We start from the raw sequence: 65,378 nt of genomic DNA on the forward strand, positions 1-65,378 counted from the left end.
TCTCCTGGGTAATCCTGGGGCAGCTGTGACGGTCACAATCAGAGCTGCTCTCCAGATGTTTTGCAAAGTCAATGTATTTGTCTTGTTCCACCTGCTCACTTCTTTAGTAACAATGGGATTTTACAAATTCTGTAACAGCTATATACATTGAATGGTTTTTAGGACCAGATTTTCAAAGGCATTTAGGCATATAACTCATTTACTACAACTGAAGTCAGACAACTACTCTCTGCAGCTCTAGGCCTTAATTCTGTGCAGACTATCATCTCCCAGCTCCAGTTAGAGTTAATCTGATTATTTGGCACAAGCAACTCATTTGTGTCACTTTCTCCAGTTAGTTCATTTGCTTCCTTTCCCTGGCTCTCTTGGTATGTACTGGCTTCTTCTTTCCTTCATGTTAGATTACATAGTTCAAATTGATCCCTACTTAAAACTTACAGCTGGGACTCCACTTGCTATCTCATTTCACATTTAATTTATTTTTAAAGTAGATGCTATAAAACCAAGGCGGACAATTGGGATCTAATTTAGGTAATCAAACTATGCTGATACTGCCATCAGCTGACCACTTACTTACAGAGATCATGAGAAACTCTTCCAGTTCATAAACTGTCCAAGTTTAGGGAAAACAATTTTTGCTGTACCAGGCAAGTCCACCACATCCCTCCCTCTCATGTCTCTCTGGAAAAATACTTCAACCACATAGGAGGAAAGTATCCTCCATAAAGTTGTTTAGGACTGGTTAAGCAAAGCTCCTCAGTTCCTCCTGCAGAGAGAAAGGGTCAGGTATTACTTGGGGCTGGCATGTCTGGGGCTGCATTTTCAGTGATGGATGCTGTTCTTAACCACAAAACCATTCATAGTAAATCACTGTCAAGTCAGTCATACAACCGAGTAGTCCCTCAGTTCCCTTATACTGATCAATTGAGTAGCCAAAACGTAAATGGAAAAATCAACAATTTTTTTGCCCTTCCTGACAGTTGTGTCTTCTATGTCAGAGAATCTCTCTCAAATTCTTTCATACAAACTGTTTCCCAGATCTGCAGAGTTGGAAACTTGACTGCAAAAAGGAAAGATGTGGGAGGCAAAAGGCACAGATGTTTTTCCTAAAGAAGCTTAATTAATTGTTTTTATAACACATTAATGATATTAAAATTCTTTGAAAGACCCAAGTTTTTTTCTCATTTACTACCACAAACAGTCATGGAGAACAAGAAATAGCATGACCACCACACTTGGTGATTGATTTTATGTTATGGCTTAAGTGTTCTGTAGCTTTTTCTTTCAACAGATAATCACAGACCACATAATACTATAGTAGAAAGCTCTTCTAGTGCAAAGAAGGGATATGTGGGGGCCTAAGAAAAAAAAAGTTCAATTTCTGCCCCCTCTAATATGTTTCTGTGGTATTGGAACCTCAACCCACCTTTTAGCTATTCATGTCCGTGCTGGTTTTATTCTGTTCTGAAAATATCTTTGTTCCATAAGAAGGCACTGCTCCCAGGTGAAATAGATAAATACAAAGGATGAGTTGGCAATTAAACGTTGCTTTTCTTCCTCCATCTACACAGGGTTTGTCCTTACTAGCAGCCCCAGCTAGAGGACTACAGTGCCATCTCTCTCTCTGAGCAGTGTTTGCAACATCGCTTAACCTGCTTTGGCCATGGGACAAAGTTGTCAGGATGAATTGCGTTGATGTATGCTAAGCAGGCAATCATTGCTGCTTTTGTGCTTCCCACCATCTCTTTTATATAGCTGCAAACAGTTGCCCCACAACCATTTTGCTGTGGCCATCCAGTTTCAGTAACACCTTAGTGAAATCCCATTAGTAAACATCCTCTGTGCTATGCAATTGAAGAAGTGCAGTTATGTAGCATGCCAGAACAACTGATTACTGCAGAAACAATGGAGCTGGATTACAGTGGAATACAGGTGAGACAAACAGGCTTAGCTGGCATAGCTCATGAGCAGCCTTTGCCGATGAGAACTTTAGGCAGGCTGGTAATGCATTACTGTGTTCTGGAAACAAGCACACACAGCTGCAGCCAGCACTTGTGACTACCACCACTTACCAGCCTGAGCAGAGGCAAAAGTTCAGTGTCTTACACAGCAGAGAAGAGATTTCTTCAAGCAAGCTGGGAGCTTTCCTGGGAATATTGCATATCTGGCTTGGGAAGCTCAGTTTTAAAGATGGTGAGGTTAAATGAGTTGAAAACTGTGCGACCACAGAACTGCAGAAACAGTCTTGATGTGTTAGGTCTGTCCTCTGAGAAAGTAATTGATTTTTGTTCATATAAGCAGTTACACATTAAGACAATATGATTTAGAAAGTGTCTTTGTCAGCATTAGGTTGCAAGTCATATGAGGTAGCGATCTGCCTAACAGAATGTGTTAGGAAAATTATGTTAGGAAAACATAGGATGAAGATTGTAATTCCAGCTAGTCCTGTGAATTAAAATTCAATAAACCTGTACAGATGCTAGTGAGCAGTGCATGACATCATGCAAACAGGGTTTAAAACACAAACCCAGTACATCCTTTCCCTTTGTCTCTCAAAAGATATTTTCCCATACAGTAGGAAATTGATTGTGCTTCAGTGACTTAAGAAGGTTCAAAACTACTAAAGCAGCAGCTCAGCTCAAGTGAGCCAGTACTTACAAAGAACACATGGTACCAGTTGCACACTTGGAGACTAATTCACAGTGGTGCTGAGGGCTCACAATGCCAGCTGCAGCCAAGTGGAATGGGAGGAGGTCAGCACATCAGAAGATCAGGCTCTTTAAATCAAAGAGGCACAGAAAGCCTACCCGTGGGATAAAAGTATGGAAGACAATGATTGTCAGTAAGAGTCAAACATTTTGGGAAAACAAGTTGAAGCCAACAAAAAATATTATCTGATCTGTGTCCCACTCCTCAGAAAGGCATAAAACTCAGCACTCCAAGAATGTGGGGGTAAGACATATATGTGAAGAGGAAAAAAGTGGTAAGTGTTGCAATAGCTGGGGTTATGAGGTGACTGCTGGACAGATGCTTGATGGGTATATCTAAAGGAAGGCTATTATGTTCTCCAGCTGGTAGAACCCATCTCTGAAAATGGTTGGTGAACGACTTCTTGTATTCCTGCAGAAGATAGAGCACAAGCAGATATCCACATACACAACCATGTGACTTGTCTGCCCATCTGTTCAGCAGTTTCCAAATCTGCATACATATAATAAATCATATTTTACTATAAAATATATTCTCTCTAGTACCCATAAATATGGCAGTTTAATGCAGAATCTTCATTCAAGGGTATTTCTATGCCCTCATTTAGTAATTGCCTCACCTGCTGACAGCTACAGCTCTATCAAGATGGTCCTACTGTTATTCATTATATATTTAAATACTAAAACTATGTCACACTACCCTTTCCCCTTTCCAGCCAAAACTGAAACGTGACTAAAGCTTTGTGGTTTTGGTAAGCACAGAGGAGGATTTGAGTATGCGTGTATTAAACACCAGCAACATGTTACAAGGGCTTTGAGTTTGTAAATTAGCCCATTCCCACTTGTGTCAAACTGCAGGCTCTGGACTGGATCAATGATGTCCTCAAATGTGAAAATGAAGCAAAGTATTTCAGACTGTTTCGTCAGGCTGGAAAGATTCAATGCTGACTTTCTTTTAACTTTACCTTTCCTCATCCTCAAGACTATGTAACAGTAGATAATGCCTTCACCTATGTCCTGCTGCTGTTTCTCAAATGTGATCCATTTTTTCTGCCTCTGGAAATGCAGAGAGAGCCTGAGTAAACTGGACCACACCAGTATGTAGCAGTAAAAATAAATAAATAAATAAGCCTCATTCTGTTGGGTGTAAAACATAAAACTGGGAGAGAGAGCTACTTTGTAGTTCATCCAATATTTTTAAGATGAAAGTGTTTCCACCTGTCCTACTACTTAATAACAGAAGTTGAAATATACACATCTGGAAAGTAGGATGCTCCCATAACATGTGAGAATCAATGGACATCCACATGAAGCTTTTCTCTTCTGTTTCTTTTTTTTTTCCTTTTCTTTCAATGTGATCCACATCATAAATCTTTCAAGCAGTAAACTCCCAAAGCCACTCTGATTGCCTGCATTCAGAAGGCAACTGCAATGTACTGCAGCGGGAGAAACAGCACAAGTTAATACAGCCTCAAACAACTTTAGATAAGTAGAGGCTTTCATCTAGCTAGAGAATTAGATGGAGGCAACGTATTTAACATGGGAGAACAACTCCAAGATAAACTTCCTCTTGGAAACTGGACCCAGAGAAAAACAAGGTGATTCCAAAAGGCAAATAGGATATTCAGAAGAGGCTTAGAGGACAGCAAGTGGAAAGGAGGTGTCATTTGCTAGTTCTTCAGGAAAGATAATCTTTCACGGCTCCCTAGTCACTGAATGCCAAATATTGTGATAAGTACATTGCTAATATGCTAAAACCCCAATTAAGTAGTTTATCTCGTCACACCAATGTCAAGTCTCACACATTGCAGTTACACATTTTGAAAGAACAACATTTATGGCTCTTTGTAGAGAGGAGATAGATATAAATGTATATAAATTCTTTGCTCTGCTATGCATTAATGCCTGTTATCAGTTGTTACCAGAGCCGAGCAATTTGTGAACATGTTATTTTAAGCCACCCCTGCTGCAGCCTATAGATGCCTTGAGTTTTGCCTATATTTGTGCAATTAAGCAGCATTTAAGTTTCCACTGCCAGGGGTGATTTCTGTGGTAATGTGTTGTGAGCTTCTCTCCAGGACAGGCTTTCAATAATACAGATCCAACTAAAGCTTTAGTGTAAACACACTGTTGAACGTTGAGGATGAAATGGACAAGATTTGAGCACTGAAAATAAAGGTAGGTTGGAAATCTGTCTTCTTGTTTTTTCTTGGCTGGCTGAGAAATCTTTGCTGAACAGGAAATGATCTTGCTATGAATTTAATCAGTACTTCATTTAGTGTGCCCTAAGTTTCATATCTTTCCATATTTTCTCTCACTATAACTGTTTTCCAACAGCTGTTAGTGAAAACTGCAAGAAAAAAAACTATATTCTGATAGTCTCTTAAATATATATATGCAAACCTATATGTAGCTTATCACAGTGACACAAATCTGGATAAAATGAACTATAGGTTCCTTGTAAGAAATTGAAGGAAGAGGAATAATTAGAAAATAAATATAAGTAAAGAGACTTAGAATGAACAGGTTTCTTTAGGATAAAGTAGAACATAACAGTGCCATTAAAGTCTGCATGTGGTTTGTGTTTACAGTGGATCATAAAGCGGTGTGCAAACCCTTGTGCAAAGCTGCCATTGAAGCCTACAGGGGATGTTTAATGTCATTTAGTCATAACAGTCACACTTGGCAGAGGACCTAATCAGCAAATTGATAAAGTACACTGAGACTACACTTGCTTAGTTTGAACTATCCAAAGTAAAAGCCTAAATACTGGTCATGTCTGACCAGAATTAAGATAACAGTTCACTATGTGCATTCAGGCTCCCAGCTGCACTCCCTATAAGCCTGATCCAGTAACTCAGACTGCAGCTGAAACTGAAGAGCAGCCAAACTCAAGAAGATGTATGTCTTTCTAAACACCAGTCACAGTAAGCAACTTAAGGAAAGGGTTTTAACCGATGCACTTGAAAAAGAAACGAGAGAAATGTACGCTTTTCCTCAGCTGGTGTACAGAAAAAACACCAGATAAGATGGATCAGGTAAAAAGTTCCACCAATTGCAGTTAAAAAGAAACTGGACACAACGTATTTGCAGAATGTTTTGGTTTAAGGTGCAGTAATTAGACCTGTTGTAGCCATGTCACTGTGTATGTGTTTTGAGGATGTTGTACTCTCATCTTGCAGGGAAGAATATCAGGGCTTGCAAAAGAAAAAAATCAACAAGGAGTCTACCCCTCATCCCTGAACAAGTACAGTTGCTTTCTGAGTGACTTAGATTGGCATATTTGTAGAAGGGTAGTCCTTCATTCTTTGAATAACCAGATTATAAAAGAGTAGGCATTGCTAAGGGCAAGAAATCAAACTCAATGTTCTGATGGAATATGGCAATTCCTAGAGCACTACCAGTGGTTCATTTCCATACAAAGTCCTCCAAACAGCCAGATAAGAATTTTACCCTCCCTCAGATATCTCTGTCAATAGAATTTGCATTGCATGCAATATTTATTACATCCTTCAGGCATTCCACAACTTGTCTCACACTGACATCTGCACATATCCATTGTGCACTGTCACATTCCCTAACAGGTTGTGGAGGAATCCCTTGGCACAAGAACTCCAAGAGGCAGTCATGGGACCAAGTATCAAAATGTTTAGTTGGGATTATACCGAGACTGTAAGATATTATGAATTAGCTCTGTGAAAATACCTGTTCAAGGCAAAAAAATAAGACAGAGCAGGCATTCCACATTAAGAAACAGTTTGGCACACCAATAGCTAATTGATTGATATCCTTTAATATATTTGGAGAATGAAGCATAAGGAAACAATTAAGCCTGCATACTGCTTATAAACTGTAAAGTGATTTTTTAAAAATCTTGTTAGATAGAAAATAAGAGCAGCTTCCAGCCTGCTGAGTAGGCAGTGCAGTTTTCTTCTGTTGTTATATCACTTACTTAGCATTTAAAATCAGAATGTACTCTCTTCTCCTGCTTTATTGTCAATTATCTTCTCCTTAATGAAACTGCATATTTTAGAGGCTGAAAACAATCCCACCACACTTCTAAAAAAGCGAACTGAACAGCAGCTGTTTGTTTTGGAGTGTTTATTTACATCAGACCAACTTCACTTCCCTTCCAACAAAGGGCTGGGTTTTAGTCTATTTCCTGAGCAGCACTTTCTATTCAAATACATGTTAGGTATCATTTTCCCCCTCAGTTATGGAAAGTATGCAAAACATACTAGAAAAAAATGTAGCTTTCATTTCACTATAGAAAACATACATGTTTAGGGGTTCAGCACAAGTAAATTCTCTTTGAAATAAGGAACACCCAGCCAAACTCTAGATGAAGGGGGGAAAAATGGAGATATATATATAAAGCAGTTTTCTCCCCTGTCAGCAGGTTAAGCAGAGAATTCACCTGTGATTTCTAGAAAATATTTTCAATGAGAGCAAGATGAGGTCTTTATGAACTGAGAGGTAAAGACAAAATATGATTCACTAACTGAGCTCTGGAAATAAAACATCTTCCCTTTTTGGTAGCTTTTACAGAGGATTTTCTGTCTTTTTCCACTTGTTTGAGATGAAATCTATTCGTACATAACCAGCCTGTGGACATACCATCATCCCATGTATTCTATATATTTACATGTAGCACATATTTTTTTGTCACCGCTAAAATGCCCTAGAAATGCCTTCTCCACCCACTCCCCCTCTTCAAGGAGTCCATCATAACAAAACATACTTCATGCAAGTAAAAAAAGATATACTGCAACAGGCTGCCAGGTTTTCCTGTGTTCCTAAAACCTGTCTACATGTGCAGTGTATGCGCCCCTAGCCCCAACTTCTTTCCAGAATACTTTACCCTCTCCTCATTGGACTGGGATGCATCTGACAAGGGCTGTAGTCATTTTTCTGCCCCCAGCACCAAGTTCACCATAATGCTTGCTAAGCTTGATATCCCACTCCCAGTGCCCTGCTGCAGGAGCTGTTAGATCTTGGTACAGTGCTGAATATGGTTTATTTGGGGGGGGTTGGGCTTCTTCTGTTTGGTTGGGTTCCTTTTATTTTTTTTTCAAGAACATCTCATTAAATCCATAGCAAAGATTGTTAAGGGGCACATACCTTTCTCATATTAGTGTCCTGATCCCAAAATTGAGCACTGTAAGATGATCCATACCTCAAAGTTATTGAATTAATATTACACTTTCGCCTTTTTGCCTGAAGTTTCTGAGGTATTATATTTTATGGAGCCCTTGACACTTTCAGGACAAGTGTCAAAAATTGATTATAATCTCTTTTGACAATATTTCTGTTAAAATATATAGGGCATCACAAACAATATTTTTGACCTTGTACTTTGAGATCCAAAAGAACACAAGACTTCACAGCAATCTGTCAAAAATATTACTGTCCCTTGAATGTGAACTTCAAATTATTTCCACAGAGCCATTTTTATCCTTTATTTTTAAAACAAAAGGAAGACATGCAGTGTTTGTCCCAAAGTTTAACTGACAGCACTAATTATATCTAATGAAGACAAAGGGGACAACAGTTTATGAATGTTTGTCATTTTGACCTGACTGAATCATCTGATGTGTTCCACTTTCAGTGGGGAGTGTATGTTAAAATAGCCATAGCTTGCTACCATCACAAGTAAAAGGGCTAAAGTTATTGCAAGGTCTCTCTCATCTGGAGAGGAAGCAGGTAAAACCCAAACAATTTCAAAGCTTCCTTCTTTATTATTAAATTAGATCTGGTAACATCCCTCTGGATTTATGCATTAGCATTCTGGCAATTAATTACTAGCTCATTGCTCAAGATTTAAGATCTATTTTTAAAATTTACTATGTATTTCCAAGTGTCAGTTGAAAGCAGCTGGTGTTATTATGGTCAAATATTTTATTACAAGGTGTCCTACTAATCCAACACAAAGGAAGGTAACGAAGGTGGATTTTTTTAATTGAACAACTTAAAAACAGGCTGGTCACTGCATACTCTCTTCCCAGATAAATCACAACCTTTAAAAGTTGTTTTTTAATCCAAGTTATTCTCATTCATGCACATCAACGTTTTTCATACTTGATTTGTTACATTCAGTAAGTTTGTCCAGTCTTCACTTAGAAATATTAAAAGATACGTGATGTTTTGGTTTTTGTGAGTTATTAGCTACTAGAATAATCTTAAGAAATTTTACTTATGTTTTTAATTTAATGGCTAGCATTGTCTTCCAATATGTTGTACCCTCTCTAACCTGATATTTGATTAGAGGGAATCACAGATCTTTCAATAAACAAAACAGAACCCAAAGTCTGAAGTCCTGGACCAACTCCTAAGTTCCAACTGAAAGTCTATGCAAATGCCCCTGTAACTCTCATGGTGTTTATAGTAATTTGGAAAAACAAAATGTGTGTCCTATAGAAAACTGATAGCCAGTGTCTTAAGAAGCAGTAGATGGAAGGTGTGGTTGCTATACACATTCACCTACCTGTTGGAAAAAACATATATTTTGAGAAATAAGGGGGGGGGGAACCCTATGAAGTCTGTATAATTAAAAAAAAAAAAAACCTCAAGTAAATATCTTACGTTTCTGTCAGAGGCGTCTTTATAGTAGCTCTCATGGCAGAAATATTGTAATAAACAATTTAGTAAAAGCATGTTACCTCAGAACCCAGTTGCCCACATGGTACCAGTTAGGAAGCTGTTGGTGCCTACTCAGTTGCCACCCCAGGAAGGCTCTCATACATTCTTTATCAACACCATAAAAAATTTAAAAGAAAAAAAAAAAAAAACAGACAGCGTAGTATTCAATAATTATAAGTGAAAAACTACTCTTAGACTTATTATCAACTTATTTTGCCTCTATAACCATATTTCATAAATTATATACTAGTCAGTAGCTCAGCTAAAATATTCCATACAACATCTTACAATTTTTCATAGAAACAAGCATAAAATAGTCATATAGAAAACAGCAAAAATAGAAATTGTACACATCTAAATGCAGTCTCTAGCAATTCAGGTCTTTTCTCATGTTAGTAATAGAACTGCTTAGATTTAACAGCAGAAGACAATTACATGTCACGGAGTGGCCTAATATAAAATGAGAAACTTGTAATATCAACAAGAAAAATGGCATTATTAGCATTCATAGCACAACCAATAATGTAGTGTATGTCCATTACTTAAGAGTAGCATTTTTTTTTTTATCCATTCAGAGCAGTTCTGGATATGCAGGTCTAATTCCTGGTCACCATCTTATTACAGCATCCAAAATCTACAGGAATATTGCTGCCTTTGCTGTGCTCACAGGACTTGTGGCCACAGACTGTGAGGACACATTCATGTTTAATTATAATGAAAATGTCACGTAAAGAACAAGAAGGATGTTAAATCACCATGCAAAGATTTAAACTGGAAGCTGGTAAGGTTCTAATAACACTCAGTTTGTGAATTATGCTTCCAATAACACATAAATATATTATGGAACTTTAGCTGGTGTAAAGCAGTTTCTTATGGTTTAATGTATATGAAATGAGAAGGGCTGTACTTCGTGGTAACAGAAATACCAATTATGAATCAAACTCTTAGTTTAATTCACTTAACGATAGCTGCAGTTAAGGCAGATGTTTAAATGCTTAACTGCTTTCCCTTCAGCCCGTGAAGAGACAATATTCCTTCCTTCCCTATATTTATGGGAGTACAGTCATGGAAGCCTTTTTCAGAGGGATGGGACTCAGCCATCACATCGCTGCACAGCCTCATGGAGTGAGGTCCTGGCACCTGGGCCAGCTCCTGCCTGTCCCTGTCCCCTCAGCAGAGCGCCGGCAGCCTTTGCTCGAGCCCCAGGACATCCAGCAGCCTTTCCCCGGCGCCCCGGCCGGGCTGCAGCAGGCGGGGCAGCGCGTCCCTGCCCGGGTCCCGGTGCTCCCGTGCTCCGGCTGTCCGAGCCCAGGTGCTGCCGGGGGTCTCTGCGAGACCTGGCCAGCTCCAGGCTGAGGGGGAACAGCGAGGCGTGGGGAAATGGTGGGAGAAAGGAGCGCTGGGAGCGCCCCGGGCAGGGGGAGGAGATGCTCGCGGTCCCTCCGCTGCCCCCGGAGACACCGAGGCCGAGAGGACTCGTCCGTGAAGGAGCAGAGCCTGTGCTGAGCATCCTCGCACGACAGGGCACAAGCACAAGGTCTCGGCTGCGCAAGCTGGGGATGGCACCGGTGCTTGTTCTGTCCTGAGCTACGGGAATCGTCTCCGCAAAACCCAGCCTGTAGTAATTACATCGAGACGGATTGGACTGACACCACCCTCAGTCCGTTATTAAAAACTTTACATGCCTTCTTTCAGGAAACCCTGACTCCTTTTCTTACAGGCTGCTCCCTACAGCACTGACTCCTTCCCTCCTCCTTTCTGCAAGTTTCCTTCTTCTCCTGCATGACTGGCTAACCCCAACCTGTCCCTTACCTGGCTGCCCAACCCTGTCTGTCCCTCACACAGCATCTTCTTACCTTGTCTGTCCCTTGCACGACCACACGTCCCTTCCTCCTCACAGCACAGCCAGCAGACCCCAGCCCAAACTGCAGCACGCTCTAGTTCTCAAGCTCCAGCTGCAAGTTACTCTTGACCAGCTAACCCACTCTTTTATAACACCCATCCTCATTGGACAAGCAAGGCTGTTTCCACTCCTCAGCAATCAGTACAGCTGTAATTCATTGAGGAAAACTGCCTTCTGCACTATCCTTACAAACTATCTTCCCATACCAGCCTGATGAGCCTGCCTGGTCTCGCTTCTGAGAGCAAGGGCAGCACCACACATCCTGAGGCTGGCCTGGGGCACCTTCCTGCAAAAAGCTGCTCCATCTTCAGATTCTTCATTTGACTGACTAGTGATGAGAGGAAAAGCAGCTCTGTTTTTCCAGTACAATCACCACATGGTGATGTATTATTGAGTTACAGCTTTAGATAGTACCTCTGTAAGAAAAATTAACATGTTATGGAGAATATGGAGAAAGGATATTTATTGTATTACAAGATCTTTTAGCTTGTGTACAGGGAAGCATTATTCCATTTTAAAAAGGCTTCAATTATAATCCTGACCATAGGAGAGCCATGACAGAGACTGACAGCTCAGAGTTGTCCTGACTACTCCTTTTAGAATTTAAATAGTAGCCTTCAAATTCAGCACCCATCCCTATATCTGCTTTAGCTGGAAGAGAGAACGTCCAAAATTTACTCAGATGGACACCTTTGACCTCAGAACAGCTGCCAGACCTTCAAAAGCCACAGCAATTCTGCTTCCACAGTTCCATCACGGAGAATGCATTGACAGTATTTCACATAGATTTAATAATAAATGAAATACTGATTAACCTTTTCATCTTTAGGTTCTGTTTATCTCAAATTGGCATCAACCTACCCCCCAATACAAATGGAAAGACTTCAGTCCCTAGGTCCATGAAAGCTGCAGTTACTTCACAAGATCATGCCATTAGAAGTTTATTTGCAGCATACACGATCACCACTCTTACACTCTAAATTATCTTAGAATTACAAGGGTACAAGAACTTTTTAAGAGGTATTAAAGAATTTGAGCCTGCATTATCTCATCGCTCTTACATAATCAGTCAACAAATCAATTTATTGTCAATGACTGGACCTGCCTGGCATATTCTTCGTAGCTGCCTACCCCAACAGTAAAACTTACTTTAACATTTAACATTCTGGGTATTTCTGATCCCACACTTCAGAGTACAATGCAACAAAGAGCCCTCATTATACTGCAGCAACCCCTTTTTAAAACCCCATGGGAGTGCTAGCTGAAATCAGCCCACTGGCCAAGCACAGGGTTTGGGATATGCCTTCCATAGGCTCCAGCTCCACCTCCAGGTATTTCCATCTACTCCCCACCAAACTCCTTTGAAGAAACCATGAGCTGATACATTAAGAACCTCTCTGAATAATAGTCACACTTCTGTCGTGTACTACTGCTCCCTGAAAGACTCTACCTTCTCAAGCCCAGAAAAAACATAACAAAACATACAAAGACCCAAAACAAACAAACCAAAAAACCCTAAAAAACTAAAAATACACTTTCAAATACATTTTTAAAGCCTATCAATGTCTGTTTTCTGTTATGGTAACCACTGGCTAGCCAATATCCTTTCCTGGCTTTTAGGAGAGCAGCTGACAAGAAATGGCCTTCAACTTGCTTATACCGCAAAGGCTTTTTTAGAGAATTCCCCTGCAAGAGACAAGTTCCAGCTGGATGTTATTTCAATTTATTCCCATATATAAAACATTAAAATATACAAGTTACTTTAGCTTAAAGCAAAGTGCTAAAATACAAAGACCAAAGATTCTCCTTTATTAAGAAGACAGTACATTAGCTCTGCTTGTCTCTGCTTTTGCTGAAACAAGTGAAGTTACAGTTCACTTCACCTGTCTTTAGCAATACTCTATTGCACACTCAATTTCCACATTATTAGTCAAACATTTTTTCCTGGAGAAACCCCTATCTGAATGGGAGCCTCATGTGTTTAAACAAGAGGGGGTCCCACCAGCACCCATCTCCTCTCAGCCCCTTCTTGCTCATGGGGTAAGGAATTTTCACAGTTCTTATATCCATAATTATGGAACTATAAGATTTCCTCCTATTTTTAAGTAGTGCCAGCTCATAAAAAAGGTTATAAAAATCACCTCATTGTATGCAACAGACTAATAAAAATGCTATGTATCAGCATAACAGGCAAAGTGCAACTCTGACAATTCTGTTTGTGGAAGAAGTTATACAAAGCCTCCTGGTGTCAGGCAGCAGGAACAGCTCTCCTCTTGCAGGCAATTCAGGTATTCCAGATTTTTAGTACTGCTTTCCCCTGTGTCAGGAGCTCCTATTAATAATCCATCCCAGCAAAGAGGAGACACACTTTCTATCTCTCAACAGTGGTATACTTGAACAAAGGCACACAGGTTTCAGTCTATATGTGCAGAGAATAAAATACAAGTAGCAGGCAGGAGAGAATGGTAGGAAGGTCCCTCAGACAGGATAGACCTGTAGAAACATCCCTCAGGCACATCCTTGCTCCTCATTTTGTTTGCTTGATTTGCATTTGTGACACAGAAGTACTCAAGGCTGGGGGCTCAGAAGGGGTCTGCAGAAGCCTTCAAAATTGCAGAAATGTGAGGTGGGGACAGTTCTACGTATGTTGAGTCAGCTGAATGAAGCAAAGATCTAAAAAATCTCCTTTGACTTTGTCTGTGTTATCAAATATACACAACAAGATCGCTGCATCTCAGCAGTATGTGCTGACACCTCACAGAAACCAAAAGAGTATTCTCAGTTGCACTTCCAGTTCTCCTTCTCATCAGCATCTGAATGAGTATGTAGTGAATCCTTTGAGGAGAAAGAAAAAGAAAAAAAAGTACCAAAAATGTCTTTTGTGCCCACTTCTTCATTCTTTACTGCAAGAGAAGGATCAAAAAAATCCCAGCCCATCCTTTCACCCAGAGATTGTATGTTACACAACCCCAACTCTACAGTGGATATTTTGTTCCCCAGAGCTGCCCTGCTACATGCCCTCCCTGCAGTTTCATCTCTCCTGCCAGCTATAAGCGTTGATCTTGCTTAGGAAGAAAAAGAAACATCTTGGTGCCCACATCTCTCATCCTGGTTGCACAAGGCAGGCTTTGCTAGCGCAAGACTTTTCTTTACCTGGGCTAGAAGCTGATGATGTCTCAGCTGTCTGTAGAACTGCAGCACAGCAGGATCAGCTCTCACTACTTTTGGGTCAAAATCCAGAACACGGAGACCTGCAAGGCTTCGGGCTCGGGAGAGGGCTACATAAGCCTGCCCACTTTCAAAGACACGAGACAGGGAGATTTCCACACAGTCCAAAGACATGCCCTATCAAAAGCACAGAGAACTTTGTTACAGGGCAAACAAATGAGAACATTGTGATGTATCAACACTAACCTGGCCTGTGAATCTATCCACAGTACCGTCTTTGGTAAAAGGTTTTGATTTTCAAAAAGGGAATCAGTAGAAAGCAAAGACATTTTTCCACTGTCAGGAAATTTCCAGTAGATAGTAGGAGCCACTAAATAACTCCATGTTAAGCGAGGCTCTCGTGTGAAACTCCATAAATCCCACCTAATCAGTATAGCAGGGAAAGAAATACTGTTCATTTCACTCTTAGTAGTTTACTAGAGCAGGCACCATTCTCAAGCAGTCCTCTGGCACTGAGAGAGAGAGTTTGGTTAAGGCTTGGCCCACCCTGTCTCACAGGTTGTCCCAGGTACAGCAGAATTTATAGCATGGCCTAGTTTAAACTGTGGCATGGGAACAAATCCACAGGTGTCCAAGACCAGTACTTATCAAGTACGAAGTCTACTGGAAAGGAAGGAACTTTGAAAATATTACACAGTTACATTGAAAGTTTTATTGAAAAAATCCCCACAGCACATAACCAAAGGGCAAGTCCAGCCCAAAGAGCACAGCTGGGGCTCCAGCAGCTTCCTCAGTTGCACTGCAGAGCTCAGGGTTCCTCATGCTTTCAGGAGAACACTACTGTCATCAGACCACAGTGGTAAATAATGCTTCTTTGTAGTCCAACACCAACTCTGCAGATGGCAGTGCCCTTAAGGAAACCCCAGTAGTACCGACAGCCCCAAAAGCAAAAGAGATGCTATCTCTCTGCAGCTAGACATGTATTCTGGAGTTCCCCCCAACAAGGGCCTTTCAGCTTCCCCTCCTGTTTCACCAGCAATGCAAGGTCACCCAGGAAATAAGGTTTATAATGGTGTAGAAGTCCATAGACCTCTGTACAAGAACACCCACCTGACTCTTGTGAATGGAAATGGCCCATGCCAATTTTAAAGGTAATTGCTGACGACTCAGATGAACCCCTGATGGTCCTTTGATGATCCATTTCTCCATTTTTATGAGCTGTGTGACCCCACAGAGAAATCTCACCTTAGGCAGCCCTATAGGAATGGGAGCAGGAAAGAAACTGGGATATATACCTGACACTCAACAGCCAGGATGTCAGCAGCCTAAGAGCACCTTTTTTCTGCCTAAGCTAAACCTAAATCCACAGACAGTTAATAGCATGTCCTCAAATGATGTTTGACACTGACTTAGGCAGGAGAATTAAAGGCAGGTATTTTACCAGCTGAGATGCAGAGAAAAATACATTCTTCAGGTACCAGAATGTTATTCTTTGAGAAAAAAAAAAAAATACATCAAAACTTGCTTCAACAGAACAAAAGGGAAACTCAAATGAGCATACACATTTACATACAGAACACAAGAGGCCTACAGATAGCTATAGCTGATGCAGTGCATGACATCACAGCTCATGAGAGCCCCAAGCTCACAGAGATCTCTCAGCTTTCCCTCAAATTATTATCAAGTTGTAAACAAAATTAAGACATCATCAGCCACCAATGACATACTGTTTTGTTATTTTCCACTTCCTTCGACAAAAGATCAAAAGGCTTACTTACCCTTCTGTTCACTTTCAAACCCTACAACAACACCTCTTGCCCCATTCACCAGCCCTTGAGACACATCCAGATTCTTTGCTAACATCACCTACAGAGAAAAAGAAAAATCTTTAATGCACTGCTTCTACAGCCCATTCAGCTACCTGCAGCTAAACTTCTTGCCAGGAAGCATAAGCACATTGGGCAGATTTGGCCAGATCATCCTATCCTGCCTATTGCAGCACCATGTCCAATTCAATTGGAATTATTTCACAGCCTTTCCTTCCTGTGATTCCTAACTACATTATTTTACAGCACAAGCTGTGAGTTCAGAACCAGGGAGCAGTTTCCCCTTTGCCAGGTATTACCAGCCTATGCACATACAGATTCTGGGAACAGCTAAGAAACAAGATTTCAAAGCAAACAGTGCTACTACTAAGCACAATCCTGCATCCTTTCCACTCTGACAGCCCCAGCTCAGAGCTAGGTGCCCAGTCCAGTAAATATGGCAAGTTGTGTCATCCATACTTTTACAGGTAGGGAGGGCTGCTGCACCTGGAGCTGAGACTGCAGGCAAGGACTGCTTGTGCTCTCTGCTACTGGAAAGCTTCTAAATTTGATTGGACATGTCTGTCGAACTCACAGCAACCACCACTGACCCCAAGACATGGACCTGAACTCATCTCTCTGGATAAGATTCTAAGCAGAAAAAATACAAAGATTGGGATAGAGTCTTCTGTTGCCCTAGCATAGCCATTCTAGACTGAATTTGCATTCTATATATTAATCTACTCTAGACATTTCTCTGATTATCCTGTTTTCCTTTGCCATTTGATCTGGTCTATCACACGTGTATGTACACACACTTACCTGAGCTCCAAGTTTTAGCTCAACTCTACCACCCACAGGACACTGAGCATCAATTAACTTCACTAGCATTGGATCACTGTCCAAAGCCTCAAACACATGCACTTCTCCTGTTAGGGAAAGAAAGAGACAATTTACAACTGTTGAACTCATTCTACACAGCATTATGGGAAGGTTCAGCATTTATTTATTTTAATTCCTCTTTTAATATCCATTCTGCTGTGCTGCTAGGACATCCTCACACAAACCTTGTCACATCCAACAGCAGAGAGCTCACTATAGCCTCTCTTCCCTATATAACTTCCTGAGCATGAAAAGGCACAGAAATGAAAGGTCAGCAATAAATAAGAGCTGAGCAGCCACCATTTTGAACAGTTTCACTCACTACCAACACCAGATTTCCAAAGCAGACAAAGGAAGAATCCAAGGGCCAGAAAGGGAGGCAAAAAATTAAATAGCCTTTAATTCAAGTCATGGCTGGATAGAACATGGCCTAAGATGCTATAGAAAGAAAAAGCAGGGGTGCAGAGACAATAAATTACCCACCCTACCTCACAGCAAGCAATGAACTTGCTGTCTCTTATAAACCAAATAGTGATTTTGTGGATTTTAGAACAAAAAACTATTTTTTTTTTTCCCTAGACACCTCAACTCCAACACACAGAGCCTGAACTCATGCTGCTGTACATGACAGAACACTAGTTCCACCTGACACCCCAGTTACCCCCATTGCATCCATGCAGAGCTCAGCCCCAAAGCCAGCAGTTTCCTCCAAGTTCACCTGGCAGCTGTTGCAAGCGTCTCTCGTTGGTTATTTCTACATCATCTTTATGGGTGCAGAGCCTCGTAGCCAGGATCCCATCACGCTCGGACTTGTGAGCAGCGGTCTGCATCAGCTGTCTGGTAACCTCCTCTGTGCACCTGGTAGCCAGGAAAAGGAAATTCTTCTTTGAAGAGATCAGGAACAGGTTTGAGCAGTACTAACCTCAACACAGCTAGATCAGTCTGTGCAAGGTACAGGCCTCCAGGTAGGACAGAGAAAGATACCTGATAAAGCCAGAGAGCAGAGCCAGTGTGTACCCCAGCCCTGCCCTGGCCACTGCCAGCTTAGGATCCTTTGAATTCACAGAAATTGTGGAGGGACCCTAGGAACTGTCCTTCCTTACCAGAGCAGCATATGTGAAACCTGTCTACATTAACTAAGGTGTTCTGTCCTGACAGAGGACAGAAAAGTGAAAAACTGCTCTTTCCTCTGCTCCATCAGTGGGGAGCAGGGATTACAAGGAGATGTGAGTTTCTCCTCACCTGCCTAGACGGATTGCACTGAGGAGTGAGACAAAGGTCTTGTCAGACTGTCTCCGCACTTCAGTCAGCTCCATGTTTATGTGGATGCATTTTCTCCAGCTTTTTGCCTGGAAAAAAAAAAATCATTCTCTCGTTATAAAAGAGGCAGATTTGAAATATGAGAATGAGTTTAAGAATAGTTTTGTACCTGGAAGCAAAACTTGATTTCTTCATTAGCCTTGCACACTGGGGGTAGCTGTAAAAAATCCCCACATATAATTAGCTGAATTCCTCCAAAAGGCTCATCCCGTTTTCTGACTGCCCTGAAAGGGATGGAAGAGAAGTCTTGAATGTCCTCCAGAATCTGGACATAGTCAGGTTTCAGAAGTTACTTCTTAATCTGTCAGTATATTCAAACCTAGACAACCTGTAATGAAAGATATTTATACCCAGTTGCCTTGGAAGAGCACAAATAATTAAGCAATGTAAATACAAGACATTAAATTGGCTTTGCTTACCTACCCCAGAGGTCATTACCAGTCTGGGTTCTTTAATGGCTGTTATACTACAGCTACTTCTCTCTGCCAAGAGAGACCTTTTGGGCACAGCTGTATATTCTGGACTCAGCTCCATAGACAGCACTTAGCTCAGGAGATGGAGAGAACAACCCAAACAGCCATAGCTGTGACTGAGGAGTGGACATGACCAAAACCTATCTCATGGTAAAGATTGTCCCAGATTCTATGGTTTCATGCTTTCTTACAGTCCTGTACCAGCAGCTGCCTTGCATCCATTCACAAAACTATAGAGGAAGCAGACTGGAAGTTTAGGGAAAATAATTTCTGCTAATTTGACCTAACAACTGCTCACCTTGCCACTGCCTCCAGCTTGTCAAAGAACCTGCCATCCACCATTGAGATCTCATCAATAATTAAGTGCTGGCAGGCCAGCCAATGCTGGCGCACCCCTGGCCTCTCTGCCAGCTGAATGCACTGTTCCAGCGGTGCCTTCCCAGAGCCGATCCCTGTCACAGGACAAAAAAAAACAATGCTTTGGGATGCTCCTGATTCTTTGGGAAGGGAGTAAGAGCTCCGAGCCCTTCGCTGTCGGGCAGGCCATCACCTGCAAAGGCATGAAGAGTAGTGCCACCGATGTGACAAGCCGCCACTCCGGTGCTGGCTGTAGCGTAGGTAATGTTCGGAGGGAGGGAGCCCACAATCCTCTTCAGCAGGAACGACTTCCCAGTCCCTGCGAGGGAGAAGCAAGAGGTTAATGGCCAGGACTTTCCCCGGGGAGCCGAGGAGAGTCTCCGGGGCCCCTCACCTGCCGAGCCGGTGAAGAAGATGCTCTTCCCGCTCCGCACGGCGCCCAACACCGCCTCCTGCTCCGCCGAGAGCCTCGCCGGGGGCCGCCTCTCCGCGCGGGGCGCCTGCGGGACAGGCGGGGCTGCGTTGTCAGGGCAGGGCCGCTATCCGGGGCCGCTCCCTGCCCCTGCACTCACCTCGGCCGGGCTCTCCCCTCGATGTTCGCCGGCGCGGCGGCGGCCGGGGCCGCACAGCACGTCCCGCTCCTGCACCGGGCTGATGACCGAGAAGGACGGCGGCGGCCGCTCCAGCAGGCGGGGGCGGCGCGGCGCGTCCTGCGGCCCGGAGGCCACCTTGAGCCGCAGGAGGCGGAGGAAGCGGCGCAGCGCGTCCGGGGGACAGTCGGACAGCAGCACCTGGGCGCCGTCCGGTCCCACCCGCACCGCCGCCCGCCCCTCGCCCGCGAACCGCGTGAAGAGCCTCACGGCGTCCCCGGCCAGCACGAAGCTCAGCACAGCCGCCGCCGCGCCACCGCCGGCCACCCGCAGCACGGGCTGCCGCAGCTCGTTGCGGCCCAGCAGCACGGTCGCGTCCCGCATGACGCGGCGGCGCGGGGCGAGTCCCCCCGGCAGCGGCTGCTCCACGGCCGCCGTGCAGCGCAGCTCCGCCGCCTCCATCGCCCCGCCGGCCGTTCGAACGGGCCGCGTGCGCCACCGCCAATCAGCGCCGGGAGCTTTAACTCGGCGACCAATAGGAGGCGGGAAGGGAGGGGCGCGAGGCGGAGTGCCGGCCGGGCCAATCGGCGGCCGCGGGCGGGCGTTGCCGAGGCCGCGGGACGCGCGGAGCCGGCGCGGCCATGGCTGCCCGGGGCGGGGAGAGGGACCCCCCGGACGCGTTGCAGAACCGCATCCGCGCCGAGCGGGCCAAGAAGGAGCGCCAGTGGCAGCTGCTCTTCACGCAGTACACCGTGAACCCCCACCGTCCCGGTGAGGCCTCGCGGCCACAGAGAACTGGCGTAAAGCCCCTGGGGCAAGACAAGCCGTGAGGGGAGTGGAGGGGCCGGGGCCCGCAGCGCTCAGGGACAAGCAGCTGCACCCAAGTGCGGCAGCAGTGGCAGTGAGAGGGTAAAAGCTGGAAATAGCAACCGGTGCGCTTTCCTTTTGCCTGAGGAACCGGTCTGCACACTCGGAGACAGGACAAAGACATGACCCGCTTGCCCAGATTGTGCCTTTAGTAACCACGTAGAAGTGAGGCAACTTTTTAGGATGTGGAACTTGCAAATTCGGTGTAAATACACAGCCAAGATGGGGTACAGGGCCCCAACACTACACCGTGTTCCTTCAGGTCCTGATGTGCTTTCTACCTGCCAATTCGCAGTCTGTGCTAGCACAGGCAGGTGACGTGAGTAGATTCTTTCAGGTCTAGGTTTTACAATAAAACAAAGCAAAACTATTTCCTGAGGCTTGGCACTCTGCAGGCCACCCCTTGGGTGGGGTGGGACTCTGATATGGTGAGCACAAGCAGCATCCTGTTGAAGGGCCTTTAGCACACTTAATGCCCTTCCCTTCCTGGAACTTGTCATTTATCAGTACTTCTAACTCATTTTCTTCTATGCACGTGCAGTTCAATAGTACATATTCTATACCTGGCTGTGATTGAAGTCATTCACCTGTCTCATTTATTTCCAGTTCACATGGTTGCCAGGAAGCCAATGGCTTGGCATGAGAACATACACGAGCCAATAGATGGTAAGAAGTCTCTGAAAAGCTTGTGACAACTACATTAGAAAATTATTAACACATAAGATTTAATAATTGTAATCAGTCTAAAATATCACGTATGTGGAAACACTCCTGTGACTGTATAAGTTAAACTTACAATCACTTATGATTTTTGCTTGTAAAGCAGGTTTTTTTTCCACTTTAAGGCCCTTTCCCATTACCTTCCATTTTCAGCAAAAGTTTGCATCCATGCAATTATGCTCTGATATTTGTTTTAAATCAAAACATATACAAACTATAAAATATATAAAATTTCTTATATAAATACTATAAAATTTTGGTTGATAATCTAAACCTCCCAGGGGAAAACAAAAATATCTAGAAGCATGTTCTGTATATACCTGTTGCCTGCCATTGCAAATTCTACCTAACCACCACACAGGTTAAACTGTTGAAATGACTGCCTAATCTTACATTAGAGCACTGGGAACAAGAGCCCTAATGGCAGCTGCTCCCTTATTTCTAACATGCTAATTTTGTCTATAAACCTTAATGGGTCAGATGAGGTTGGCCTGCTCTATTCAAGGACTGGGGAGGGTAGAAAACCAAACCAGGGAAAGGCTGTAGGTCTCAGGCAACTGAGAAAGTTGAGAACTGTTATAGAGCACTGGTTTGTACTAGATGTGGTGTAGGAAAAGATGCTCCAGTACAGCAGACAGGGATACCAGAATTAAAAGGACAGTATTGTCAGGCAAATCTTGAAACTTCCTCAGGAAATATTCAAGTAGAAACATCACCATGCATTCTGACAATATTCACAGAAGCACAGAGGCTGCCTCTACCCTTGGTGCTCTTGTTGCTTGGACACTATTAAGATGTCTTATTCTAACACATGTCCACAGGTGACTGATTTTTAAACACACTTTCATTTGTATTTGTGTCTCTTAAAACAGATGAATTCCTGAATCTTCTTCACCGTGCAGCAGAGGTGCCAAGAAGGAAATACTCAAAGCCACAGACTGAAAGCCAAGAAATTGGCTGGCATACAACACCTTTGGTGAGTAGGATACTTAAAGACTCAACTCTTTACAAGATTCAGAGATGTCAAGCCTACCACACTGAAACATACTCATACAGGAAAACAATTTGTGACAAACAAGGAAATTACAGGGAATGAGCAGAGCTGTTCACAGAACAGTTTTTAAAGTTTTTTAAATTTACACCTAAGAGGACTCTTCACACTGGCACAGACTTGTGAACTGAGAAGCAGTATACTTCCCTTGAGAAACCTGACTGCAAAACATATACAGTGACAGTGACAGCACACTGCCAAATGCCACAGGTGTACTCAGGGCTGTTCATTAAAGCATTCAGCCATGAGAAGTGGTGTAGTGAGCAATGTGAAGTGACATACAGAAGTACTGTGCAAAGAAACGTGCTGTTGAACAGTATCTTTAAAACAAATTGCAAGCAGAACCATAAAATTAATAATCATGTAAATATAACTTAAGCAGATACACCAGTGAGGATTCATCTGGGGAAGTTTGAATAAACAGGAGGAAAAGAAATATGGTTAACAACCTGAGACATCAGTCATATCTGACAAACAACTATGATGATGAGTGACTGCAGATTAGTGTCTTGAGAAAGGCAAATTTAGGCCGGTTATAAAGAAAACTAAAATAAATAAGAAAATAAGACAGTCTTCATTGACTTTTCATATTATACATCAAATAAACCAGCTACTCATGACAAGGGTAGAGACAGACATCCCAGCTGGGCACTATGGTATTAAGGAACTGCTGGTGGGATTAGTCTGGCAGGGTAGAGGCAAGTGAACTTGTGTGTAGGGAAACAAGTTCAATTTTTAGAGTCAGAACTCATGATGTTTTTCAATTTGTTAAGTTTTCCTTATTTGGCAGGTTTGACCACGACAAAGCAGTGAACAGTACACTGGTACCCTGCTCTTCTTGTAATTTGGACATTTCTCAGCAGCAGAACACCAGGCATCACTCTCCCCAGAAGGGACTACTACTACTACTAATAATTTTAGTACAAGCAAATGACTGTCATTTTTGTTTTCCAGGTGCCTTTGGACCACAGTGATATCAGATTCTACTTCCCACGCTGGACAACTGAGATTACTGTTCATGGCTACCCTGCACCACGAGGACAGAAGTCTAAAGACTAGTACAGGGGGAAAAGCACAGATAGAATGTTAATGACATCTAATGTGTTAGGCCCTACTTGTTATGTAACAAGTCTGGCAGACTTCTAGTGAAAAACAGAAAAAAGAAAACTTTAATCTGTCCAGATTTGCAACCTGACAACAGTGGCACAAACAAACCTATCTGTAAGGCTCTGTATTTGTCTCACTGCTGTTTCTATAATCCATCTACACAAATAGTCTAAAAAAAACACTCTAACATCTCAAAAATCTTCAGACTTCTTATTTTGACATTGGCAACATGACCCAGAACTCAAGGTCACCAGCTTTATCTTAACAGCAGTGGTGGAAAAAACTGTCAGAATGAAGGGAACAAAGGGCAGGCTCCAGCTACCATTCACTGAACAGCTCAACATGAGTTACACATAGTTCTGTGCAAACCATTTAATGCGTTCACACACCAGAGGTTTAAGTAGAAAACAACCCTTAAACAAAACAGACAGTGGGAAAAATTTAGTGATAAGGCACTGGTTTCCACTGACTTTTCCTTGCCACTGCAAGGCATCCAGCTTGCTCCACAGTTAGCTGCTTGATGACAGCAGAAACACATCTTGCAACACAAAGAAACACAGGAACCCCACTGGGGAGCACAGTTCTCTTAGCGGGCTCGGTTCTTCATTTTCTGCCTTGCTCTCTTTCCAGGTCTCTTCTGTAAAGAAAAAGGACAGATTTGGATCTTTATTTTCAAGTTCTCAAACTTTGTTCTAGCTTGGGGAGCATACCAAGGAGAAAGTATTTGTCAGAACATCTGGAGAGGGAGGTTTTGGCCCACAGGTAGCAAACTACTTTTTAACTCCCCTTCTTATTTTCCTGCTAATACCAAACCACTGTCCCCAACTCTGTTAGTAAGTGAATTATGCTTAGCTCCTCAAGACGGGCATCACTTCCAGATGCTGGAGGCACTCATCATGCACTGGTCTCTCCCTGCCAGACATGGCCTGGCTTCCTATCCAACCAGGATCATTTTCATGCAACATTTTACTTACATTAAGGGCTTTTTTCCCTCCTTTTCCTCCTCTTCCTCCTTTTCCTGGGCCTTTGTTGTGAGCCACTTTTGACTGGAAGCTGGATACGTCATTATAACTCTCCTTTGTGTTCCACTTTGAGCCCTTCTTCTTCCCACCAAAACCAAACTTCTGATTTTTGTATCGTCTTTTGGCATTTGGTCTGAAAAACAACCGACCAGCATCACTGCCTACATTCCTTGTTTCAGAAAGCTCTCAGGACACACATATGTATACTCATGGTCTCCCATCAACCATCATAAACCTTTCCCCTCTTAACAAAGATGCAGAAATTGGCACATTAAAGGCTCTGTTCCATTTTGGCCATAGTTTTCTTCTCCTTAGGGACAAAAAGCCACCCTGGACTTACTTTAACACTAAACAGAACAGTTTTCTTGTTCCCCAAAATTATCCTCTAAAAAGACTGAAAAAATCAGACATTCTATGTTTATCTAGCTTTCATTTCTGGTCTCACCCCTTCTTTGTCCGTTGACTTGCATTGCCTTTTTTATTCCCTTGAGATGACGTCTGCTCTTCATCCAGAAAGTCCAGCTTGTCAGAGAGACCTGCAAGAGTGAAGACATCACAACTACACCTCAGAAAATACAAATTTTCAGTCTAAGCAAGTAATAGCAACAAGTCACCCTCACTGAAGGACAGCTGCTTGGGAGGTTTTTCACTGCCACTGGCACACAATTCTGCACAGCAGCAGCAGCAGCTTTCCAACCTCAAGGCCCAGAACTACAGACACAGTGACCACATCACACTGCCCTACACTGCTCACACACCACTACTGCCCTTACACATTTGCTCTCTTAGACAAGTTGACTTTACCTTTCTGATATTTCTTGACTGCATTCAACATATTTTTCTTCTCCTTTTGTCTCCTCTGAAGAATCTCAACTTGCACCTGAGATTAGAAGCAGAATGTTAGTGTTGTTCCTTGCAGTGTCCCATACTTTTTTTGAAGCAATCCTATCTTTTGTTCTGTTTTCCCTCAGAGCAGCTAGAGAGGAGACTAGACAGATTCTGTGTGTTTTAGCCAGACTCCTGAAATCCCATTTTTTCAGCTTGCCACTCGGGCTCTAAATTCTTGTTACAGATCCTTTTGCACATGTCCCTTTTGAAGCTTCTCACCTTCTTGCCATATTTTCTCATTGCTCGGAGTTGTTTTGCTTTCTCAGACCTTTCCATTGCTTCCTGTTTACTCTTAAGTTTCTGTCGAATCTAATTAGGGAATAGAAAAAACAAAATTTATCAGTAACACAAAAGAAGAGAATTTTATAATTTCTTTACAGTTCTGAAGTATTTGTGAACTATCTATGAGTGTAAAAAAGCAAACATCACTCAATCAGATAATGCCTATAAGGCATACCATCCTTACAGCTCAAGGAACAGTTATTACAGAAATTCCTGAACTGATCTATAGCCAAAATCTGGCTAAGAAGACAAAATTCAGACAACAGAAGACAAAGTCTTATAATGAGCTGTAATGGAACTGAAAGTATCTTGTCAGTCTATTTGGGTGTATAAGGAAGACTTAACAGCTTATTTCTAGCATTATTAGAAGTAAAGCACTGAAGAAAAGTCAACAATCCTGAAGAAAACATCTCTTTTGTTCCCTCCTTGTTCATAAACATTTTTATAAGGATGCTGGCTTATGAGGAATTACAAAGATTTCAACACAGATCTTTGTGACTCAGTGTAGTGACTACAGTAGGAGACAAAAACTGTTCTTCAAATGAAAGTCAGCAAAAGAAGAGAACAGTAATGCGCAGGATTGACCTAAGCCTTAGTACGAGTTAATTATTGTTCCTTATCTTATCTAGAAAGGTTCCATCAGAAACCAAAACAGTGACCCAATGATACATGAACCTTCAAACTAGACTCCAGCTCATGTTTGTTTAATTTATACAGTGTAGTCTTTTTTCCAAATCTAAACCAAAAGAGTTCCATTTTGAACAGACTACAGTCAAGAAGGAAACGTGTGAAACTCTTATTTTTTACACCAATCTAATTTTCTATCCAAAACAGATTCATTCAATAACATACATTTTAAAATCACAGAAAACCAGAACACACTGACAATAAACAAAAGGTGATACTTAAATAGGAAAAAAAAAGGATTGCATTAACACCACAGTCAACTGCAAGTGTTATGATAAAGAGCAGAAACAGGCGATTTTATATCCACTGTTACATACTAAGAAAAATTCTCCTTTTTTAATGTTAAACACATTCAGGACAAAAGTATAAATTATGATTTTCTACTTTATCATCCAACCTGTTATAAAAATCCCCACATCGCACTGAAATACCTAAACAAAAAAATCTCCTGTCACAAAGTTTCAAACTTCAATCATTGTCACAGGAATCGGAAAAGAGATGAAGGTCAGCCCCCACACATCACACCTTAAATTCAATCCCTACCACAGGCTAAAACACACACATTACACAGGAAAGAAAGACATTCATTGCACGTACCTTCTGCATCTGTTGGTCGGATTTGGCCATCTCTGCAAAGTAATCATCCGGCCTCCTGGTAGGAACCTGGAGCTTACGCAGCCTTGGGAGGGCTTCCAGGACAGCTGCCTGTGCCTGCCGATAGCTGGGAGAGAGCACAGCACCAGCTGTCACTGCACCAGTCATGTCACTGCATGTCCCCTGCCACTGCACGTCCCCTGCCACTGCACCCGTCCTGTCACTGCACTTCCACTGTCACTGCACCTGTCCTGCCACTGCACCCGTCCTGTCACTGCACCTGTCCTGTCACTGCACCTGTCCTGTCACTGCACTGGCCCTGTCACCACACTGGCTCTGCAACCACACGTCAGGCACCTCACAGTGCTAACACAAACTGCTCTCACAAGCAGGCTGATACTGGGATCTAGCAAGCATTAGTCTGCAATTATATCAACATTCTGTGCACATCCAGTGCTACTGAAAGCAGTTTAGGTGCCAGTACAATATTAATATTTATATCGTGCACATACACACTTATTGCCAGTTGTAGATTTTTTTTAAGATAGAAAATAAAAGGCAAAGCAAAACAAGAGAACTGTAAGAGCACCAAAACTAACCCACAAAGAAAAATCCATATCTTGTGTTAAAGAGTTAGTCCTGCTATCAAGGAGCTTTTAAAATAATTTTTTAGCAAAAGATGAAGTCTGCTATGAAGAGGGAAATTATTTCTTTTCAGTCACACGGCAGTTAAATATACTAGCACTATTTTGTAGTTATTCTGGAAAACATTCAGAGCCATCGAATGTACAATAACAGGGCCCAAGAGTACCACAGTGACAGCCAGTGTAGCAGTCTGTAGCACACTGACGGAACATAACTCCAAAAACGCTGCAACACACGTGAAATCTCTTTTGACACTTACAAACTCATTTCTCTCTGGAAATCATTCTCAGGGTCAACAGCATCAGACGTAGAAGCGCTCTGAGAAACGGGATCCGCGACCGGGCCCAGAGTCACATCCAGCCTTTCCACCCACGCGAGCTGCTGCCTGAATTCGGCCAGGCACTGCTTCAGGCCGTCCTTTGAAAGGAACACAGTTTAGCACAGCACCGTCCGGCCGATCCGCGCGGCTGACCCGCTCAGGGTCCGAGTCACACCGCGGGCTGCTCCCCCGCAGCGTAGAGCAACCGGAGCCCGCCCGGCCCCGACCCCCGCGGCCCCGCCGCGCCTCCTGCGCCCCGCACCCGGCGCTGGAGCGGAGGGCCCGTGCCGGGGATTTTCGGGCCCCCGCAGCCCCGGCTCACCGTGTCATTGCGCCGCTTCGGCCGCTCCTCCAGCACCACGTTGAGCCCCGGCTTCAGCGCGCCCCTCGCGAAGGCCTCCTGGAGCTGTGAGAGAGTTCGGTCAGTCCGCGCCGCCGGCACCGGGCGGGCCTTCTCCACCGGCCTGGCCACCGCGGCCACGGGCTCACCTCCGAGTCCGAGAGCGAGGAATCCTCCGAGTCCGAGCCGGAGTCCGAGAAGGACCCACGCCGCGCCACCTCCGCCGCCATCGCCGCCGCCGCCGCCGCCGCCGCTTCCGGCCGCGTGCGCGCCGCTTCCGGGACCGCCGGGGCCGCGGTTACCACGGCGACAACGACAGCGTTAGCGGCAGCATGGCGGGAGCGGCCGTGCTGCCCGTGGCCGTGTTCGGCTGCCGGCCGGCGGTGGTCGGCGGCGTGTGCTTCCTAGAGGAGCAGGTGGTGCTGCACGCCGCGGGGGCAGGCTGTCTGCGGCTGCACCTCGAGCACAAGTGGCACAACTTCATCCCAGGTGGCACCGAACCCGGTCCCGACCCTAACTCCGGTCCCGGTCCCGGTCCCGACTCCGGCCCGCCCTGACCGCTCTGCTCCCCGCAGGCACGGAGAAGAGCCGGGGCGTGCAGGCGCTGGCCGTCAGCCCCGACCGGCGGTTCCTGGCGGTGTCGGAGGCGGCGGGGGAGCAGCCGGTGCTGGCGGTCTATGAGCTGACGGCGGAGCGGGCGCGGCGGCGGAAGGTGCTGGACACCGCCGAGCTGCCGGCGCGGCAGACGGTGTCCCTCGCCTTCTCCCCCGACAGCCGGCTCCTGGCGGCCGCCACGGCCCCCCCCGAGGGGCACCTCACCTGCTGGCTCTGGGAGAAGCAGCGGCTGGCGGCGTCCGTCCGTGTCCAGGCCTTGGGCGACGGCCCCTGCCAGGTAACGGCTCCAGCTCCGCCTGCTTCCAAAACTTCGAACCCGAGCTGTGCCAGCGTCTCTGCGGCTCGTTGTTAACACTTCCTTTGGCAGCTGGCTGCTTCTCCGGGGAGCATACTTCACTTTTCAAAAGGTGGATAAAATGATCAAACTTCAGTTCAACAAGTAACAGGCGCGAGGTTGGACGCGCGTTCATCCTTCAGGACATGTGTGCGGTGCATTTTCCCGTGGCCACATAGCTTTTATCCATGGCAAGAGGAGGAGAGAGCTCTACACTGTAGATTTCATACAGTTTCTCTGACCTTTCTTGACATCTTCTATAGGCCTCCCTCAGCAACAGGACACTAGGCTAAATAAAGTTTTGCATTGACCCATAATGGACATTCTCATGTATCTGTTGTATCACATGAGTTTCTCATATATCACATGAGATCTCTGTTACAGACCCAGTACAATAGGCCAATGAGTGTGTAATGTGTCCCTTGTGTCCCTGCAAGAGCACACTCTAAATATATTGACTGGGCTCAGTAGTCGGTAACACACTTCTTGGAAGCTCTCCGTGCATCTTTTCCTTCCTGCAGTCTTCTGTGTTCAGGTCAGAGGAGAAAAGTGGCTAGGAGCAGACTGATGGCACACAAATGATTTCTTCATCCAGCTTTAGGTGCCCCTTTTTAGATTCTTTCATGGATTCTTTCATGGATTTCATTTAGATTCTTTCAGTACGTGTGTTGGTTGAACTCCAGCTGCCATTTTTTCTGGGGTATAGTTACAAGCAGAGGTTGGCTGAACTACTGAATTCATGACCTCAATTCCTAAGGAGAGGGGAGTGTAAAGACTCTGGCTGTCTCAAGTCCCATTCAGCATAAAAATTACTACAAACCACCTCTCCTATCCTTCATGTCGAGTATTGAGATGTCTATTCCATCATTTTAACAAATAAACACCTAATTAAATGAATTCATGTGCATACTGTCAGCCTGAAATACAGGAATACAGAACTTATTCCTGGCCTTTTGACAACAAATGGTCCCACTTTTCAGGATGCTTGCTGCTGGAAAAATTTGTTAATTAGTAGTGAAGAGGTATTTTTGCCTTACTTTTGTAATTTAATTTTAACAGACAAACTTTTGAAAGGGGGAAAACTGCATTTTGTAGTTATGGCTAATTCTTAGTCTCTTTGGTATTCCTGTATGTTTCTATAAACCATCCTCCCTTGTTTGTACCTGGTATAGAAAGTCTTCAGAATGGGTATAATATTTGCTTATTTGTGAATGCAGTTGAAAAAAATAAGTCCTCTTTTTTTTGTTCCATAGGTGAGCTTTAATCCTCAAGACAATACCCAGGTTTGTATCACTGGAAATGGCTTTTTTAAACTTTTCAAGTACAGTGAAGGATATTTAAAGCAGATGAATTTACAAAGGGGAGAACCAGAAAACTACTTGTGCCATGCCTGGCTGTCCGAGGAGGAAGTTATATGTGGCACTGACACAGGCAAACTTAGCTTGTTTGAAACTGGAGAGCTGCACTGGGAGACAAGTTTGGAGTACAGAAAACCACCCAGGGAACTAAAAGAAGATACAACAGCAGAAGAATATGAAAGGTAAATCTGTTAAATATCATTAGTAATAGTTCCATGCTTTTGCTTGCAGATTAGTTATTCCTTCTTGTCCAATTTATGATGTTGACTGCTGCTTAGCATTTTTTGGTTTGTGCTTCTTTATGCATTTCCTAATTGCATTTCTGGTGTTTCTAGTGGACTGGCCTTTGAAGATAGTGGTTTGCAACAGCATTCCTTGCCTCAAATATCTGCAGTTGCAGCATATTCCAAAGGCTTTGCATGTTCACCTAGCCCAGGGGTTGTTCTTCTGTTTGAGAAGACTGAGGAAAAGGAGGTCTACAAGGAGAGTCAAGAAATCTGGGTAAGGAGGAAAAAAGCTTTTATAAGTAATTTTGCAGCACAGCCCTGTTTAGAGAACTGTGAGTGTTTCTCATTCTGTTTCTCATTCTGCACACTGCTAAATTGCATTGTAAGGATTAGCTAAATGTCCCGGTGATGTTGAAAGGAGTTGCCAAAGGTGACACTGAAAGTCAGTGCCTGATGACCTTTTCAGGGTAGTTCTGTATGTTCCCTTCCCACATATAAAATGTGCTTTGAGGCTGCTAAATTCCAGGAAACCTTTAAGAAACCTTTATCTATGGAGACTTTTGGGACTAAGAGATAGTTTACATCACTTTTGAAGAACTTGGCTGCTTGTTTTTTTCCAAGGAGGAGCTTTTGTCTCCTCAGGTATTTGTTAGAGCTGTCATGAGACCTGTGCACTCTTAAATAATCCTTCTAACTGATCTGTAGCAAACTGTATGCATTGACCTACTGAAATATCTGGATAAGAACATTTAACTCTAATGAGCTGGTCAAGCTTTATACTCTCATTCTAAAAGGTCAGATCTTCCCTATGCATGAGACCCTGTAATAATACTTATCTACCTTAATGATACATTACAAAGAACTGTTCTTCTGAATCACAGTTTTTAGGCAGTCCTCATTCTGACACTTTCTAGGTTTTTTCTTGATATTTTTCTAGTACCATTTTAATTCTTGTTTAGTGCAGTACTTCAGATTACTGCTGAAATGTCCCCTGATACTTTATTTCAGCTGTGATGTTATAGACACCTTTAGGTTTTCCTCTTGTCCTCTACTCCCTGTCTTGCAGTTGTTATGTGCTATTAAATATCCAAGTTGTCTTGCTGATATTATGTATGTGCTTATTAGAGGAGCACTGCAACGTAAGTTTGTGTGTATGCATACCTACTACCAAAACATGGAAACCTGGTACAACCCACAGGATACCTTTCTTGTGCAGCTTCCTCAGGACCTGTTCAGCACTGAGCCAAAAAAGTCAAACAGACAGGACATTACATGTATATGCTTCAGCCCCTCTGAGGAAACGATGGTCATTAGCACAAATAAAAATCAGCTCTATATGTTTACAATGTTCTCCACCAAACTTGTAAGGGTAAGTGCAGTTAGATCCCATTCCATAGCTTTCATGTCCAGTATTGTAGTGATACAGGCTAGTCAGTGTTGTTTTCTGTGATGAATTCTTATTAAATCTTTCTAATGAACCTTTCAGGCTCAGGATATGAAGTGCTGAGTGTGTTTCTCTGAGGGCAGTATTTCTGTAGCCCCTTGCTCAAGCATCCCTCCCTGTGAATACCTGATGCTATTCAGCAGAATGATAGAGAACACTTAGGACCATTTAAGGGTGCCTCTTACTGCTGAACCACTTTTCTAAGGCTTTAACTGAGATATCCTCAATGTAACTGTGTGGTCCCTGCTCCGCTGTAACATGCAGAAACTTTATTGCAATGATAAAGCTGGAACAGCCATGGGAATCTCATTCAACTCTAAAATGATAGTTGTTGAAGTCCTAGCTAGAAGTGAAACCTCTTTGTGAAATACAAATATAATGAAATATAATTATTTAATTCTGAAGTAATTAAATAATACAAATACAAGTGAAAAAATGTATTATCATGAAATAGACTTATATGGAATTGGGTTCCTAACCTGTGTACAGGCATATGGAAATATCTTGACAGGAAGAGGGGTTGTAGTTCAGGGTCCTATTTCCACATGCAGCCTAAAATTTTATTGGTGCTTCACTTCCAGCATGTGGTAGCTAAACATCCTAGTGAAGTTTTCTATCACTCACTTGACTTTTTTAAAAATATCTGCATGACCAGAAGGTATTAACTGAATTCTTGCATGTCCAGTTTTATTTATTTGTCTAATCTTGCCCTTTTTTATATATCTACAATTATGTTCTGCTCTCACTGCTCTGCCCTGCATCACTTTTCTTGATTATTAATTGTAAACTTAAAGCCAACATCGTTGGGTTTTTAACATTGTTATGTTCAGACCAGTGCAGTGAAAGGATTAAGTGGATCCCTCAAATCTATTCTACAACTGTAGGCAAATGATAGATTTTTAAAATCTGACCTACTGCCTGCAATGAAATATTTGTGATTTCTTAATGCTCTCATTCCTTCTCAGGAGAAGACATCTTATTTTGCATATATGAATTTCCCATTGCATTCTAATTCAGTCACTGGTCTGGACGTGTGTATTTGGAAACCCATTCTTGCTACATGTTCCCTGGATAGATCTGTCCGCATCTGGAATTACAAGACCAAGTAAAGAGTTGTTTGTATTGTTTTTACCTCTTGCTTTTTTGTACATTGTATTTAGGAGGCAGCAGCAGCAATCTCATATGAATGAGAGTGTTGTTCTGGTAAAATTCTTGTGTGGTGTGCGATGTAAATGGTATTACTGACATGATCTGGGGAGTGTGAATATGCAGTGACTTTAAAACTGGTGCCAAAGGAATACAAAGACTTTTCTATTAAGCTATTTTTGTGTCAGACTTCTTGTGCTTTGGAAAAAATTCTTTCATTCAGCTTTGTCTAAGATACTGTTGTCACATATCCTGCTTCTTAGGCATAATTCTTAAGCAAAATGACTCCAGCTCTTGAGGTTCCCTGGAGGGAAAAAAAAATCTCAAGAGATGCTTGTATAGGATTGCCATCAGCAATTCATTTGTCTTCTTCATTATATTACAGTACTCAAGGATTTGCTCTTGCACCTTCCACACCTTCTCTGTGAAAAAGAAAGTCAAATTTGCTTTTGCTTCCTGTAACATCTCTGTGATCATTACTTAACTAAATATCAACACACTTCCTCAAGGAAAAGGCAGAGTCAGATTTTAGCTGCAGGTGTCCTTGCTGGGCCAAAAAATATCCTGTCAAGTGTGCAGTGTGGAGTTTGTCCAGTTCCATACAGCTCAATGATTTTCTATTTCAGCACTTTGGAGCTGTGTAAGGAATATCAGGAGGAAGCATACACAGTGTCACTTCATCCCACCGGTCTTTTCTGTTTGGTTGGGTTTTCTGACAAGCTACGATTTATAAGTCTGCTGTATGAGGACATGCATGTTTTCAAGGAGTTTGCTGTGAAAAAGTGTAGAGAGGTAAGGAGTGGTGCAAAAATTAAACTGGGAAGTTATGGGGAGTAGAGTGGTGAAGAACATGACAGAAAATAAAAACTTCTCCAATACATCCAAATAGGATATAGGATGTCCTTCATCAAAGCTTAGAGAAAGAATCTGATTCTCACTGTTGGAGAACAGGCCCAGAGGCTGATGTGTAAGTGTGGACCTGGGAAGCAGCAGAAGACATAATTTACTCAAAAATAATCCAGAACTGAATTTTACAGGGGATGGCATTGATTAAGAAAACTATAAGTGACTAGTTACGTCATGGAGTTTTCTTTTTGTGCAACAATTTGATATTAAAGGATGTAATTGAAATTCAATTCATTAATGTTTTTATCCATTCCAACTACAGTAATGCGTGGTTATGTTCTTTTTGTAGTGCTCATTCAGTAATGGAGGCCATCTTTTTGCTGCAGTTAATGGAAATGTGATTCAAATTTATTCCAGCATCACCTTTGAGAATGTTACTAATCTGAAAGGACATACTGGGAAGGTTAGTAAACAAATCTTATACAGTACAACTTATTAACTTATTAATTAGTCAATAAGATGCATTTTGAAGAGGTAAAGTACAATTTTGAATCTTGAGATCACCCCAAAATGTAAAAACAGAAATAGAAAACCCAGTTTTCATTTGTCAGAAGGCAAAACATTCATGCACTAGATACATATGAAAAGTCTGCCCTTAAACTGGAGGTGAATGATTGGCAGCTGGCTGAACAAAATAAAATAACCCAGTAATATATTATAATTATAAAATCTACTACTCCGTGTTGGAATGAACTTTTTCCTGATAGTGTGTTCATAAAGTAGTTCTTACTGCTTTTGTTTTTTTTCTAATGCTAAAATAGAATTGGTTGAGAAACACCTAGAGGTTTTTCAGTAAGGCTTTGAAGTAGGATTCTGAAGTTGTCATGACTTTACCAGTATGATGACTCCTTGCTGTATGTCTATAACCTACACATCAAGTTCCTTGGTGTGTTTTGCTTTTGCCAGGTACGTGCAATTAAATGGAGTGCAGATGACACTAAATTTGTCTCCTGTGACACACATGGTGCTGTCTATGAGTGGAATTTGTTGACAGGTAAAAAAGAGTCAGAGTGTGTGCTCAAGACCTGCATCTACAGCAGCATTTCCCTGACTCATGATGCCAAAATCATCTTTGCTGTTGGATCTGACCGAACTCTCAAAGAAATTTCAAAGTCTTTGGTGAGCTAACAAATACTCCAGGATTTTGCTACATTCTCTGGGGAGGGTACTGGTGCTTTGCTTTCCTTAGCATCCATTTGGTAAATAGGAATTGGTCTGGTTTAGAAAGCTCTGATATTTACTGACACTTTTGTGTTCTTATGTCCTTTACAATGAAATCTGAGATTTTGTTGTAGTTTTATATTTTTGTAATTTTACTTGGATTTACCTAGAAATCTTCTAATCCGCCTAACAAACTAACTAGGCTATATTGTATCAACCATTCTGCTGAAATACAAATGTATCACATCTACAGCTGTATCTACGTGCATTTTTTTCCCAGAAAAGTAGTAAATTGTATGTGATAACCATTACATCTTTTAGATCATGCATTAACTTGGCTTGAAATTTTAATACTGGTAACTGTAACAAATACAGATTTTTTATATCTAAATATTTCTTTTAAATCTAAAATACGCATTTTTTAAAAATGTATGAAACTTAATACTAATTACTGTTCAGGCTATACTTCTATAGGCATGTAGATTCTTTTAACTGCATTATGTGCTACCCCAGGCAGAGGTTTAACAATTGCTCATGCAATAGGTAAACCAATACTTAATGCAGTATTCATGGTTTGTGTGGTGGTTTGTGCTGTTTGTTTATGTTTTAGATCCAGCACGAAGTGCCTGCTTTTGACGTTGTTTATACGACTGTCGCTGTGTCTCCTTCCGGACGCATGATATTTGTTGGTACATCCCTGGGGACAATTCGAGCCATGAAGTACCCATTAACTCTGAAGAAGGATTTCAGCGAGTACCAGGCCCATGCAGGTGCTGTTACAAAGGTAGCACAGAGTTCTTTCTTTTCCCTGAGGTGCCAGCTACACACAGCTCCTTTAAGGTTGATTATTCTTCTCAATTCATAGCATAATATGTTAAAATTGAGGCTGAAATGGCACATGGAGAATAAATATTGCAGCATTCATAGGAGTCCTGTATCTACATATGTCAGAGAATAAGCTGTTGGCTAAAAAGTGGCTTGCACCAGATTACTAAACATGGCATATTGGATAGAGAACTTTGATACAGCTCCTTCTGGAAAGAGAAAGGTAATTTTGTCATAGAATTTTTTAGGTTGGATAGAGCTTTTAGGTCATCAAGTGCAACTGTTAACCCAGCACTGCCAAATCCACAGTAAACCATGTCCTCAAACACCACATCTACACATCTCTTAAATATCTCCAGGGATGGTGACTGCATCACTTTTACTTGTAGAGGGGCATCACATTTGCCCATTTCCAGATAGCTGAGGCTTCTCTAGTGAGTCAGTACTGCTGCCACATGACTGAAAGGGCTCAGTGAGCACTTCTGCCAGCTCCTTCAGTGTGCTTTGGTAGCACACTCATTCTCCAGGAAGCCACATGTTCTGTGTTGTTAAAGCCAGTCATAATTTTGGTATTTGAAGTATCACTGTCAACTACAGCACCTTGACTTATCCTTGCACAGTCCAACATTAGAATATGAACTTCAGTTAACTCTACTTTTGCCTCCATTGAAATCTGTATCAGCTCCCAGGTACCCCATTCCAGATTAGACAGCCACAGGAGGTCTGGAGGAGGTAACAGCAGTTACTACTACATAGTTCTTGGTGAGCTTAGCTGTAGTTTCAAAAGAAAACATTTAGCCATCTGTCACTCATGCAACTTCTCAAAGAGAAACACTAGAGACCTTCAGAATTGTCATATAAATTGCCTGTTTGTGCTATAGTTGTCTAGAAGGTCTTTTCTGTTTCAGGTTTTTAAAAAACTTCCTATACTTTGAGACCAGAAGCAGACCCAGTGTCTACACAAATTCTTTCCCTTTCCCTTTGTTGTTTCAACAGGAATAGGAGGTAGAACAGGAATAGGAGACATAATCAAAATGTTGGTAGTAGGACTGTGTTATTTCCACAGTTGACTTTCTGCGGTAGAAATTAAGAGAGTATGTGGGTGGGGAGAAAAACGTGGTGTAAAATAAAACTGTCTCCATTCTTCCATGTCTCATCTACTATTTTGTTGTCCCTTCCTTCTAAGATGACAGTAACAAGTGATGACCAATATCTACTGACTGCCTCAGAGGATGGCTGTGTATTTATCTGGAAAGTGCATGATAAAGAAGGTGGGGGAGTGAAAGGAGAACAGGAACTAAAGTATGCTGAGGAAGTGTTGATAATGAGATCAGATATAGACGAGAAGGTAGGAGGAGCATCTTGTGAACATAAATCATAGGATTTCTGTGAATTGCATCTGCATAATGCATGTTACCAGCCAGTCCTATATGGCTTGCATGGCTTGGGTCAGAGGTTACAGCAAGTTGCTGCAGTGGCTTGTCAATGTGCAAACAGCATTGTACAAACAGCAAGTGTGGATTAGATTTTTCTCTAATACTTTCCCCAGTCTCTTGAAAACATTTTTAATGGAGTAGAGAAGTCAAAAGATGCATTTCTGTGAACCATCTTGTAAGACAGCAAAGGAACTTTACTTCTGGAACTTCTTGATTGTCTGAAGATTCTCTGTAAAGGCAGTTGTTCATAAACATGTACATGTAAATACAACATCTTTAACAAGCTGTTGCTAATGGCAAATATTCTCTCTCTTAAAACTGTTTTCTCATTCATGTCCTAACAGAGTCAGGCAATACTAGACCTGCAGATTTGTGTGAAAGATCTACAGACAGAAAATTATTACGAGCTACGTCTCAAGGACTTGTACTGTGAAGGAAAAATAAAAGCATTGGAAGAGAATTTCACTCAGGAAATAGACTCCCTTAAAACTAAACACCAGGTATGATTCATGTTGCAGAACCAATACTAAGAAATCTTTTACTGAAGAATTGAGTTCAAGCTTCCATTACATATGTAGAAATACCATACAGCATCTGAAATAATTCCTTTCCAGTTTAAGATGTTCTTGATATTTATAAAGCATGAAACTACCTTTGAGTCAAGTATCTTAGAGGTACAAGGGGATGCAAGAATTCTCCTAGGTACCCTGTATGTATCTTCACATAAAACCAGCACAATAAATACTGCCTGAGACTGAGGATCAGTAGTAGAAACGCCACTGTACTTTCAAAGCTCCTTTTCCTATAAGGCTGCAGCTGCTGCAGGATCTAACAATTGTTCTCCTTAATGCTGCCTTCTTTATGTCCTTAAAAATCTGCTTAGATTTTTAAGAACGTCTGCTGAGGTTTCTTGTATGCTTTTTGAAAATAAAAGTAAGATATATTCCCTGGAGGTCTAGTGCTCATGTGCTTATTGATTTCATTGTGGTCATGAAGCAGGACTCCCCTGAAAAGGAAAGGCTATAATAATTCTTCCCTGTGTCTTATTTATCTGTGTCTGATAATGCTATTCTGTCCATCTGTCTGTTGCACACACTGGATTTCTGACCTGTAATTAGTTATATTTCTGGACTTCTTTTAGATGTAGAAGGCAAGGGATCCAATAGTAATTTCTCTTGCAGTAAGACAACTCAAAGTAAGGGATTATATATCATGATTCAAGCCTGTCAACCTCATGTTCTTTTGAGCTTTTGGGTGAACACTGTCCTGTTCTGGTGATTTGTTACTGCTTATTTTATCGAGTTGTGCATAGTCCCTTCAAGCAGTATTTCTGTTTGACTACACATAAAGGAGTTCAGTATGAAAGCTTGCCAAGTTATTTATTAGTTGTAGTATTTTACAGGTTTTTAATTTTCAAGTGCTCTTTTTATACCTTTCTTGTATTTTGGCCCTACAATTGTTCTAGTAGGTTTTTGATATTCATTTTTTGAGGAGGTTTAATTATTCATTTTAATGTTTTCTTCAAGTATTTTTTTCAGATTCTTTGGCTTGTCTCATTGTGGGTTTTTTCTCTAAATAGCCTGAGTTTTAGCATTTCTATTTTTCCTCTCTTTTGTAGCACCTAACCTTGTACAAGAAAGCCATTTAAATTCTTGTGGATTCCTCCACATCTGTTCTATCTCTGCTGGGCTTTTTTTCTGCAGTTCTTTAGGTCTTTTGATAAGTAGTGCTTGGCTATAAAGTTATAATAATCTCATCTACACTGAAAATTCTTTAGATTTGTTGATTATAGGCTTGCAAACAAAATGCCTTTGAAGGTGAATAAAAGTTTTCTAGGCAGGCAAGTTGTACTTCCTGTTCAAGTATCAGTACATGTTAAGATTAAACTGAATTACAGCTTTAGACTTGGTAGTTGTATCGATCAGACAAATGGAATATTTCTCCATATGCAAGACCTATGCAGTTGATGCGAGAAGAAAATTAAAATATTGTTACTATGGTAAAATTCCTAGCATCTCTGGGAAATTTCTCAGCTGTTTTCTTGCTCCAGTTCTTTGTACTTTTTTAGAAGATTAAGTAATTTGTAGTGGCAAGCTGACATTCTAAGTGAATGGCATCTAAAATTCACTCTTGCTTATGTTTATGTCATACTACGCAAATGTCAGCATTTTAGCAGCTCAAATTTGCTTCGAGTGAGACACAAAGCAGCTTGAACTTTAATATCTGGACAATAATTTATGGAACTGCAAATTCTCCTCAGCCAGGCATACCTAAAGGAGTCAGGCTTTTACTAGCTCACAGATTTCTCTTTTTAGATTAGGAATAGTACCTTGTATTATATGAGCTCTGTTTGCTGCTTTTCCTTAGCTTTGCTTAGCTTAACTTGTCAAAACAAACTAATATGTGGGAAAACTTGTTTTAATGACACATGGCATCTCAATTTCGGTGAGAGATTTCAAATATATTTCTGTTGTGTATGTATTCTTCACCAGAGGATTTTTCCAAACAATTTGGACATTGCTTGTCTAGTTTCAAATTAAAATGTATTTTTCTTATTTTTTTTATCCCAGATTTTACAGGAAGAGAAAGAAAAGCAGGAGCTACAATACCAGGTTCAACTGTCTGAGCTGATGGATAAACAGGCTAGGGAGGTGCAACGGCTAGGTGAGGCTATAACCAGTGTTGGTAACTAGAAACTGGGGGAAATGCATTGTTGATAGCAAATGATGTGACAGGGAGGGATTACTAGAGTAGAGGTATAAAGAAAAATGGATGTATGTCATGTAGGTATTTGGTGCAGACCAAATGTTTGTCTAAACTGCACCATACATGTGCCCATGATGAGAACATGCACATGGGCCCTGTATCTTAGGGGTTTGGTTCTTGAGATTATTTATTTATTTATTTATGCACAGATCACTGTGCAAGAACAGTGCAGTCATCCAATTCAGCAAGGAGGTGCACACAGCCTGGAAATACCTGGACTCCAGATTTGTAATCAAGATAAAAATACTGCAAATTAGTACCAAAAAGTCCCTCCATAAATGAGTTCATTGCCTATTGATACTTCGTAGTAATTGAGCTTACACAATTCTGCCAAGGTTTTCATCCCAAGGAAATGCATCTGAAATAATTAGTTGTCAATTTTGCTTGGCTACAAAGTCTAAAGCCCCTGTATATCTGCTGAAGAAAGTGATGAACTACTTCTACTTGTAATTTATTGCAAACAAAAATTTATTGCCGCCAAAAAGACAGTAAATAATAAGGAAGTGATAGCTGCAGAAGGATAGGATTCACTCCTCTTTTCTATTAGTTTTATCCATTCCATATTTTTCCTGTTAAAAGAATCTCAGAGTAGTCAGAAACTCTCAGTAGAAAATGAGAAATACCAGGAGCTTCAGGTGAAATCCCAGAGGATGGAGGAGGACTACGAGAAACAATTGCACAATTTGGAGGAAAGCAAAACCATGGCTGTGGCGGAGCTGAAAGAACATTACGAGAAAAAACTTAAAGATAAATCTGTTCTGCTGGAAGAGGTAGGAAGATCGATTTGCAGTTTGATTTGTTGACCAAGTTTATCTTCAACTGTGATAAAATGTTCCCTATTACCTGCATGATTTGAAGAACAAAGATAAATATCTTGAATATTTAAAAAACAGCTGGACATTAAGGTCAAAGATTTGGCTTGACAAAAGGTAGACAGATAACTGATACTTGCATATTTAGAGTAATAAAATCCAATCATCATTACTATTTGCAGCCCTGTGTTGCAATACCAATTTGAAAAGAATGTAGGAAGAGAGGCATACAGAGACTGAGGCAAACCTGAGTGCTCATTGGTCCTAATGCATCAGAAACAGCAATTTTAAAAGATCCTAAGTGATACTGGTTTGTGATTTCTGCAGCCAGAACAAGTTTGTTGATGTTAGTATTTGGGCCAGATTCCTAACTTTAAGCTTTCAAGTCTTAAGAATCATTTAAAAAAACAAACCTCAATGTGTATGTTATCAGTTTCTAAAGTTACTTTAATCCACTAACAAGTTATCTTAGATGATATTGCTGCAATTGAATATTCCACTAAACATAGACTCTTCCAGGAGAAACACAGTTACAAATAACCTTTTATATCTCTCCTTTATTGGTCTCTTACTCTTGCCTTCTCTAATATTTGTTTTCCTTAACTGCAGGCAAAGGAGAATATGAGGAAGCAGATTGAAGTACATGAAGAAATGGAAAAACTAATTTATGAAGAGGGAGACAAAGAAATCTTGGAACTCAAAGACAAGTATGAGAGACAGCTCGTGGAAGAAAAGGAGTCCAACATGCAACTGAGAGGAGAAATAGGAGTCATGAATAAAAGGGTATCTTTTATTCTGTGCTAGTACCAGACCTGCACAAGAAAACCTATAACCAAGGATTGAATGTGATTAATGGCATGTCAATTTAGTCCATTAATCTAGTCTTTAAATATGTGACATTTCATATGAGAACAGTAGCCCATTCTTAGGTTAGTTTGAATGTGTAGAGTATTTGGGCAGAAGGAGAAGCTCTCTGCTATTGTATTGCTGATATAATTAGATCATAAAGGAGGTATGTTTTTATTAGTACACTTCCTCTGTGTGGAAGTGTACACTACACTATTTTTTCTACACTATTTTAAACTATAAATAATATTGTTCATCCTATGACAGGAAAGAAATGAACTTTTAATTTTTCTAACATCAAATACTTTGCTTTATTGGTAAAATACTTCTGCTTCATTTGATGCAATAATCTCTGTGTTTTGTTTGCATCATCACTTTTTATTTGCTTTACTGGGATTTTAAAGGAGGCATAAAATATTTTACCTCTTTTATTGTCTGGGTATTACATTTGCCTAAGGGTGTTAGAGGGACAATTTTTTCTTTTTTGTTTTCTCCAGTATCTATCTGGAGACAGGTTCTTTTCATACCCTCTACTATCATGGTACTGTCTTTAGTTTCTTTGTCTTTTAGACCTCAGCAATTTCTTCATGTGTCCTTACAGTTTGTTCAGCACCATTCATTGGTTCTAGCTTTCTTGGCTTTACAGAACTTAGTTCTGAGGCAGGGATTTTGAGGGTACTCAAGAGCTATGAACTGGGCACCCTTCCAGTCTTCCATCTTTAGAGATGTATTGCCTTCACCTTATAAGAATATTCCATTGATTGAATGTTATCTGCAGCTGATGCTTATGCATAATATCCATACCTTTCTTTCTGCTGGATGCAATTTCCCTCCTTCCTTCTGGTGCAGTAGGTATTCAATACTTAACTCCCTTTTGAATTACAGGCATTTAAGTGACATGCTGCTCCTTCATCATATCTTAATTTGATATCCTTTATCCCACACTATCTACAAGGTATCCTACAGAATAGGAGGACCAAGTTGTGCTTGGAGCTTTTGGAGACTGTTAAGTTCTTACTAGTTTGCCTCTCTAGTTGAACAGCCTACAGAAAGAGCTCAAGGACCGAAACAGGGATATTGAGGAAATGAGACTGGAACAGCAGAAGCTGCAAGACATCATTAAATCATTAAAAAAGGACATCTTGGCACTAAAGACAGATATTAAAGAGAGAACTGAGACTATCCTAGAGAAGGTGAGAAAGTGGACAATTACATGAGGTCAAAATCACCTCCCTCAATTAAATAGAGATATTTATTTTAATAGTATTTTTTGTGATAGTGTCACATGATTGGAAACTTGGTTTCAGCTTAAGGAATTTGTGATCTCCAGTTTGGAATTTTGGTTTTTAGTTGGCATTCTAAGCTTTTCTTGGGGAGCTCAAGTTCAGGATGTTGACTTTCTCATCCCCCATTCTAGGATTTGTAAATGGCTCAGCACTATTTGCCCCCTCCCATCTTACCTGTAGATTTGCAGCTGGAGTTCGACCTTCCACAAGATCGGTGACTGCTGAATTTGCTTCTTCCATATTTGTTCCTTGTCCTAGGGATCTGTTTGAGAGTTCTGGGTCTAATTCAGATCTCTGTACCCATTTCTTCCAGGAGAAGCATATTAATGATCTAAAAATGAAAAATCAGGAGCTGCAAAATTTCAAGTTTGTGCTGAGTTACAGAATAGAGGAGTTTAAGAAGCAAATAGAGTTACGTGAAAATGATATTGAGACAATGAAGAAACAGATCAGTGAGGTGAGTAACACTTTCATTTGGCCTAAGCCTATTGTCTTAATATAAAGATGGCCCAACAAGTACATGAAAGATTCCACCCTGGTTGTTCCTGGACTTCTTTCAAGGATACACAGCACTTATTCAATATCTGTATATCAGCTAATAAAAATAACTGTTCACAATAGCTATTTAATTTTCTATCACAGGCTACCAGTGATAAACATAGTTATTTAAGTTTCTGTATGTAATTCTAGATTTTGCTAAAAAGTAGATCTGATCCTTATGTTGTTGCCCTCCATGTACCCTGTAGCATTTGCAAGACACTCCTTTTACTGATCTGGTGGAAGAGAGTCAATTTCTTCTCTCAGAAATGTTGCAGATTTATGCAAACATAACTCTGCTAGGGGTTAGGTACATGGACAAATGATATCCATCAGTTGATGAATGGGAAATTTGAAAGTATTCATACTTAGCATATAGCAAATTCATTGAGGGAACTTATTTAAGATGGAAACTTACTATGATCTCTGCATAGATGTATCCTTAGTTCAGCCCAACTAGGACTATGGTGATGTAGTCTTTTAAATAAAATGCAAACGAATTAACAATTTGTATGTACTTCAGACTAGCAAGACGAAATCTTTGTTGTCTTTTCTGGTCACCATCTCATGCCATAAGTAAATGCTGTAGTATCCTTACTGGTTTTTCCTGTGTGTTCTGCACATGTACCCACAGTTTTCAGTCCATTTGTTTCTTTTCAGTATCAGGCTCTAGTTATTGTTGCCCTTACTCTTTCCAGTATTGACTATCCATTTCCACCTCATTCATTTTTATTCAGATGGAATGGCAGAGCTTCCATTCAGTTCAAGGAATTTAAGAGGTATCACTCAATTTAAATTAATGTGACTCAACAGTTGGATATTCATTTCTGTGGTTTCTGTATATTCTGACAGAGGGCAGTGTTGTTACAAAATTGACGCTTCTCATATTGTCATTCAACCTGAAGGGGGACCTATTCCCTCAAGTCTGTATTTCCAGTCTCTGGTTTTCCTGTTATGTGTTGTTTTTTCTCCTTTTAGCCCTGATTTCCTCCCCCTGCTTCCTTTCAGATGGAGGAGGAGCTGGAACAATTCCGCAAGGAGAGCATAGAGCTGAAGCTGAACATCACACAACTGCAACAGAAACAGAAGGCAACTGCTCGTGAGGTGCACAGAGAGATGGAAAAGGTATGGGGTACCCCCACTATGCAGGTCCCACAGAATGACATTGGTGGGGACAGAACACTGGTGAAGCACTAATCTGAGCAAACAGTTACTTCAAGGGTGTGTTTCCAAGGACCAAGAGAGTCTCTGGGGGTTCAGTGGGGACAAAGACACAAAACTTCCAAGCCTGCAACCAGCTTAGACCATTCATATTTTTTTTTTAAAAAAAGAATCCAGTTATTTATGCATCAACACATATTGTCCTGAGTTTAATAGAAGAGCAAAGTGAATGCTGTACTATTTGTTCCTGCTCAAGCCTGAAATCTGGGAGCACTTGGCCTAAACAGGAGCAGCATGAAGGACACCACCTAGGCATTAGTAGGATGATGTAAAGGAAAGTCTCATTAATGGAGGAGTCAAGGACCCCTTGTTTGACAATATATCAGACATGAGGGAGGAAAAGGGACTGCAGGTGAAGGTGGAGGAGCTTAGCAGGCAGTGCATGTGTGAGGAAGCAGGTAGAGAGACCTGGCAGAAGCCAAGAGAGAATAAGAAGGCAATCCTGATGTGAAATCAGCAAGCTGTGCATGTGTCTGATGTTTTGTCCCTTGCCTTCTCTTCTTAACTGTTGGTGTGTTGTTTCTAAATAAGAAGGCAGGACAGCATTTGGACAATGCTGTCAGGCACATCATGTGGATCCTGGGGATGTCCTGTGCTTAGACTCAATTATCCTCGTGGGTCTCTTTCAACTCAGCATATTCTGTAATCCTGTGTTTTGGAAAGGACAGTGGGCAATAGCATAATGAGCCACTGTTTTTCAGATGTCATCTTTGGAAGCTGGCACTGATATTACCTAATAAAAGTATCTTGGCTTATTACTACTCTGAAATCTATTATTGCTGTTCAACACATAGGGCTCACATTTCCAATGAGTTTTTATTTAATTTGTTTTTCAATTAAGTGAAAGAAGAAAGTGTATAAAAGTTTTCACCAGTTCTACTAGACTTTGTAGAAGATTGCATGATGGAGTGTTCTGATGAACCAAATAAGAATGTGACTACATCATTCTTGCAGAAGCAAGATATGGAAACCCTCATCAAACGATTTAAGGCAGATCTTCATAATTGTGTGAGCTTCATTCACCATCCTAGGAAAATGAAAGATAGTATCTGTGAACTCTACACCAAGTATGTGCATCAATCAGACATGGTGAGTCGAGACCTTTGCCTTCTCCTTGCCCACGACTTTGTCTGGTAGTGCAATTACTGAGGTAAAACATGCTGCGCCTTCTCAGGTGGGAGTTCAAGCAGAAGATGCAGATTTGCAGCAGCAGTTCAAGAAACAGCAAGAGTATAATGAGAGAAATTTGATAGTTTTAAGGAAGAAGGTGACAAAGGATAAGGAAATGCACCACACTGCTTACATGCGAATCCTGCAGGTAATAAGACTTTTCCTTGTGGTATGGAGGGGGAACAAAGGAAGTAGCTGCACAAGAGACTTCAGTAACCTTGCTGTTATGGTTTCTTAGGACTTTGAAATGGTTTTGGTTGGCTTTCTTGCCAGAAATTCCTAAATTTTTCAAGCACTTCTATTAACTTTTCTGAACAAAAAGAGCAAGATCTCTGAAGTCAGAAATGGATGCTGTTTTGTAGATACTTTTGTTTATCTCCCACTCCCTAAAAGGAGATAGGGAACTTCTGTTGCATGGATGATTTTAAGGAAATTAATGTACTTAATTTTTAATTCAAACAGTATTTATAATTGGCATCATAGTCAATTTGCCCTTGTTTGGGTGTCAAACTGTATCTGGTGTGTAATAATGTTTAGGAAGTAATTTTGGAGGAAGAAAAGAAATAAAACCCCTGCTCTGTCCACATAGTGCTATGCTTACTGATGAGAATTCAGAAAAAATGTCTGTTTTCACATCCAAAATTTTCAAGGAAGTTCAGAAATATGTGGGCGATAAGTCTATTTGTACCAAGATCTCTTGCTCAGAATCCTTGTTTCTTACAAAGCAAAGTAAACTTGTGACTGCTGTGGTCAAAGATCGACTTTGTTTTCATCTGGAGTGGGAGGACCTAGAGCCCCACACCAGACATGCTAGGAGGACAGCTTTTCTAGTCTCTCCTTAGCATGATCTCCTTCTGCTCACTCAGCACTTCCTTTTCCCCTCCGTGGCCCTTTCTGCATTGTTACTTTATTGTGCTTCCTCAGGATCATTAAATCTCAGTCCCCTCCTAAGTCATCTGTTGTTTGCTATTTATTCATAATTTGCTTCTTCAGGGCTAGACAGCAGCAATCTTCTTCCCTGACGCTATTCTATTTTTTTTTTTTACTCTTTCTGTGAGTTAGATGTTTCCTTTGGCACAAAAGGAGATGGGTTCAGAAAATAACCTGGAGAATTTCCTTACTGGAATAGGGTGACAGATGGTGTTCATAAATATAATACTTGATGTCTTGGATCAGTAAGCCTAACATGAAATGATGATTAAAACCAAATTAATAAAACATCTGGAAGATGAAGATATCAAAGATTCTAACCAGCTTGGTTTCTTCAAAGAAAAAGCAGTTCTCTGAAGTCCAGTAGATTAATGAGATTTTACAGCCAGCAGGAATTATCATGGCCTTCCAGTCCTTCACAGGGGCTTTTAAGACTAGTTTAGATAAACTTCTATGAGGATCATTTTGAAAAAGCAAATGACATCTTAACAGTCTTCTAGCTCTGAATTTCTATTATTCCTCAGTTGTGCTTGCATTTTCAGAGCTATGCCCTCTTCTTTGAGAGATTATTCATAGGTACACTCCACTAGTGACTGCTGCAACAGATGATTAGAACTGTCAAGATAATTCAATTATTCTTACCAGTTTACAAGTTGCCTGTTACTCAACTGTTGGTTTTCCCTCCAACCTTTTGTATTTGTAATGGATTCTTTGGATACATAAAAACAGAGACACTGAATAACCTCGAAGTGGAGCTGCTTGAACTGAAGCCTGCATAGGATGAAATTTTCTATGTGTCCTACCTGTCTCTGACAGTCAGCACTGCAGGGACTTCCTAGACAGTAGATTGCATTGTACCTGATGGCCTCATCATCCATGCATTTGATCAGTCCCTTTTCTGAAACAATTGGTTCTTTGCCACAGCATCCCGTGACAAATGAGTTTTCCCATGAGCATTTACTTTAATCCATTCTGTGACACTGAATTGCAGTGCAAGCATTCTGTCAGAATGCAAATATTGAATTAAAGGCTAATCTCTCTGCAGAGAAGGCTTCTTCAGGAAAATATTATCAGTCAACCAACAGCCTTCTAGCACCAAGAAAACCAAACAAGACATTTCTACATAGCCCAGATTGCTTCATACAAAATACTCTGTATTATATTTTCTGATAGACTAAAAGCAAGATCTTCATTTGACAGCAGCAGGTAATCACTTGGACTGGACTTTTGAAGGTGCTCATGACTAAAGTACACCTAAAGGGAAATGCTATAACCCAACCCTGAAAGCTGCTCAAAAGAAAATTACCTTGACTTATTATTGGAAGTTACCCTCTTGGTGTGTTCTTTCAGGATCAAGGTCTGGAATAAATGCATAGTGTCAAATTTCATCTGTATTTAAAGGCTTGAATTAGACAAGTCGGACTTAACAAAATATTACAGTTCCAGAGCTCCCTGAGGAAACCAACTCCTGCTGCATTTATAGTCCAACATAGCCACTGCAAGCATAACCACACTTCTTGCCAAACAAGTTCAGATCTTAATGAATCCCACACTCTTCCTCTGGTCAGTGATCTTCAGCTGAGTAGAAACTAAAGCACAGCTGCTGTACCTGCCTTAGTGTGAAGTCTTGATAATCTTGCCACACACGTGCCCTGAGCTATTGCTGCCAGCCTGAACTCCTTGAGTGCAGTCACATACTGAGGGGTGCAGTGAGCTTTGTACTTCACTACTGACCAGCCTGCAGTTGTGTGGTGCCAACACTTTTATAAGTATACTCAAAGGAACTGAGTTGTATGTTTGCACAATCTTTTGTGGCAACATAATTATCAACCAAAATTATCATTAATACAAAAGCGAAAAACAAGATTTGAAGACACCATTTTCATGGGAAAAATTAATTCGTCCTTGTTCTTCTCTCCTGCTGTTTTAGTGGGTTCCCTACTGCTTGAGGCTGGTATTGTGAGGTGCCCTAAACATGCCTTTTTGCCATCTATCTTTTTAAAATATTGCCACTGTGTTCCAAAAGTTCTGAAAAGACACCACAGGTAGCTGAAATAGTTGCTATTCTTGGTTCAAGTGTGCTGGCAGCTGTTTAAAAATTGCCCTAGTTACTGATGTGTTAAGGTATTTCATTGTCCTTGTAAGAGGCAAATATATATACAATTCCACTCCACTCTCTTGAATACAAAAAAAAAATATTTAGTTAATGGTGCTCCTGTTTCAATATCATGAGCAGCAGTGTTATCATCCTTCACTAGTCTTAACCCATACTGGTTTTGCTGAAGTCTTTGAACCTGTTGCAACAATGGCACTTTTACTGTCATTTTCACAGCTCCTTCAGCAAGATGCTTCATGGTAGGCTACTAAAAAAATTAGAGGATTGAACTTTTATGGGCTGAAAACTGACTAATACAAAAAAAGAACAAAAGATTGATGCATTGCTAACTTTTTCGTAGCAGCATGTTAGCAGTAGTTATCTCAAGTCTCCACATGCTTCATATATTTCCTAATATATGTGTGGAAAAGTGATGTCTGACAGAACTAATGAAGAGGGCTTTGAATAATTTCAAGATGATAAAGATAATTTAAGTGAACAAATACATAGTGACAAATGAAAAGAAAAATAATACACGCTGGAGGGAGAGATGGGAATTCTTTGCATTAATTCTGAATTAATTGGATCAATTTAGGAAGGCCCTGAGCTTCCCTTTGGAATTTACAAGGAAGATGATACCTTGGAGTGCAGCTGCAGTCAGAAAAGCAAAACAAATATTAGTTTCTTGAGACAACATGATTTGAATACTGTCATGTTCTGTGTCACATCTACTGTGGTCTTACCTGAAATGTTGTGTATTCCCCTGATTGCTCAGTACCTTCTGCTTGGGATACTGATTCTATACTGTCCAGTGGCTTTCTCAAAGATACGAAGATACATATTGCCCAGATAGATAGTAACTGTGCTTTTCCTTATAGATCATGTTGTTTTTGCAGGAAAATATGAGTCTGATTAAGGAAATTAATGACTTGCGGCAAGAACTGAGGGTGGCCAACGCACAGGTGCACAACCTCCAGTCAGCACTGAGATTAAACAAGAACAAACAGGCAATTCAAGACACAGGTGAATAGTTCTTGTATATTTTCCATATTGTTAGTAGTGAGGGCAGAAGCCCTTTTTGTCCTTGGTGGACAATTCTATTACTGTCTGTGTTTCATTCTGGCTTTTCTGCCTGGTGGTACATGTTTCATTTTAATGTTAATCGTAGAAGCTGCTAAATCCTCCAGATTCTTGCTATTTAGATCTACTCCTTCAGCCCTGAAAGATGCTTTCCCTTGTTCATGCCAAAGAACTGTATGAGCTGGACCTTTGTTACTGTATTATATCCTCTCTATTTTATCTTCCAGCTCCCTCCAGTGAACTTCTGTCCAGCACAGATGTCCTGAGGTTGAATCCAGAGATGGAAAGTGAAAAAATCATAGAAATGCAGCAGCTAGAAATTCAATATCTGCGAGACCAAATCCAGGAGAAGGGCCAAGCCCTGAACAGTCCAGGTTCAGTCTTGTTTGGTCAGAAATCTTCCTGAACTGAATCTGGAAAGAAGCCACAGGACAAAGCAACACTGATGTGGTTCAAGGATGCTTTATGTTATTATATACTCCTGGCAAGATCAGAAATGCAACAGCATAGAGTATTCTTACATGATCCTATACTCTTCCATTAGAAGCATTTTTGAAGCAATCAGTTCTCTGATCACTTTTACTTTCCTGAAATCTGCCTTTTTCATGAGATTTAGGAGCCAAAAAAAAAAAAAACCAATTGTGTTAGTGTAAGACTAATCTTTGTGCCTTCATGCTAGGTATTCATCTTTCTCTTGAAAACTAATGAGTCATATTTCAGAAGAGCTGGTCCAACTATAAGCCTTTTCTACTAGAATTCTAATTTGGTGTCACTGTGCTGCAAAATTCAACATCAGCCTTTTATTTTCCAGTATTAAATTGCCTATGTCCAAACAATGGACTGCTGCTCTTAAAACTGATGTAATTTTTATTCCAAGCAGGTATCTAGTCACAGATTAACAATCAATTACCTTGTGAGGGCAACCTTTGACTCAAGCACACCCAAGCTAGAGCCCTTGGTATCTCTCCTGTCTAGAGATGTATTGCCTCAACTGCTACAATAATTTCAGTAAGACAAAAAAGGCAACCCAGTTTCAAACTCCCAAAATCTGTTCAAACCTTATGTCATTACTCCCATTACTTTGATAAATTGATTTTTCTTGGTCTTTTTTTCAACATCCACAATTCTGTTCAGTTTTTCAGTGAAATTCACCTAATCAGTCACTCTGCAAAATACACAGAAAAAGGCAGGGAGTACTTTCTTTAATAATGAGGGGGGGAAAACCCTACATTTTTCATCTTTTGTTGTCAGTGCATGACACACTGTCCCACTGAGGAGTATTTCAGAAGACTGAGCTACTGGTTGGGCATGGAACTATTGGTTATTACAACAGCCACTATGTTACTGTTTCATTTCCTATCCTGAGTTCTGGAAAAGTGATGGGTGCTTTTATATACTCCTAATAATATTATACAGATGAAGGTGGTGCCAGGGCTTGGTAACACATAAACTGCATTACCATCAGGAATACTAGACTCATTTCCAGGGCAATACCATGGCAAAACAGATGGTTCCATGAGCTCCAGTGATTTTGGAGAATTCAGCTGAGTGCTTTCTCCATGAATGTGGAATTAAGTTTCTTTAGTCTATTTTTTTCCCATTTTGCATCTTTAATCTGTATGGAACATAGGTTTCACAGGAGCAAAAGGAAGAAGTTAATGGTATATTAATGGGCTAGCTTAACATCCTTTCTTCCTCCTGCCCTCCCCATATAATCATCTCGATGCTTCCTACACAGATAGAGGATGTAATTAATGTAATTAGTAAATATTTTAGAAACCAGTTCCCTCTAAAATTTTCAGGACACACCCATTTTAATTTGCTAGGCTCTCGTATGGTATAATTTTCCCTTCTCTCTGTCAGGACAAATTGAGTGCTAGAATTGTACAGCACACTGCTTTAATAGTTGTGGCTTAGAGAAATGCAATAAACTGAAAAAAGAAGAATCTTTTCCTAATATGCCTATATAGATAGCAAATTATTTCTAAATGGTGACTGATATGCTTAAAAATATGCCCCTATGTCATCCTTGTTAGGAAATTTTAAAGGCAATACACAGCCTGTTAAATGAAGCCTAGGTAATCTCTTCAGCCAGACTAGGTGGAAGAGGATTTTGAACTTAGTGGCTAAGGGACAGCTAAAACATTGCTTTTATAGGGGAGCATTAAATATCAGGCACAGCAGAGTGCTACAACTAAACTTCAGCAGACCTGCTGGAAGCAAAATAGATGTACAAGCCCCTTCTATACTGGGAAAAGCAGACCAAGGTCAAACTCCCACACATACACTCTATAAATGTTTTAGAATTAAGTTGTAACTGGATTATGGTTTCATGTGCTAATGGTCTTCTGAATTGTCTCAAGGTGCAAAAACATTTTCTGCTTTCATCCTTTCTTGACCTGCATTGTTCTGTTTCTCCTTTTGGTACCTCCCTATAGGAACCGGTAAGCATTTCATGCTCTTATAAAGCTACAGCCCACTTTTAAAAATTACTATATGACTATCTGAATAAGGTTTCCCCTTAGATGACTTCTTTGCTAACTGGGCAGACTAAAAATCCAGGTTTTTCTGGATAGTGTCAAGCTCATTGTTCAAAAGTGTTTGTATAGGAAAACCTATCACATACCATTTGGGTTGTTTACGTGTAGGACAACATCCTCTGGACTGATATTTCACAAGTCTCAACAGACCTAGCAGATTTTTCTCAGACAAATTCCTGGACCTGTCAAGTTCAGGAACCTGAAAATAGATACCAAATACTTGGTTTCTATTTGATTAACATATCCTAAGCTTCCCTTCTCACAGCCTGATAAAAAGGTAGCATGTGACTTAATAACTGAGCCTCCCTTTCCATTAGCCAGGCAAGAGCTGTTGTTCAGTCCAGTTCTCTCCTTCCTGCATTTCCCTGGAGATTTTCCAGCTGCTCAGGCTAACGGTAATGATCCCTTCTCCTGCCATGAAACCTGGCCAGGAAGAAGGGGACATTGGTCAGTCTGGGAATCCCGTTCCCCTACTGACTTCAATATTCCTGCTACTCCTTTTTGTTATTCTCCAACTCTTAAATGAATCCTTTTCTTTTTCCTGATTCCTCTCAAAATGGTTACCCTTTTTTCCCCCACTGGATTAGCAGGAAATCAGCTCTTCTGCAGCATGGTAAACTGCTGGTGCTGCTGTCTCCCAGAGAGGGAGTTCTGCAGCTGCCTTTTGGTGGGAAGATAGCAGCACAGTGACATCTTGTCTGACTCGAGTGCCTGCCTGAACTTCTGCCATAGAAAGATCCAGCCCTGATAGGACTGGATGCCCCTAACCTACACAGTAGAGCAGGAGCTACTTCATTTATTACCAAATACTTGCTGAATTTGTCAAATGTCCCCTAGCACTGCCAGCCTGGCTGCAGGCTTCTTCTCACCTTGTTGCCTGGGAGCTGCTCCCTGGCTCTGGCACCCCCTCACCTCCATCTGGGAGGAAATGAGCCACCTTCCAGGATCGGTGTGTGGCCAGAGGCCAGATCCTGCCCGAGGAGAGAGGGAGGGGTAGGACCTGCACACCGGCGCGGCTCTGGAGCGTCTCCAAGAGCAGCAGCAGGTTTGCTCAGACGCCACCCAGCTGGGGAATGCACCTGCCCGGGCAGGAGGTGAGGGCTGCAGCCGGACCTCACTGCTGCCGCCCCACCGGGCAGGGGAGCCTCACCTGGGTCTTGGCAGGCACTTGCAAAAAGAAGGGAAGAGATTTCCCCCGTGGGCTCCCTGGTTAGCTGGATCCAGTGGAAGGAAAACCAGGAAAAACCACTGCTGCCAGCCTGGAGCAGGGAAGTGTGCTGGGCCGTCACGCGTGGGCAGCGTTTGCCGCAGGTGAGTGATCCTTTCCTCGCTGGGAGCTGTGTGGGGAGCAGCTTCAGCAATAGCTGCTGACAGGTTTGAGGCTGCCTCAGACTTACTTCTTAACAGACCCCGCTTCTTGCCTCAAATTAATCTCTTGTGCCATTGTTTCCTCTCAGCACGTAAGGCTTGGGAGTTTCTTGTTCCCTTGGAACTCCCAGGCCACCCTTGGCAGAGGTGCATCAGGGCAGGCTCTGTGCGGTCAGGACAATGGATGCTTGTTGGGCATACAGAGAGGAAGGGGAACACGACATTTTACAATGGAGTGTGGCAACACTATCTAGATCTGTGCAAAAGACAGCTGTGCACAGACTCTGTTACCACAAGCCCTCCACCATTCTTAAGCCCAGAGCCCCTAAGCTCCACCATCACCCAGGGCTTCCCTGGGACTTCCCAGATGGAGTGTCATGGCAGGAGCACTGGTGGGACAGATGCTCACTTCTGGGAAAGCACTGTCCATCTGTCAGGAGAGAGAGGGTGGGCTTTCCCCAGGAGTGCAGATCAAACTGCACAGGTTTGCATGGATTTTGAGCAGCCCAGGAAAGGGGGGGCATTGGGAATTTGTGGTTGGTGTGGCAAGCAAAGGAGTGTGGATCTCTTGCTGGAATTTTGGGAGAGACAGATAGATGCCTCATAAAAGTCCCATTACTCCCATTCCTTGGAGGTTCCTCTATCCCTAGTCCTGAGTTCTCAGAGAGGGAACATTCCCACATGCTCCCAGGTACACAGACAGGCTCTGAGTAACATGACACTCAGAGCTTCTGGTTTGTGCATTGACAGTAATTCAGTCCTAAAACAAGATATGTGAGCTTCATTCTCTTTGAGCCTGTAGGGAGTTAGAACAGAATCAAATATATTCAGGAAGCATTTCTTCACTGAATAGGTGGTCAAACACTGAAACACACTTCCTAGAGAATTAGTTTATAACCCAAGCCTGTCAGTATTGAAGAGACGTCTGGGCAATACCCTAAATAAACATTCTTGAATTTGGTCAGCCCTGAATTGGTCAGGCCGTTGGACTAGATGATCATTTTAGGTCCTTTTCCATTACAATACAATGGATTAGACAATACAATAGGCTAGAATAGACAAACTAGAATACAATAGACAGAATAGAATGTACTGTTTCAGTTGGAAGGGACATACAACAATACAGGTCTGACTCTCTTGGTAAAGAAAGGCTTCCTAAAGCACTGGAAATTGAAAAAAAATACATGAAATTATGGGGAAATGTTTATGCCTATTCTGGACTGAAGTTTTTTTTTGAAGCACAGAGTGGGAGCAAGTCCATCTCAGGCTACAGACAGACCAGGAGAAGAAGCAAATAAGTTGTGGTGGACTAGGAAAGCAGAGGGCTGAGATGGCTTGGATTTGTTTGAGATTGTGAAGCTCTCTTGGCTCTCATCCACACTGCCCATGTAAATCTTTTTACGTATTGTTATTTTATAGCAAATCTTGTTGGACTCTCCCAGTCCTCACGATGCTCATGAAGTCCACATAAAAGCTGCATAAAACCCTTCCAAGGCTGGAAGTATAAGGAAGTACTGCAGGACCCTGTCTCAGCCCAAAAATTCCCCTACTGAACCCTGTGGGTAAGCATGGTTTCAAGGGATACCCTGGGTTCAAGAAGATGAGGGAATTGAGGAATATTTCAAGAGCTGAACTGTATGTGGCTCTGAAAATGAAGTGTTAATTAATATACAGTCCATGGCCTGTCTGTCAGATATCAGTCTGTCAGACACAAGAAGTTTATAAGTAAATAAATATATGCATGTATCATTCTGAAGTGTTCAGCCAGTGTACATCTCCCACACCTGCAGTCAGGAGTGGCCATGAGCACATTGATGATGACCCTCAATTTCCAGTTAAATGTTGTTGGAGTAGGGAAAGAAAAAAACAACCAACACAATGAAAAAGGAAAAACATTAATATTTTTGTTTTCCTGCATTCCTAGTTCTTTCCTGTTCTTCCTCCACAGCTGCCAGCCAGCACTGGGGAAGGACAGCATGTCACTTTTTCCTGAAATGTGCTTTGGACTTAAAGCATTGTGTGGCTGGGCTGGTCCTCTCCTTTTTCTCTTGCATGCAGAGATAGGAGCACAGAAGGTGCTGGCTTCAGTAGTGAGTAAATGTAGAGATTAATGACCTGTGATCCACACTGCCAAATACACCAAACTGATGGGCCAACTGGCTTGTTATGGCCTGTCCCAGACCAGTGAAACCAGGTAGCCCAAAGAACACCAAAAGAAGGGGCAACAGCTTTGGAAGGCTGTCCTCCCTCATGGCAGAGCAGGCATCTATATTCCTCCCTTTCTCTCAGTCTGATCTGGGCAGTGATGTGCTGCACAATGCAGTGAAAGCAGATCAGCAAAGTTGCTGTGAGATCTAGGTCCATCCCTTCTTCAAGGACTGGTGGGTGACAGCCCAGGATAGGGCTGCTTTGGTTAAACATTTAAAGAGAATTTTCTCAAGAGGGTGGGAGGCCGTGCACCCAGCCTGAGGAATGAAAAACTGTAGCTAGATTTAAGGAGGAATGTTTTTGTGGTGAGGGTGATTTAACTCTGGAATGATCCCTGAGGGGCTATAGATCCTCCATTCTTGGCACCTAAATGAATGGGGCCCTGACCTGCTCAGTCTGACTTTAGATGAGCTCTGCTTTAAGCAGGTGACTTCACAAGGTCCCATCCCACCTTAATTATTCTGTGATTCTAGGAGTAAAAATACTGTTATTAGCAGCACAAACCTTCACAGTCTAGAGAAACAAGTGTGGATGGTTTTAGAGCAAAAGATTATATTCCCAGAACATTTTCAAATAGACATAAGGAAACATGAAAGCACACTTCAGTGGGAGTCTTTGCCTCTCCAAATCATTTGTTTAATAGAAGTTAATATAACACTGGGAAATAAGTGCTTGTAGAAGTGATACCTCATTTTGTTCCTCGGCCAGATGCTCCTATGGGTTTATTTTGCAACCTTGTCCTTCTTCTGAGCAAATAAAAAACTTAAATGGTTAAATTTTAAAAAGTAACATCAGAATGCAGTTCTGTACCTTGATTTTTTCCCCTTGTTGTGGTTTATGCTGTTGTGATTTTTTTGTTTACTGTTTGACTCATGTAACTTGGGTCAAGCAGTAGAAGGACGCAGACTTTGCACTTCCCTAAACTTTATGCTCTTCTTAGTCCAAAATCTCAATCTAATCTACAAATTTGCTATCCACTGGTAAGGAGAAGATAAGGCACCTCTGTGCTTGGAGAAGGAAAGGCAGGAGGGAGCAATGTTTAGCACCAAGCTGATTTGTACAGGCTGAGGAAACAATTCCAGACTCAATGTCTCCTCGCCTCTCTTTACTTTAACAGTGCCCCATGACATCCTCACCTTCCTGGGGACTTGTGTCCTGGGCACACGCCGACAGCACAAGGTGTCTGCCGTCTCATGCAAAATGCAAGCGCATCCCAGCAGGCACAAACCAGCACGCTCCAGCACAGCTCTTTTCTCTCTCTGATGCTTTCTGGTTGTTCTGGCTGCAGCCAGGAGCTGCAGGACTCCCCAGGCCCCCTTTGTGCAGAGCAGCCCTGTGGGCTCTGAGAGCCGCCGGGCCTGCAGTCCCGCTGTGCTCACACACTTCCTGCTCACAGGCACGGGCTGCTGCTGGCAGCAGGCCCTGAGCCACGTCCAAAGTGACCTCATGCTCCATCACAGCCGGGGAGTGACTCAGGAGGAGCTTGGCCTGACACGGTCAGGCGGTGTCTGGTTCGAGCACTCCCCACACAATTGTGCTCCCTGTCCCCCCTGCCCGTGCTGGCTGAGCCCCGATGGAGGGGGTTTGAGGGGTTTGCTGGCAGCAAAGGCCTTGCCGTAAGGGGATGCAGTCTGTGGAGGACAGAGACAGGGAGGGCAACGGGAGGAAAGATCCCTGGTGTGTGCAGAGCTGCCATATGTGGAGGTCATAAATTGTCCCTGCCTGTCTGCAGTGAGCCCTGAGCCCCAGTGCTGAGCAGAGCAGGGTACAAGCAGAGCGTGCTTGATATGGGCTGATGGGCTTCTGAAAGCCATTTCTAGCAGCAGGGTGGCTGTCCCCTCACCCAGGGGAAGTGACAGAACTCTGACACAAGGGACCTGAGTCAGTTCCTGTTGCTGCCATGGGCTCGTGCAGGCCTCAGAGCAGTTTGTGTGTGTGCCTGTGGTGGTAGAGGGTGCATCATCCTGTCTAGGAGGTAACCAGGGCTCTCGGGTCTCCAGGGTTTGCACCATGTCTCCCATGCTCAGCAACCCCTGACACGCTCCTGTGCTGTCCTCTCCAGCACCTCTCCACAATTTGGGGTACTAGCTGTTCTAGAGGGTCCCCATAGTGCTGGGGGACCAGCTGGAGCACTCACATTGCCAGGAAGGAACATTATGTGAAAGAAATACAAGTGGTATCCACTCTTGGTCTAAAACTGTACCCAAAGAAGTATTGAGGAGGGCAAGGAAAACAAGGGCAAGGGACATAAGCCTGGAAACCCCGAGTGGTGGGCTGAGACAATGTGCTGTGCCCAGGGGAGCCCAGATAAGCACAGCACCTCAGAGCCAGTACTGCCCTTCCCCTGCTCCCCTCCAGTGGCAAAGTGCTTCACAGACCAGCAGCGAGAAAAGCAAAATCTCAGGGTGTCAGGCCACAGTTAAAGGCTTTTTCCAGGGAAATGCTGAGATCACTGGAGATGTAGCTACCATATTTCTGTAGGGAACTTCTGAGGGGAAACCACTGGCAGTGCAGGGATGGGGACAAGGCTGAGAACATGCAACTATGACAGCTCTCACTCTTCCAGACACTGGAGTGGAAGGGTTAAACACTGATCCTGACCCCCACCTCCCGTTCTGGGCAGCAGAGCCAGTTGGTGACAAGAGGCTGATGCTGATGAGGGAGCATGTGAAGCCAGAGCTGTGAATGGAGCTTTATCCCAGGAGGGACCAGCCCCTGCTCTGTCCCTGCCCTGCTGCCAGCACCAGCTGCAGGCAGAGTCCTTTGGGCAGCAATGTGCCAGCAGCCTCTGAGCAGGGCACAGGCCGAGGTTCCCTCACAGCACATGGAGGTCTCCTGGGAAGACGTGTGGCTGATCCGTTCTCCAGCACACGGGGCTTCTGTGAGGAAAACACAGTAAGGTCTGCAGGCCGGCCTGGAGCAACCAAGGCCCAGGGCTCAGCACAGGATTATTTGGTATGGGGGAGCAGGTTCTCTGTTCAATGATATTATCTCTTCTTGACTTTTTCAGATGAAAGACACAGGAAAGGAAGGAGACAGCCCTGGCTGTTCCCCTACAGTGCTGCTCTGGGAACGCTCCATCATGTTTCATAGCCCTGCCTCAGTGGTGGGCTCAACCCCAGCACATGGACCATAGGTCTCCAGATGGCACCACTGCGAAAGGATATTCCATCAGGATCCAAAGAATGACACCGAGACATCACTGCTGGAGAAATACAGCTGCCTTCACCACTGCTGCTGCATTGACCCTCCATTTGCTGTAAGGGTGCAAATTCATCTGTGCCACCTCTGTGCCCTCCTCACCCAGCTGTCCATCATGCCAGAGCTGGCAGAGCTGAGCAGCCCCCGCACCCCTGCGGATGCAGACCACATCCAGAGGAATATCCTGGAAGAGCATGTAGAGCTCTGGTGGTTCCAGGACCCCAAAAAGTCCATCCTGTGCTATGGGACGGCTGTGGTGCTGATCCTGGCCTGCGGGATTGGGGGCATCATCCTGCTGTACAGCACTAGCAGCCGGTCTGGAGAGTGGCGGCTCGCCGTGGGCACCACGCTCTGCCTCCTGGCCCTGCTCGTGCTGCTGAAGCAGCTGCTGAGCTCTGCAATCCAGGACATGAATTGCATCCGCAGCCGGGATCAGATCGAGCTCCTGAAGAGCGGAGGCTTCTCGGACTGCCTGGTGCTGCTGCTGAGCGCCCTGGTGCTGCTGGTGTGCGGGGTGGTGCTCACCATCCTCTCCACCACCACCACCATGCAGCTCAGCCCCGCACGGCCGCTGGCCAGCATGTTCACCAGCGGGGTCATCCTCCTGACTGCTGGCAGTGCCATCCTCCTCTGCCTGCTGCTATACCTGCTGTGCACCTCCTGCCGCCGGGCGGCTCCTCGGAGCCTGGAGACCGGCGAGATCCGCGTCTTCACCATCTCCGGCCGCCTCGCTGGGAGCAGGCGGCTTCCTCCCACCTCCAGCATGGCCAACCTGATCTGATCCAGCTCACCTCTGTGTGAGCCTCAGCGGATACAACCTGTCAGTGATGGCTCTCCCCAGGGAAGGAGAGCTGCAGTGCGCCTTGTGTTTCTGTTGGAGATGACTGGCATTTGCCACAGACTCGAGGTGCCTGGACAGGCTCTGACCAGGCTGGCATTTTATCTCCACAAAGCCTCCTGTGGCAGCCGCTGCCTGCCTGGCTGTGACCCATGTTACAGAGTGAAGGTGAGCCTGTCCTGTACCCCTGGGGACCCCAGTACTTGCTTGGTTCCTACAGTTCCTGGAAATGTGTCATACATTCTCCTGGCAGGAGAAGCTGTCATGGCAGGTGGTATAAAACCAACCTGTGCTCTGTGCAGAGCCTCCAGCTCCTGAGTGAAGTAGAGCCTCTAGCAGCTGGTGAATGGCAGGAGATATTTTCACGTCAGCAGGCACGATGGAGCCTGGTGGGAGGTAAGGCTCTAAGAGCTGCTCCCAAGAAATCAATGCTGTCTGTGAGAGCGAGTGTGAGATTTGCATAGGATTGCATGTGCCAGAGCCACAGCACAGCTGGACCTCACATGAAATGCTGTTTGTGTTTGCAATGCCAGGATCTGTTCCAGTGTTACATTTCTGCAGCCCACCATCACCTGTGGTTTATCAAAGGGGTGATCAAGGGGTGTTGGTGTCAAGGCCCTGATGGGCTATCTGTGCTGGACTGTGTTGGGGCTCTGTTACCATGCTCCAGCTACATGAGCCACAAACAGCAAGGTGCAGATGCTGGGCGATAGTGATGGGATACCTGAATCCTAGGGCTCGGGCTGCCCTCTGTAAACACTGTGTGAAGAGAGAGTGCTGAGCCCTCCCACAGGAGCTTCCCAGGCAGAGGTACCTCTGCTGCTAGGAGCCCTGCAGCTCATCCCAGTCCCTGCTTGTTTCCATGCTGTTTCTATCTCCCAAGCACTGCAGCTACTGCAGGGCAGAAAAGTTCTTCTACTGTCACTTGGGCCTTACCTGGAGCTTTTTTAGCATTTTATCTCTACAAGGTGTCTTGTTTTATCACCAAGGTGTCTCTCCCAGAGGCAGACTAATAATTCACCCCGGGAACTTTCCCTGTGACTTTAGTCTAAATTACCTGTCAAAATTCTCTTTTCCCTCACAGACCCACTAACCCTTTCACTGCCCTTTCCATAGACCTAGATCCCAACCTCCTGATGAAGATTATCCTACATGACCTTCTCTTCCTCTTAGCCAGTTGGTCAGAGCATGGTGTTAATAATACCAAGGTCACAGTCTGAACCCCATGTGGACCATTCCCTTAAGAGTTGGCCTCTATGATCCTTCTGGGCCCCTTCCAGCTCAGACTGTTCTGTGATTCTTCATCTTCTTGTCTGTTCCCATCATTCCTTCACCTGACTTGCTCTGCCCCAGATGTTGGTTTTGCTCATTATTTGCCAAGTTTCCTCTGCAATGGAGCAAGACTGAGCTATTGTTTTTTGGAGCCTGGTAGCAAATTCACGTGGAAGAGGATGGTAGCTGATTCCCTTGCTAACAGTACAATTTACTGTCCACGTTATACCTGGAGGCAGTGTCAGAGTTCACCATCAGCTGGTCAGTGAGGGCTTCACCCCTTCACAGATTCAGACCAACCATCCCAATGCAGTGATATCTCACAGGACCACTTTTGTATTCACCTACTCTTGCCCTGTTCCTGCTGACTTTCCTTTGCCAGAAGCCTTGGATTGTTCTCCCCAATGTACAGGTACATAGTTTGGGATTTTCTCTCTGTATCTCTGTTATTTCTGCATTTTCCTCTGCCACTTTCACATCATCTGTAGATTTTATTAAACTGCTGTTTCCTCTTCTCTCTGCATCTCCTCCCTTAATCTGCCCAAGAGCTCAGAAGGTGGTGGTGAGCTCAGATCCTCCTGTGCTAAACCTCTTCAAAGCTGAGCTGTTCTTCCCCTCTGGGCTGTTTAGCCCCAGGTCCACCAGGGACCCCTGTTCCTACACAAGACAGGACAGGCCAGACTTGGATGGTTTTGCACCATCACCATTGCTGCTGCTCTGCACATCTGTGTCAGTGCATGTGCAGTTATGCCAGGCTGCACCCCCTCTGCCAGCATCAGTGGTCCAGCAGTGACTGCCAGCTCCACCAGTCTGCACGTTCTGACAGGACACAACTGCCTGTACACCAGCTGTTTTGCATATCTGGGCATTTCTGTGAAGAGGCATGACTGTACTGCGTGCCTGTGAATTGTGCCAGAAAAGGGTGATTGACTGTGGGCCACAACAACAACCCAAGGAGATAATGGCTGAGAACAACCTGTGCCTGAAGATAGTGGTTGGGTGTCCAGCTGCCCAGAGGGACAGCAGGTGCTGCCCAATCACTGACTCCCTTCTGCAGCACAGGTGCTGGTTTGTTTCTTGGCTCCTGTGTGTGGATAAATACATAATAAAGTGTTAGAGAAGCTGATTGTGTTGAAGGCTGATACTTGAGTGGAGGCTTCACTGCAGAACAGGAGGTGTCAGGGCTTTTCAGGCTGGCCTCAGCCCAGGGCAGTAATCACAACAGCCCAGGGTCCCTCATATGGCTGTGGTTTTGGATCACCAGCTGGTGTGGCAATGCCACCACAGCCCCAAAAATGCATGTATTTCTTCCCTGACACACAATTTCCCCCCTCCAGATGCATGTTAATCTCTCTCTGTTTAAGAACCCAGACTATCCATATCCCCTTACTACTGCTCTGTGAATATGAGACCTGGCCATGCCCCTAAAAGATGCTCACATGGAGCACACAAAGCCTCCTGACTATGTCAGTGCTGGCTATTTTGTTTACAGAGAAGCTGTTTCACCCTGTGGCAGAGCTAAGCCTGAGCTGCTGCCTGACATGAGCCTGGAACCAGTCTGCCTGCATACCTGCTCCTGCTCCCCGCCAGCCTCGGCCAGGCCCTCACAACAGCTTCCTGGGTGGACCTCTGGAGAAGGATCTTCCTTTTCATGCTCTGACCTCTTGTATTCCCAGCTCTGCATGCCAGGTGTATTTCCCCCCAAACATGAGTTGCCAGGTTCCTGCCTACTTGCACTGCAGCTGCCTGAGAGAGGGGACAGAAAAATGCACACACATACACACATGCACAAACACAAGAAAAACTGCCATGTCTGCTTGGTTAAAAAATAAATGGGTCTATAAGCAGGATCAAAGTAGACAAGCCATCCAACCACTAAGTGCTGAGGGACTGGTGAGTGAGATCCTGCACAAATAACCCTGGACACTTGTATTTTTAACTTCTTTCAAGACATTACTGAGACTAAAAAGAAAAGACTGCATCTAGCATGAATTCATGTGATTGAAAAGCATGTTGAAAAGACAAAAAAATACCCTCCAAAAGATAACTGAAATGTTTTTTCCCAGCCCTCAGATGTAAATCTCTTACCCAAAACATATTAGAAATTTCCAAATATTACAGTATACAGTGTATTTTCATGGGTAGCTGATGAGCCCAGAAGGCAAACGATGAGACAGTAACTGAAAAAGTAAAGCTCACTTTAGAAATACTGCATTTAAGAGCAAAAGCTGGCTGACCACTGAAAGAAGCCAGCAGGTTTTCCTCCTGCTCATGGCTTCAAGCAGCACATTGGCTCTCTGGCCTGTATGATCTATCCAATGCCTGACCTATTGGTTGACATTCTCTGAGGTGTATTATTTACTTTTTTTATACACTCTGAATGTTTTAATGAGTGGAGAAATAGCAAGGCAGTGAGCAGTGAAATGGAGATTTGAAGGAGGTGGAAGAATTAGCTGTGTGGCAGAGCTTTGGGAAATGCTGCCCTGTGTTGATACCCCATGCTCTGGAGCATGACGAAGAGACTCCTGAGCTATCAGGGATGGTAATGACTGGGCTGAGTCTTGGGAAATCTTCCCAACCGGTTGGTACCAGCCTTATGAATCACTTACCAAAGGTGAATGCCACTGCTGCTCCCTGCTTTTAACTCTAGCATAACCCATGAAGGCATGACCGACTCCAGCAGAAATAACTTGCAGTTACCTGTGTCTCATGTGCTGTTCATCATACCACAAAGATGACAGGAATGTCAAAATTATCGCATTCATACAACTCCACAGTTAAAGAGACAGGTGTAACTCTAATGGGTGCTGGGGGAGAGGGTCATCTCACCCCAGCATGTGTGCTTGGCACTGCAACTGGCAGGACTGATGAGTTTGCTCAGCTCTGCAGAGCTGACAGGGGAAAGGTGTCTTTTAGCTTGTCTTCCTGGAGAGGAACAAGAGAGAAGAAGAGCCATGACTGGAGAGACATGCACAGAAACCCTGTGGTGATGTACTACAGCTGCCTGCACCACAGCAGGTGAAATACTCATCTAGACAAGAGCACTCGTACCACAGGTGTGGTCTCTCATTGCCACAGTTAGAGGAATGTATTTATAGTCCTTAAAAGCACATGCAAAAAAAGCCACACCCCAACTGTGGAGCTGGGGGTCTCCTCCTGGCACTGCCACTGGGAGAATCCCAACAAACCAGTGCAGGCAGAGGCAGGGCTAAATCATGCTTTAATCACACCTCAGAGTGACAATGCATTGAGGGACAGAGCAGGGCTGGGTCTGCTGCCACGGGGCAGTGGGGCCAGCTCCCAAGACCCTGTGGCAGCACTAGGGCAGGCTCCTCTTCCCACTGCACCCAGCTTCCTGGGCACGATAGGCACCACCTCCTTCATCCTCA

At 43.0% G+C, this 65,378-nt stretch overlaps 5 protein-coding genes across 5 annotated transcripts; 3 read left to right on the forward strand and 2 right to left on the reverse strand.

Moving 5' to 3' along the window:
- Positions 1–14,028: 14,028 nt before the first annotated feature.
- PIF1 (PIF1 5'-to-3' DNA helicase) lies at positions 14,029–20,307 on the reverse strand. Its single transcript, XM_062497544.1, has 11 exons — positions 19,828–20,307; positions 19,449–19,755; positions 19,197–19,350; positions 18,535–18,649; positions 18,348–18,454; positions 17,824–17,963; positions 17,046–17,152; positions 16,197–16,284; positions 15,529–15,674; positions 14,404–14,595; positions 14,029–14,085 (listed from the first exon to the last, which is right to left on the reverse strand). The coding sequence occupies exons 1-11, from the start codon at positions 20,305–20,307 to the stop codon at positions 14,029–14,031; spliced, it is 1,893 nt and encodes a 630-aa protein (XP_062353528.1).
- A 179-nt stretch (positions 20,308–20,486) lies between these two features.
- On the forward strand, positions 20,487–23,542 carry CFAP144 (cilia and flagella associated protein 144). Its single transcript, XM_062497934.1, has 4 exons — positions 20,487–20,616; positions 21,319–21,378; positions 22,305–22,408; positions 23,438–23,542. Exons 1-4 carry the CDS (start codon positions 20,487–20,489, stop codon positions 23,540–23,542), a joined length of 399 nt encoding a protein of 132 aa, XP_062353918.1.
- Positions 23,543–23,947: 405 nt separating this feature from the next.
- EBNA1BP2 (EBNA1 binding protein 2) lies at positions 23,948–28,597 on the reverse strand. The gene is made up of 9 exons (XM_062497529.1): positions 28,517–28,597; positions 28,350–28,433; positions 27,968–28,125; positions 27,067–27,190; positions 25,720–25,809; positions 25,417–25,492; positions 25,058–25,148; positions 24,565–24,745; positions 23,948–24,227 (listed from the first exon to the last, which is right to left on the reverse strand). Exons 1-9 carry the CDS (start codon positions 28,595–28,597, stop codon positions 24,177–24,179), a joined length of 936 nt encoding a protein of 311 aa, XP_062353513.1. The 3' UTR covers positions 23,948–24,176.
- A 102-nt stretch (positions 28,598–28,699) lies between these two features.
- CFAP57 (cilia and flagella associated protein 57) lies at positions 28,700–50,968 on the forward strand. The gene is made up of 22 exons (XM_062497617.1): positions 28,700–28,856; positions 28,943–29,259; positions 30,570–30,856; positions 31,010–31,175; positions 32,118–32,270; positions 33,311–33,450; positions 34,118–34,283; positions 34,687–34,800; positions 35,304–35,516; positions 36,169–36,342; positions 37,570–37,731; positions 38,164–38,319; positions 40,390–40,483; positions 41,165–41,355; positions 42,007–42,180; positions 43,278–43,436; positions 43,843–43,986; positions 45,075–45,191; positions 46,242–46,376; positions 46,462–46,605; positions 50,379–50,505; positions 50,790–50,968. The coding sequence occupies exons 1-22, from the start codon at positions 28,700–28,702 to the stop codon at positions 50,966–50,968; spliced, it is 3,669 nt and encodes a 1,222-aa protein (XP_062353601.1).
- Positions 50,969–59,994: 9,026 nt separating this feature from the next.
- TMEM125 (transmembrane protein 125) lies at positions 59,995–60,660 on the forward strand. Its single transcript, XM_062497082.1, has one exon. The coding sequence runs from the start codon at positions 59,995–59,997 to the stop codon at positions 60,658–60,660; it is 666 nt and encodes a 221-aa protein (XP_062353066.1).
- Positions 60,661–65,378: the final 4,718 nt, after the last annotated feature.

Source organism: Cinclus cinclus, chromosome 8 (genome assembly GCF_963662255.1).
Source record: "Cinclus cinclus chromosome 8, bCinCin1.1, whole genome shotgun sequence".
Taxonomy (NCBI): Eukaryota; Metazoa; Chordata; class Aves; order Passeriformes; family Cinclidae; genus Cinclus; species Cinclus cinclus.

Bases quoted from the DNA above. Each gene is read 5' to 3' on its own strand.
- EBNA1BP2 (XM_062497529.1), bottom strand. From the start codon at position 28,597: ATGGCGGCGGAGGTGGCGCGGCGTGGGTCCTTCTCGGACTCCGGCTCG. The intron at 25,810-27,066 runs GTACGTGCAATG...TTCCCTAATTAG, and splicing joins CCGACCAACAGATGCAGAAG to ATTCGACAGAAACTTAAGAG. The intron at 25,493-25,719 runs GTGAGAAGCTTC...TTCTAATCTCAG, and splicing joins TGAGAAAATATGGCAAGAAG to GTGCAAGTTGAGATTCTTCA.
- CFAP57 (XM_062497617.1), top strand. From the start codon at position 28,700: ATGGCGGGAGCGGCCGTGCTGCCCGTGGCCGTGTTCGGCTGCCGGCCG. The intron at 34,801-35,303 runs GTTAGTAAACAA...TGCTTTTGCCAG, and splicing joins TGAAAGGACATACTGGGAAG to GTACGTGCAATTAAATGGAG. The intron at 40,484-41,164 runs GTGAGGCTATAA...TCCTGTTAAAAG, and splicing joins TAGGGAGGTGCAACGGCTAG to AATCTCAGAGTAGTCAGAAA.
- TMEM125 (XM_062497082.1), top strand. From the start codon at position 59,995: ATGCCAGAGCTGGCAGAGCTGAGCAGCCCCCGCACCCCTGCGGATGCA.
- PIF1 (XM_062497544.1), bottom strand. From the start codon at position 20,307: ATGGAGGCGGCGGAGCTGCGCTGCACGGCGGCCGTGGAGCAGCCGCTG. The intron at 19,756-19,827 runs GTGAGTGCAGGG...CCTGTCCCGCAG, and splicing joins GAGGGGAGAGCCCGGCCGAG to GCGCCCCGCGCGGAGAGGCG. The intron at 18,455-18,534 runs GTACAAAACTAT...TTTTTTTTCCAG, and splicing joins AAATCAAGTTTTGCTTCCAG to GCAAAAAGCTGGAGAAAATG.
- CFAP144 (XM_062497934.1), top strand. From the start codon at position 20,487: ATGGCTGCCCGGGGCGGGGAGAGGGACCCCCCGGACGCGTTGCAGAAC. The intron at 21,379-22,304 runs GTAAGAAGTCTC...CTCTTAAAACAG, and splicing joins CATACACGAGCCAATAGATG to ATGAATTCCTGAATCTTCTT. The intron at 22,409-23,437 runs GTGAGTAGGATA...TTTGTTTTCCAG, and splicing joins GCTGGCATACAACACCTTTG to GTGCCTTTGGACCACAGTGA.